This window comes from Pyxicephalus adspersus, chromosome 6, assembly GCF_032062135.1.
Source record: "Pyxicephalus adspersus chromosome 6, UCB_Pads_2.0, whole genome shotgun sequence".
In the NCBI taxonomy this organism is placed as follows: Eukaryota; Metazoa; Chordata; class Amphibia; order Anura; family Pyxicephalidae; genus Pyxicephalus; species Pyxicephalus adspersus.
Genome location: NC_092863.1, coordinates 99004786 through 99072798, shown reverse-complemented (window position 1 = coordinate 99072798; position 68013 = coordinate 99004786). Strand labels below are relative to the sequence as shown.

The 68013-nt window shown below is 42.0% G+C and overlaps 2 protein-coding genes across 5 annotated transcripts in view; both read left to right on the top strand.

Annotated features, from left to right (window-relative positions):
* Window positions 1-8668: 8668 nt before the first annotated feature.
* On the top strand, window positions 8669-54166 carry ZBTB7C (zinc finger and BTB domain containing 7C). 3 transcript variants are annotated; one of them, XM_072416725.1, is made up of 3 exons: window positions 8669-8705; window positions 42770-43942; window positions 53049-54166. In XM_072416725.1, the coding sequence occupies exons 2-3, from the start codon at window positions 42786-42788 to the stop codon at window positions 53653-53655; spliced, it is 1764 nt and encodes a 587-aa protein (XP_072272826.1). In that variant the 5' UTR covers window positions 8669-8705; window positions 42770-42785; the 3' UTR covers window positions 53656-54166. The 3 variants fall into 3 exon arrangements, with proteins under 3 accessions (XP_072272826.1, XP_072272825.1, XP_072272824.1); XM_072416724.1 differs by lacking the exon at window positions 8669-8705 and adding an exon at window positions 36469-36781; XM_072416723.1 differs by lacking the exon at window positions 8669-8705 and adding an exon at window positions 36797-41837.
* Window positions 54167-65186: 11020 nt separating this feature from the next.
* SMAD2 (SMAD family member 2) overlaps window positions 65187-68013 on the top strand; it is a 38042-nt gene continuing 35215 nt past the window's right edge. For both annotated transcript variants that reach the window (XM_072416722.1, XM_072416721.1), the window contains exon 1: window positions 65187-65517. The gene's annotated coding sequence lies outside the window, so the exon portion shown is untranslated. The remainder of the gene's footprint in view (window positions 65518-68013) is intronic.

Here is a 68013-nt window from a genome sequence, read left to right as displayed (position 1 = left end):
TAAAAGTTTGGAAAGGATCTTAGAAGCACCCCAATGCATGGAAAGAGAACATAGGAGTTATTCATAAATAAATAAATACATGAAAAAAATTATATACTTTGAACATGATTGTAAGATTGTAAGCTCTTCAGGGCAGGGTCCTCTTCTCCTCCTGTGTCACTGTCTGTAGCTGTCTGTCATTTGCAACCCCTATTTATTGTACAGCACTGCGTAATATGTTGGCGCTATATAAAGCCTGTTTTTTATTATTATTAATAATAATAATAATAATAATAATAATTGATTTGGCCATACAGAGCAAAATACAACAACAACAAAAAAAAAGACCCCAATCAACTTGCTACTATTACTCTTTGTAGTTCCTTAGTACTTTGTCAGAGCTTTTCATATAGATCATGTGACCTTCTTCTTGGGATGTAGTCTGAGTAGCCAATCACCGGTACTAACCAATGTCACATGATGGAGGGGAAGTCATCGATCCTGTGTAAGCTCCAACACTGAGCTTGCACAATATTTCCACTTCCTGGTCCAATGTAAAAAAAAAAATGAAAAATGCCCAAGGTAGCCGAGTCTCTTTAAATGAGAGAGAACGATGAGGTCACATTTCTGTGCCTGTAAATAATAACCTTGAATGTCTGTAAAAAGCAGCTCCCTGAATAGCTTCTTCTAGGTACAGACAGGAAGCGGGCCACAGCCTCACCTACGAGGCAAGACTATAATTTACATGTTACAAGATATAATTATAAAGAAAAAGTTGGCGGTATGAACTTTGTTTTATCATGTGCTTGGCAGCTGGACTGATCCGATGTGATAGCCCCGGGCCGCTGGGATGGTACTTGGCACCTTAGTCCATAGGAGATGCTGTGGGCACTGTATACTGTACATTCACACGGATGATTTATGTGTCACTGTCTGTATTCGTCTGTCAGACTGGTCAAATTTAATTTATATAAAAAAAAATATATATATAACATGTATATAAGAAAAAAATGGAACTGCAAAGTTGTTATTATTAATAATAAACAGAATTTATATAGCGCCAACATATTATGCAACACTGTACATTAAACAGGGATTTATTGGAGACGGACTTTTATTTGTTTGCCATTTACACAAATGGGTGACAACACTGCTGTGCAATATCACTGCAGAATGAGCAGCGTTGTCACCTCCTAAAGGAAGTGATCAAATAGTGGATCTACTGGCAGGATTATGGGATCTAATAATACGGCAATGGTATGATCTTACTGTAGATATAGTGCTGCCTATATGTCTCAAAAAGGTGCACAGGAAGTATGATACTGGGAGTATCCTAGATTTCTAGATTGTAAGCTCTTCGGGGAAGGGTCCTCTTCTCCTGTGTTTGTATCTGTCTGGCATTTGCAACCCTATTTAATGTACAGCGCTGCGTAATATGTTGGCGCTATATAATTCCTGTTTAATAGCAATATTTAAAAATAATAATCATCCAGTGAAAAAGAAATGAAAACTAATGCAGCCGCCGCATCTAAAGACCGGTCCACTGCAATATATGACAGTTGTGGGTTTAGATATGCTTTGGGTTGCAGCCACAGATATCTGTCTGTCATTTGACACCCCTATTTATTGTACAGCCCTGCGTAATATGCGGGCACTATATAAATCCTGTTTAATATTATTAATAAAAATAATAATATCACACGGGTGAATGTGCAACAACCGCAAATCTCCCTTCGGATTTTCTCTGACCATGTGTAGGTGGCTACATTGTTGCAGCTTTTCTGATCTAATCACTGGTGCACCATCTTCATCGGCATTGGATAACATTGGAGTTTAAAATGGAAATAAAGTTCCAGGAATAAAAACTGTGCAGGCAAAATTTTTATTGCAGCAGCGATAGGCAATGTTTTGCAATAAAACAAACCCTACCTGCTTGTTTTTGAAGAACGCTGGGATATGCCGGGTATGTTGAACTCAATACACATGTGCAGGACTTTCATCATTCCAGCCTGGCCAATCATAACGGCTGAAGATACGTTACCTGGAGGATCAGGTGAATATTGTGGTGCACCACGATGGAGCGAGGACTTTAAATAATTGAGATTAGCCAGGTAAGTTTAATATATTGCATATAGGTCATCACCTGTCTCTTCTGCAATGAAGGACGCAATTTTTTAGATTTTGCAAAATCTCTTGGAGTTTCAGCAACACAAACCTTTAATTTACTAAAATCATTTTTTATCCTAGCAGACAGAACATAGAATGTGATTCTGTAGCTGCTACAAGTTTCTGCTACAATATCCTCCCATGTCATAAGCCTTTGGGTAACATCAGTTTGGATATGTTGCAGCCAAGATGGTGAACCTATGACCTCTGTGCTTGCTTGGCTTTTCTCAGCATGCAAGGTATTATTAATCATAAACAGGATTTATATAGCGTCAACATATTACGCAGTGCTGTACGTTAAATTGGGACAGGTGGGCATTTATTATTGGCGCCACTCCAGGGCGCTCACTTGTAACTACCAGACTGTCTTGATTTGTTGCATGTAATTTAAAAAATGCACCACAGGCAAACGTCTGTCTGAAAAGAGACTTCAACTTCTCCAATTTGCTTCTAATATAACCAAGAGATGGCTGAGGACTAATGGACTGCTGTGATCCGCAGGGGGGCCACTGTCAAAAATAATTATTATTAAATAGTCTTTATATAGTGCCAACATATTACACGGTGCTGTACATTAAATGACAGACAGTACCAGAAGAGGAGGAGGTGAACCTGCCCCGAAGAGCTTACACTCTAGGAGAATGATCTAAGTTACCTAATAAGTATAACAAAAGGTATTTTACCTCTTATCCCCAAAAAATAGAAGATTATAACTCCCCCAACACTCCAATGCTGCTAAAGTTAGCCAGGATAGATGAGCGTAGGAGTGTGCGAGCACCATTCACCATTCTTTTTAATGGACATGTGGGCCAGGTGCACCACCCTGACGTGGGGAGTGAATCTATTATCACATGGGCTGATACACCATTCACATGCACTAAACTGGCTGCTCAATTTTCAGGGTTTATGGTCACCTGGGTCTGGTGCAACACCGTCCTAGAACAGATCATCACAGCACCAATACTCCATGTGCAGCAGCAAGTGGTGCAGCATAGAAACAAAGGAATATTAGCTCATCTACACATCACCTTTTAGCAGCTGATGATCACTGGCATTAGCAATTTGGAGCAACACCTAATCAGTGCTGCAAGATTGCCCATTTCACATATCAGCCAAAGGGCCTATTTGGGGAGGAAAGTTTGCTGCAGGTCATACCTCCAATCACGGCAGGTTTTTGGGTTGGGCAAGCTGGGCAAATGTCTGTTACCCCACCTTCTCCAAAATCTCATTTGAAGGGGATGCAAAGAGCTGGATGCCCCCCTTCTATTGTGTGATACTTCCCCCACCTCTTAGATTGTAAGCTCTTCAGGGAAGAGTCCACTCCTCCTCCTGTGTCATTGTCTGTCATTTACAACCCCTATTTATTGTACAGCGCTGCGTAGTATGTAGGCGCTATATAAATCCTGTTTATTATTAATAATAATAATGCTCTGCATTTGGGGCCCCACTATATGTCTGCCCTTTTGTCCACAACTATCTGTGCCACCAATGTCCTAGATTTTAGGGTTACAATGACATAGATTGGATGGGGTTACCTACCGGTAACATCTATGGGGCCACAGTCATACGCATCTTCTTTTACTTTCAAACAGTCAGAGCTGAGGGATCGATGTGCATGGAGGAGCAACGCCGCACAGCCAAAGTGCAGTACCATGAATCGGAAACAGAATCCTAAATATGACCCCCATGTGAGTTTGCAAATTCTAGATTGGGGCAAAATGCTAATTTATTGGAATGCAATGAGATAATTTATACTGACCCAATCTCATTCCCATTTACAGCCTCCAATTCACATCCACTGGCCCTTTAGGGTCAGCCTGGCAGGTATAGTTTGCAATGGATGTATACCCATCCGGCTGTGCCAGGGGGTATTTCCCTGGGTATACATTATTCCGAGGTCATGCGGTTCTCTATAACTATGTAATAATCCTTCCCCCCTCCCCACATGGCTCACAGCTATAATAACACACCCAAAGCAAAACAAACACACCACACCTATTGGATAATGCCAAATCATTTATTTAACCTTATACCGCAAAACATTTCACGCCGACACAATACACACTCCGAGACCTCACAGGGAGAAAATGGACTTTTATTAAACATACGGAATTAGATGTAAACTGAAAGACAATTACTGTACTATATCCGGGGCATCGGAAGCCATTGTATGCTAATAAAATAAAATATTTGTTTTCTTCATTTTTTTAACAGTGCTGATGATCTGCTGCAGCCATTTAGCATTCATTGGCTATATATAATCTTATTAATATTATTATTATTATTATTAATAAACAGGATTTATATAGCGCCACCATATTACGCAGCGCTGTACATTAAATATATGTCATGTAACAATGGCCGCATGGCATTCCTCAGGTAACAGTGGGATGTAATGGTCTAATTTTGGATTAATTTTTAGCTTCCATCAGAAACTTGTTTGTCAAAGTGACTCTATAGGACTGGGAATGGGAGGTCTTTAAATATTGTTCATCAATCTGCCAGTGACGGTCATCTGACGTCTGTACTGGGAAACATGGAACAGACTAATTACTCACTGTGCTGGTCCAGCTCCTTCACCTCCCCACATATACTTTAACATACAGTAGAGGAGAAAAATGGAATTTTGCAGAACAATGTTTCTCATCCAGGGTTCCTCCAGATTGTTGGGGGTTCGTTGAGCAATGAGTAATTTGTGACCTCTCACGTCAGTTTAGGTGACACTAATGATCATTTTGGCTATCTGTAAGGGTGACATTCATCCCAATGGCCAGCAATGTAGGAGGAATTCTTCCTACTGACCATCACACTAATATACTGTAAGCTGTGTATATATTAATTATAGGGGGTGTTCCCTGAGACCTGAAAGTTATTTCAAGGGTTCCTCCGAGTTAAAAAGTTTGAGAAAGTCTGATCCTAGAATATGAACATATCCCAATGAATTCCCTGCATCCATAAAAGAAGATATTCCAAGCTTTTCATAGATCATTGTCCTATGTTGTACCTGCTTGTCTTATTATTTATTTTGATTTTTAAAAAGCAAAAACATTAGTTACCATTTTGCAGCGGTGAAACACATTCATATCATTCAAGTAATAAAATACTGCAAATGTGACAGTAGAGGAATGATACAATGTTGGACAAGTTTCACCCCTTGTGCAGTGCAGGTGAAAAGTCCCGGTGCCCCCTTACCTTGCCCACTATAAACTTTTTGCAGCATAGGTGGCATCTCCTGCCCTTCTTCTTCTTCTATGCCCCCATTAAAGCAATGGAGGTGTCCGCTTCTTCTGCCTACCCCCTGGCGCTGTATGATGAACCCAGATTCAAGTCATGGGATCTGCAACTCTTCATGGAGTTCTCTTCTCTTAGATTCTCCTAGATTGTAAGCTCTTCGGGGCAGGGTCCTCTCCTCCTGTGTCACTGTCTGTATCTATCTGTCATTTGCAACCCCTATTTAATGTACAGCGCTGTGTAATATGTTGGTGCTATATAAATCCTGTTTTATAATATTAATTTAATAATGATGTAAAACCACCAAACAAGTACATAGAAAAATGGTTCTGTGCTTTATTATTGGAGAGCCCAACATGTCATTAGGATTATACACAGTTAAAAATATTACCAAAAATCTTCTCTCTATGGAAGCTTTTCTCAAACATTTTATTAGAGGTGCTCAGAACAGAAAAAAATTGGATCAAAATCTAGAAATCAAAAGAAATTGGAATTTGTGTAACGGGCCAATGACGGGTATGGCTCAGCCAGTCAGGTCACTGGATGATGACAGCGCTTTGCAGTACTGGGTTAAAGGTTCGAATCCCAGCCAGGACACTATCTGCATGGAGTTTGCAGGTTCTCCCTGTGTTTGTATGGGTTTCCTCCCACATTCCAAAACATGCAGTTAGTTTGGTTTCTCTACAAAGTTGACCTTAGACTACTTTCATGACATATGGTAGGGACATTAGATTGTGAGCTCCTTTGGGGGACAGTGTCACAACTTTGTACATCGCTGCGTAATATGATGGCGCTATATAAATACTAAAATAATAATGTCCAACTGAGAATATTTGAATTGCAATCCAAAATCTGAAAAACTCTGATCAGAACTATTGTGCCACCAATAAATTATAATGTGGGGGAAATCCTGCAGATACAGCTCACCGGTCATTAGTGTGACTGATAAGTTCTGGAAAATAAAGGAACGCTGAATACTTGACATATCTGCCGCCCAGTGCTGCTCTATACAATTATTTTCTGTAATAAATAAATGAAACAAATAATAATAATGAACAGAAATGAAATACATGCATGTTGTGAAATACATAGCCCTTGCTCACATTGGTGGTCTGTGGAAATTTGCCCCCCAAAGAAAAGCTCCCTCTATTGGTAAGAGGAAATATTAGTAAATCTCCATTTGTTGAAATGTTCAAATTTGCAGCCTACTATAGATAATTTCTTATTTATAAATGTTCTGTATTACATAAAAGTCATTGAGTGGTTGTTGTTGTTGAATTGAATGTCTAGGATACTTAATAATAAATAAAAAATTCAGCTCTTCCTGCATTACTCGCCTAGTGTCCAGGGCTGCTCCCCTGCTGCTGCAGACTTATCTCTTTATGACCCCGTCGGGGTTACATGACATCCAGTGTAGATTCCCACTTCCTGTGAGCCCAGACTGTCATAGACCCTCCGGTCTCTGATTCATAGAATAATGATTTCTATAAAATCCTCAGAAATTTCCCATAACCGGACCATTGGGATTTTTTTTCAATGGATTAGTTTTGGTCAAAAGAATTCAGAACAAAAAAATCTATAATCAATGTTTCATAAAATGGACTGGGATCTAGACTCAGGCCTAGGACCAAACTAAGGAGCTGAGCTGTAAAAACCAAAATCCAAATTCTTTAGGAATGGAAGTTATTATTAGGTGAGAACAGGCGGGCATTGGGTACAGGACGTTTTGGGGCAGCTCCTGCCAGTGGGCACCTTGCTAGCCATTGGGCAACTCAATCGGCTCTACTGGTTCCTAATGTACCTGAAATTCTACAGGACTCAATCTCTCACTAGCGCCCCCATTTGTTTCCTTTGAGTGATTACAGGTGAGAGGCTACATGGTAATTGGCACCACAACCTCATTACCCCTGCCTAAAGGAACTTGTGTTTTAACATTTGCCATCAGGTGGTAGGTGAGATGCTACATGGTAATGGCACCACAGCTTTATCACTTGTGCTGGATTCCTAATGAGCTTGCATTTTAACATTTGCGGGTGGGCTGTACTCAACCCCTCACTAGCGCCCCCTTTCATTTCCTATGGGTGGTACAGGTGGGACGCTACATAGTAACTGCACCCCAATTTCACTGCCTATGCTGGTTAATAATAAACTTGCATTTCAATATTTGCCATTGGGTAGTACTAAACCCCTCACTAGCGCCCCCTTTCATTTCCTATGGGTGGTACAGGTTGGACGCTACATGGTAATTGGTACCACCACTTACCTTTGCTGGTGCACTTTAACATTTGCCAACAGGTGATACTCAAAACCTAGCACCCCCATTCATTCCTTATGGGTTACATGCTACATAGTAACTGCATCACAGCCTTATTGCCTGTGCTGGTTATTATTGAGCTTGCATTTCAACAATTGCCATTGGGCAGTACTCAACCCCTCACTAGCACCCCCTTTCATTTACTATGGGTGGTACAGGCGAGATTAATATTATTATTAAACAGGATTTATATAGCGCCAACATATTACACAGCGCTGTACATTAAATAGGGATTGCAAATGACTGACTACTACAGACAGTGATATAGGAGGAGAGAACCCTGCCCCGAGAGCTTACAATGGAGTAGATGCTACTTAGTAACTGCACCACAATCTCATTGCCTATGCTGGGTGTTAATGAGCTTGCATTTCAACATTTACCAGCGGGTGTTGCTCAACCCATCACTAGCGCCCCCTTTTATTTTCAATGGGTTGTTACAGGTGGGACGTTACATGCTAACTGCAGCCCAACCACATTGACTATGCTGGTTATAAATGAGCTTGTCTATTTGCCATTGGGCTGTACTCAAACCCTCACTAGCGCCCCCTTTCATTTTCAATGGGTTGTTACATGTGAGACGATACATTCTAACTGCACCTTAACCTGATTGCCTATCTGCACTTAGCGGTTGAGTTATTTTTGCATTCTGAGGCTGCTAAATTTGCCCCAAATGAACCGTTGCCACAAAAAGGGTTAATAAAATAAAAGAAGAACCAGTTCGGCAAGGCATAAAGGAGCTTTGCTGATAAAGGTGGCAGAGGGTGCCAGCCGCACATCCAGCTTACTTGTACAGGTGGACTGGCGAGGCTCCATGCCAAATAGTTTTGGTTTACAGGGAGTGGTGGGAGTACATTCTTGAAACCACTCCTAGGAAGCACAGTGCTCTCTTCACACAAATCAATGACAATTTGCAGTCCACACCCCCCACAGCAGCCAGCCTGATATTTTTTTTCCTACTTTTTACATCAATTCAGCACTTCTGCAGTCGCCGCCTGCTACAACGGACACGGGAAAGGTCAGTGGAAAAGCTTTTTGCTCCAATCTTCAATTCTTTCTGCGCCAGGTGCTAAAATCACAGCTTTCTGGGCTTTTATTCTGAGCCATGAAATAAAAGCCCTGGCTATTCTTCTGCATGGAGATGGGGGATAGAATTGGAGGGGGTCGGTGGCTCCTGGGCTCAGCTAAAAAAAGACAAAAAATTGTGCAAGGTTTTGGAACTGTTGGAGATTGTTTTCTGTTTTGGATGCATTTTGGTTGGATTTGTTCTGAGAGTGTTGGCCTATTCTGCTGAGAGCGCTGAAGCTTTTACATGGAAGCTAAAGGGGGGTCTTCTAAGGGGTCTTCATATCAAGTTCACAGGGGTCGGGCTAATATTTTTTGCAATTCTTTACAACAGCAAATTGAGTAAGAAAAGGCTTTTTGCTTTACACCAGAATGCAGTATGTGCCCCCTTGGACTAGAACTGAAGACCCCAGTTCTATTTGGTCCAGTTTGGTTAAAGGCCAAGCAACCCATGAGTTGGTTTATGAGTGGTGAGGAATTCATACCAATGGGGTCAGGGTGGACATTAGGAGGTGCAAAGTGTGTGGCTGCACAAGGGCCCCGGACCATCCTCAGCCAACAGGGGACCCTAAGGTCAGTTTGTCGGGGGGCTCAAGTCAATTCTGCACTGTTGGCTACATCCGCCACTAAACAGGGTGAAATCAGTGAAATCAAACATAGGACTTCATGGTTGATGCCCCCAGTCTCTTATCCACCGTACCAGTGATACCTGATTGGTTGTTTCAATGCAATATAGTGAATGTTCCATTGAGATGAAAAGGGGCTTTAAAGGGGTGATCATAAAGGGGTGATCATTTTTTGGATTGTGGGGTGCTGAATGGAAAAATTTTGGAGTAACATTTAGGAAAGACAAAGTTTTAGGAACTAATTAGAAGTGAAGATAATAAAAGGGGATCCTTCCTCATATATGGAGATGAGTTGCAGACATCTCCAGCAGGTCAACCTCCGGGGCCACTATGGTAGAAGAAGCTCCAGCCACCAGAACAAAGAAGGTCCAATGGGTGAATGAGCAGCACCACAACTTACTTCAAACAGGGATGCATGTCCTGTATTTGTTCTATATATGTTTTTTTTGTATTTATCGACACATGATGCTTCCTGTCCAGTAATCCTATGGAGTTTTGCTGACATTTAATACATTTAGCTTAATGTGAATGTTATTTGTTACCAGAATAGTTTTGGATATTTGAAGGATTTTCAGCTTTAGATGTCTTTTTTGTATATTATCTCTATATCATTCCATCCATCTATCCTTCCATTGATCTATTACTACCTCTCCTCACCACTAGGGGGCGCAGTTCTCTTGCCATCTACTCATCACACACAATGTATTTCCCATACATTAGTTGCAGGTTGGGATTGTTCTGTTGATTGTTTATTATTGTCATCCAATATTTGTTGTACTCTAACAACCAATCAGAAGCTCTGCAGAGTGAAAGGACATTCAAATTGATTTCCGCCCAGATCCTCTGTCCTGATATGGCACTTGGAGTGGGAGGTTGCCCTTAATTCACCCTGAGGACAATGTGAAATGATTGCTTGGAGCTTGGGTCTGACAATTAGAATTAATATTATTAAACAAGATTTATATAGCGCCAACATATTAAGCAGTGCTGTAAATAAATAAAGGGTGCAAATGACAGACAGATACAGACAGTGACACAGGAGCAGGAGAGGGCCCTGCCCCGAAGAGCTTACAATCTAGGAGGTGATGCTCTGTTGAAAGTTTCCTTGTGTGCAATCTAAAGAAATCCTAGAAGTCAAAGTGTATGTAAAGACAAAGTTTTGGGGATAATGTCGGAGTGGGTTAGACCCCCTGTCCAGTGTTTACATTGGTGTCCCCACTGGGGGAAGTCGCCCCCTTGTGGTTGTTGACCATTGTCATTTGGAGGAGAAACTAACATTTTTATTACAAGAGCAATAGCCGAAGGAAAATTCCACCAATAGGGATAAACTTCTTGGATGACAATTTTTCCACTTTGAAGAGATTTCCTCTCATTTCCTTTTTCATATTACGGACAGGAAGTGAAGGAAAATCCCACTAGGGGGGTAGGGAGCAGAAATGTTACCCTGATGGGGGTGTTATCTCCTCCCTGCTCAATCTAAAACATTGCTGGCTGCCTGCATTGGTAATGTTTGCTGGAAGTTAATGTTTATGTCAAGTTTTGAGTTCTCTCTGTGACCACACTGGGGAGATTTCTCCTTCAATTTGTCTGTTGAGATATTGGACAGGAAGGCATAGAGAGCAATAGAAATATTGCCAGAAGTCCTAGGGAGGCCAGGAGTATGGAATGTACAGCACAGCTACAGAATGCAGGGGTCAGGAGTATATAATGTACAGCACAGCTTACAGAATGCAGGGGTCAGGCATATATAATGTACAGCAAAGCTTACTGAGTGCAGATGTCAGGAGTATATAATCTATAGCACAGTTTACAGAATCCAGGGGTCAGGCATATGTAATGTACAGCACAGCTTACAGAATGCAGGGGTCAGGCGTATATAATATATAGCACAGCTTACTGAGTGCAGGGGTCAGGAGAATATAATGTACAGCACATTTTATAGAGTGCAAGAGTCAGGAGTATATAATGTACAGCATATCTCATATAAGGGTAGAGGGGAGGAATGGTGCAGCAGTGGATATTAGAAGGTAAGTATATCAGAGTACAATGGGGGGGGGGGGGGTTAGTTACTTTTTCTTTATGGGATGTATTTGTAAATCAGTGAATCTGAAATCAATATATTCTCCACTAGGGAATATTCTCCACTAGGGAATGTTCCAGTGAATGTCAGATTCACTGATTTATAAATACCCCTCAGTGTATTAACTCTCCACCCACCCCAAAGAAAACAAAACTGAAATATAGAAAAGATAAGTTGATCCTGATAGAAATGCAGCAACCTCACAACTTCCTATGCACTGTACTGAAATCTCAAACAATGGCATCAGAGCTCATCCTTTGCTCCACCACAGCCATCAATGGGGCGGAGCCACCATCCCCCCTCCAGGGGGTGCAGAACCAACCAATCAGTGAGCTCATTATCCCTGCCTTTGCTGAAGCCCAGGGTCACCTCTGCCCAAATTATGATATAAAATTCTGTAAAATATCAAATATAAGGGACTTCCACCATCTCTGCACTGGGCCTGTACTCCTCCTGTGCCCATAATCGGGGTTTGTATGTATTTCATATTACGTAAGGGGAGGAGCTGAGAATGCAGAGGTGGGCGTGGCATCCCAAACCCCTGGTGGGCGGGGACAGAGCCAGATATCCGCAACCTGGTAATATGTTTTTTCTGTGATAAGGAAGCAAGATTTATCTCTATTTCCTGTTCAAGCAAATTCACAGGAAGTAAGGGGAAAATCTTTAAAATGGGGACACATTTAAAAAAAATAAAATAAATAAAAAGGTCTCCTTCTAACTTTTTATCCAAATCTACAAAATTTATTATACAGTCCCGCCCCTGTCCCCTGGACATCCAGCATTTGGTGGGTGTGGGGAATTTCCACCCAGTGGCCCTTTGTTGGCCCCTGTGGACGGTGTGTGAATTTCTTCCCTCCCACGCCGACTTGCAGTAAATCTCAGGCTGGCGATGTCTCCCTCCCCCCCCCTCTGTCTGCTCTCTGTGCCAGTGTGTGGGTGGCAGACAACCCAACCCATGTAGATTACCATCCAGGTGACTCGGGTTCTGGCACCTCTCTTCTTGGCATTGACTCCCTGACAACTCAACACTTGGAAAGGTTTGTGTGCACGGCAAAGCGCAGGGAGGTAACCTCTAAGGTGCTCCTACTTACCAACCTCTCAGTGCTGCTGATCTCCTGCAGCCTTTTTACATTGACCTCCTGTCTACACACTGCTGGGAATGCCCGCCTGGCATTTATTGGGTCAGGTGATGGGCATAACCATGTGCCATACCTGTGTAATGTTAAAGGGGAATGGGGGGACTTGTATTCATCATCAAAATCCAGCGTGACAACCCAGAAGTGCAATTAAAATATAGGATGGAGTGTTGTCACCCTATATCAAGAAGTGCCTGAGCTAAAATCTTTATGGCAGGTTCATTTTTGAAAGTGACTCCAACATATCCAGAAAACCTAATTTTGTATATGAAAGGATAGAACTCTCATCAAAAGGAGTGATGTGTGCCGCTGCACAAGGGCCAGAGACCCCCCTTAGTCAATTGGGCTCCAAGTCAGTTCAGCAGCAAAGGGGTCCCAAGTCAGTTCTGCCCAGGCGTCCTCTATTGGCTACATCCCTCAAAGCCCATCAGGTCTATATCTCTGTTCATGTTCAAGACAATTCAACTCACTTCCTGTTTGGGTGACACAACAGGAAGAGAACATAGCAACCCAAGAGTAAAGCTCCAGAAGTGCCCAAATGATATCCATTGAATATAAAACTTTAATGGTCCAGACCAGACCACTGACGCATTTCACCAACAGCCTACAGGTGAAACGCGTCAGTTTAGGACACACTCCCAGGTGCGGCTATCATTTTTCTATCCAGAACAATAAAGTTTTTACATTCAATAAACATCACATGATCACTTTTCAATCTTTATTATTGGGTCCAATGCACAAGCACCGAATGTGCATTTGGCATATTCCAAAAAATTGATCTGATTGGTTGGCCCGGTGCAAAACACTACGATGTTCTAGGCCTTGGGTTCTGTCAATAGAATGAAAGCGGCATGACTTCTAGGGGACATTTATCTCACTTGATCTATATTTATTAGCATTTGTTCAGCAAGGATGCTGATTGCACTGCCTGACCTATGGATGATCCACAGATGGAGTTTCTGCAAAGTTATGATTAAAGGATCCATTGATCAGGGTGGCTGAGGTCCTGCGAGGTGACAGGTCCTCTTTATTGGAAGATATATGTGAATGTGGTTTGATCCAGGATGCAGATTTCCTGGCATTGTCTGAGCTGCTTACACAGGTGTCAGCACATTGTGACCCTGCCCAGCCACCCTACAAGTGCCCTCCCAGTGCGGTGGGTGGGGGGGGGAGTATTATTTTTGTTTTACATGTTTTTGGCTCAGGCCGAAGGGTGGTGATTACACGCAGGGATTGTTGTGTCACTCTGGGTTCACTGCCTGACCTCTGGCTGATTTCTTTAAGTTTACAAGTTTCCACCAATCAAAATGAAGCATTTGGGTGCCTATAGGTAGCGCAGTCTGCATGCTGAGGGCTTAACATGGACCTCTGAGTACCTGGATGTCACTTTTTTAGCTGTCCTTGAGTCCCTTCTGGTGACTTTGCCTAGGCTGATATGATGTCACTACACAGGCACCAGGATTTATATGACTGCCTCATCCCTGAACCGGGAAATGGATGGTGATCCTGAAAGGAGCCTGAGCAAAGATGGTGCCGTCCTTCCGAACAGAAAAGCCAAAAAATCAGGAGGAGCATTTTAGTCTCTTTGACACATTGCTTGGCATTCCAATAATATATTCCAAGCTTTAATTTTTCTTCCAGACTTTGCTGCAGAGCTGCATTCCATCTGTATGGTGAGCTTACTGCAGTTTATCTAAGTGTCAGTGGGCGTGTACCTCCTGAAGCATGTGCTTTCTGAACCACCAATCATATTCAGTGCTCAAAGTGAGGCAGCTGGCAGTGGGCGTGTTTGGGAATCCTTGTCTTTCCCTATTAGAGGTGTTCTCAGAGAATCAAGCAGCTGACTGGTGCGGATAGCTATTCCTGCAGGACAAAATTATCCCTATCCCACTTCCTTCCTAGGAGATTCACCCTTTTTTTTGTCTTGATGACCACCGGCATTTCGGGTATCAGATAATCCAAAATTTTGAGTTGTCGCCATAAACATAAAATCATCAAAAGGGGACACTCGGGCCAGTGGTCGCTAACAGTGGAATATCTTCACTTTGGAGAGATTTCTTCCTACTCAATATATGGTCTACAGGACAGGAAGTTAAGAAAAATCTCAATTTTTTAATTTATTTATCATAATTTATACAAAACTAAAGGAAAATTGCTGCTTCAGATATATTTTACTTTGGGCGCCCCCCCAGACTCAAAAACCTCAAACTAAGCCTCATCCTACTTTACTTCCAATTGTCAGTAATTGCCAGCAATTCTGACTGTCAAAGTGAAAGCTAGGCATTGCCATGTGTTTTCAGAAGCCATTACAGCCAATCAGGGCCCCCGACACAGTGATATGAACATTTTTCACTGGAGAGAGATACAAGATCACAATGTTACTTTTGTATCCACTTTGTTTCATTCATCTGCAGATGATAGGGAGGAGCCTCCATCTGAGGTCATTTCAGGTTTATCTAAAGCAAAAACTACACACTTGTCACATGTTGTCACCCAACTTGGCTGGGGTAGTTTTTAGGCAAAGAGGAATATTCCTGTTGGTTCTCCCAGAGATCCAGTGTCCTTGTTAATGAAGCTTTCCCAGTTATCTTCTGGTAGCTACTTGAAGCTGCATAACACTGAAAATAGGAGGAAGTGTCTGTAGACGACAGCAGCAGGATACAGCCTAGGGTGACAACTCTGATACTCTATAGATACATTAAAGTGAGGGTTGTCACCCTAGGTGATACTGGTAGGACAACTGACCAAATTAAAAGAAAACTAAACCAGCCGCCCCATGTAAGGATAAGCAAAGCTGCAACATTTCACATTTTTTATTTTCACAGTTTCTGGGTTCTGAGTGTGGGTAACATTTGGTAACATTTCACAAAGCAGAACCTTTCCCGAGAGGGTGTGAGAGACATTCAGATGGCACATTTGGCACAACCTGGTAGTGGAGACACGTCTGGTGTCCCAACCACAAATCACAAACCCCTGAGAGCTGTCTGAGCGGGAAAGGGAGGATGAAGATGAAAACCAGCAACCAGATTTACAGCTCATAAATACAGCTGAAGCAGCAGCTCTGATGGGGAACACAAAACCATAAATCTGTAGCATCCAAACCCCGGGATATGGAGACTGAGGAAATGGTTTCAATTCAGCAATGAAAGAGAAGACACGGGAAATGGAAAATTGTGGAATTGGTGGACTGGGTGGTCTTGGGTTCAAGTTTCGGGCACTGCCTGCTTAGGGTATGAATAGTCACTCCATGTTTTTAGGGGTTTCCTTCCAAAAACATTGATCCCCCAATTTCATCTTAGACCGGTGTTTCTCAACCAGGGTTCCTCCAGGAGTGTCTAGGGGTTCCTTGAGTAATTTGTGCCCCTTGGGTATCTTTTAGAGTATCTGTAAGGGTGACATTCTTCCCACTGGCAACAATGTAAGATGAAATCTTCCCACTGGCCACCACACTAATATACTGTGAGCTGTGGATATTGTAATTATAGGAGGGGGTCCCCAAGACCTGAACATTATTTAAAGGGCTCCTCCATGATAAAAAAAAGTTGAGAAAAACCAGAGTGGAGACATTAGAATGTGGACTTCCTTGAGGGACAATTAGTGGCAGGGCTATGGACTCTGTACAGCACCGTGGCGTATATCTGTGCTATATAAATACTTGATCATATTATTAGCCCCCCTGGACCCACTTATATCCATCTTTACCACACCCCACAGCCTATCATTCCCCCCTGTGTAAGTGGAAGTTAGGGTTGAAGATGTTCTCTTCCACCTTAGGTGACCTTGTGCTGGATGGGGGATTGACCATTCTGCTCCAAGTGGTGCATTCTGGGAGGGGGTCTCATGCTCCCCAACTGGGGGAGCAGGGAAGCAAAGTTAGCGTTTTTAAAAAGGACCTGAAAGGACAAGTTGAGGGGCTAAAATATGGCCTTTGGTCTCCATGCAGCTGGTCTGTTTTTGATAAATCATGGTTTGTGCTGCATTGTCTATATAGAGGCAGAGGCAGGGCTTTTCTTCCTCATGTCAGAGAATGCTTTCTTCATGTCCTGATGACTGGTGAATAGGCAAGAAGCAACAGGAAAGGTGGAGGAAGCACAGGTCCAATTGATGAAGCAGAAGGAGGGAGATCCTTGCTCTGGAGGTCCTCTGGTACTTCTTCCTCTCCAGCAAGGAGAACGATAATCTGCACAGTGGTGACACCACCAAATCTCTGGTGAGAAAGATGACCCCACACTGCAGATATCGAGCTGCCTGCCAAAAAGGAACCATGATGTCTCACCTCTCTTCCATTTCTGGTGCTTCCATCTTCTCTTGGTCTTCTTCTAGGTTTAGACTTTTTGGCTATCATCAATGGCCGGATCAGGAGATGACCAAACACCTTTAAATGTGAACAGGAGTGTCATTGTCCACTGAGCTGGACAAACCATTAGAAACATCTTAAAATATCAAAAAGTTGCCCATCATCATTTTTTATTAAATGACCTTCAAGGAACAGTTTTGGGCTATAGCAAATTGACCCAAAACAAAAAAAATTCCCCCAAATATTACTAATGTAGAATGCTTTTCTAAGGGCCGATTTTATTGGGCTTTTAGTTTGTGATGATAATATTAAAATCACTTTGGGAAGCTCTAGAGATCATCCCGAATTCTTTGATGGGTCATTTGACCTACCATGACCTTCTTCTCCTCCCATAGACCTTTATGGAGAAGTAGAAGGTCCGCCAAGCTACAAAAAACCAACTCAAAAACAGATGAAATGTAATAGCATCAAATGTATTCCATCCACAAAGCCCCGGGTTGCATTTCTCCTTTAAGTATCCGGGCTATGCGAATAATGATATCACGCTCACCTGTGCTTGGAGGTCCTCACGCCTATAAATATACGGCCATTATTTCCGCTTGTTTAGGCCATTGTGTCACCGTCGGCATAGCAGGTGTATGTAGAGTAAGCGGTGAAATGCTGATTATACGTCTCTGCTTACTAGCAGTGGGCAGGGCTGTTAGCTGAATACTTCAAGCACCTCGGATAACCTTGGCACCGGGGGGGACAATTCACAGAGAATGTCCAAATGTTCACACAGGTGCACAGAGGAAAACATCACAGAGCCAAAAAAAGGTTTATCGTTACACCAGCTTTTGGCGCCAGGGGCCCAGCGTGCCAGTTCTGAGCTCAGGGTTTTTGGAATGAAAAACAAAGACAAATTTTTGTGCGTGCAACTATAGACCCAACCTATAATCCATACCCTGCAGGTGGAGCAGAACTCCAATTTTATTTTTTTTAGCTTTGGGTGGTAGAGTAGAGAAAGGTTACAACTCCATGTTGTGTGCGTCCCTAATAAGAAGAACTGATATTACTTTTCTTATCAACAGGGTGGGGGAGGAAGTGAGGGAAAATGTCTTCATCAGGGAGGAAGTAAACCTGATGTCTCCTCCTTCCTAAACCTATAGTCTGGGTTTTAGTTAGAGTTCTGCATTTGCAAGGTGAACTAGTTACCAAACCCTCAACCTCATACATAAAACACCAAAAGCTCCAAAAAATTCTAAATGTTTGGAAAAAAATGGAAAAATTCTGACCTTGGTGCCGTTTATCAATGATGGCTTCATTGGGTCTCACCAAGTTTCCAGGAGTGTTTTCAAGTCGGGTTCTTCAGCATGTTCTGGATGTCCATGTTGGGTTCTTGATGGAGACCATGTTGATGTAGGGGCTTCCCTTTTGCCTCCTGGTTAACCCCACTGGAAATGGTAACAGAGAGTGTGAGGGCAAGGAGTGCGGCCAATAGTAGGTTTTAGACTTCTTGCAGAACCATTGAGAGTCTGTAAGAGTTGCATTGATGGCCATCTGGAACCAGGCATGTAAACCAACTGCGGCTGGGAGAAGGCTTGAAGATGGTGGTTCAGGTCCATTAGCAGCAGGCCAGAGAGGTCAGAAGAACAGTCTAAGGTCAGGAAGATGGTTGGAGGTACCAAATCAACAGGCAAACTGCAAGGTTGGAACACTGGCCAAAGTCATCACCAGCAAATGGTTGAAGGTACCAAAACAACAGGCAAAGGTTAAGTTTAGAGGAGATGCTAAGGTCATGATCAAGCAAATGGTTGGAGGTACCGAATCTTTAGATGAAGCTCATGGCCAGAGGAAAGGTCAGGAAAATGGTTGGAGGGACCAGATTACCAGAAAAAAGGTGAGGTCAGGCCAAGGTCAGGACCAGGCAAATAGTTGGAGGTGCCAAATCATTAGGTAAAGGGCAAGGTCAGAGGAAGGGCTGAGGTCACGGTCAAGTGCGGTTCCAAAGCAAGGTTGCGTGTGTTGGAGACTTGTAGTCTCCAGCAGGGTTATCTATGGCAGGATGACAACAAAGGGCACAATTTGGAGACAGGGACAGAGCGTTGTCACCCCATAACAAGAAGTTGCAGAATAAAGACCTCAGTAGCAGGATCACCAGGGATTATTTTTTAATAAAAGAATGACAGCCCCTTCGAAATGACATTATCATGTTGAGATGCACTCAATGCACATCATATTTTCTTTTTGTTGTGGTTTAATTCACGGCCAAAGAATGTTCCGGCTGTCTGCCAAGGCCCCGCGCTACAATGTAACCGTGTTTCAAGGCTCATGTGCGTCAGGCAGCATTCAGACTGCATATTTCAATGTAACAATAGGAACGTATCTCTGTGTATCACCCACACAAGGACCCCATCGTCATCATTTCATATTGTTTCAAATTAGGAATTTCTTATCTCATCCTGCATTATATTTGGTATCTGTTCAGTGGCCTCTCACTAGCTGAAAGCTGAGATCAGGCTTGCAGAGGGAGTTGCAGATATATAGAAAAAAAGGGGGTTGAAGGGGGGGGGGATACATGGTTGGTTTTGGAAGATTGATAGAGGGGTCGGGGTCGGGTAGGTATTACAGTGCGGTGACTTTGTCTAGCAGCCCATAGAGCAGCCAGTGGCACAAAGTCTTTAGAATTGCATGTCCTGGGGAATGTTGTCACCCCTCCATCCCATTTGTTCACTCCAGCAGAATTGGCCAGGTGGGGGCGTCATAAAACATTTTATATTTATTGCAGGGATGCTAAATGAAAAGCTGCAGATTGCTCGTATTATTATTAATAATAATAATAATAATAATAATAAATAGGATTTATATAGCGACAACATATTACGCAGCGCTGTACAGTAAACAGCCACAAGGGCGTGCTGGGCTTTGTAGTACATCAGCACCTTGGCAGCGCTTGTACCGTGCAGGGAAATTTATAGAGCTGACAGCTTATTATGTTTTTCCCTGCGCTCTCCTCGCCTCTGCCTTCCTGGCTTGCAGATAAAAGTCAAGGCCTGAGGGGTTTGGCCCGGACTCTCCGGGTTTTCTTGGTTTTGTCCATTTGGCCTCTCCAAGCACAGAACAATTTGTGATCTCACAGAATGAAAAATTAAAAATGATTGGAGCTGCAGAGCATATGATGCACCCGGCCTTATCTGCCTTGTAATTCCTGGCCGGGGTTGGGGTGGATAGGAAATAATTCTGGGATTGACAATATCCCAGCTGATTCTTCCCCCGGTCACATCATCACTCCCGGGGTAAATCTTATATCAAATATGTCATCCAGGATACAGAATGCTTAGCTTTATTCACACTGGTGACCCAGAAATCTACAGATTGTTTGCGGATTGCATGCAATTGTAAGGCGGGAAAATGCTGCAGCTTTCCTACCCTCCATTGTAAAAGTATGAGGATAATAGCCTGGGCATGCGGGTATCCACAGTTGCATGAATGCTGCATGTCGCAGATTTCTAGCTGAGGATTTTTAACCAAATTGACATCCAATGTGTAAGCTCTTCTGGGCAGCGTCCTCTCCTCCTCCTGTGTCACTGTCTGTATCTGCTGTCATTTGCAACCCCTATTTAATGTACAGCGCTGCGTAATATGTTGGCGCTATATTAATAAAATGTGTGCACTGAACCATCAGGATGAATGGCTGCTCCACAGAATAATGCCAGGCGGTTACCACCAGCTTGTGGCCCTTTTCTTATTATTATTATAAATATTTTCACCCACCTTTTATGCAAAACTTTGCATTATATTTCTCTATTTTTTTTTTGTTAGATCATTGAATTCAATTAGAAAATGTATGGCCTTATATACATTTTCCTTTACACATTTTGTAATTCAATTCAGTGAACAAATTGTGCATTTTAGGAAAATGTAGGTGAAAATCTTTAAAAACAGACTCTTTATTCTCAAAGCCTAAATTGATTTTTGGTTTGCAGCAACATACCTTCCAGGTTCATCAAAGCAGAAGGCGTGATAGTTTATATTCATTAGCGACATGGCTATAGACTTTGTACAGTGCTGCATAATATGTCAGCGCTATATAGATACTATTTAATATTAATATATATAAAGCAGCCACAACCTAGTGTAGAAAAGCCAGTCTCCTGTCAGCATGCTGCAGTGAAGATCTCTTGCTCTCTATGTGGAAGCAGTGGTCTCTTTGCAAAGGTCAGACTTTTATATATGAAGTTCTCCAATCAACCAAGAGCTAGGGGACTAATTAACATTAATTTAGCGTACAGGTTTAACATCTGCGGCATTAGGAAAAGCAATTCATTGAAATGGGCTGCCAATGGATTATATTTTCAGATCTTTGGAGATGCATTGGTTTGGTGGATTCGGTGTCTTTAAATAAATGGCAGGGCATGCTTTGCAAACTGCTGCTGTGCTCCTGGCAGAGGCAAACTGCACAGGAGGCGACAAGATCTGCATGCGACTTTGGTGCAAATCTCAGGACCACAACTGCTGCGGCCAAAAGTAACATGGCGCTTTTGTAAACTGTGCAGCAATCTGCAGCCACATGCAACAGCTTACAAAGGGTCCCAACTCCTCCCAATGCCTTGAATAGAAGTTGTTGGGGTTGTGATTGACAGACTACTGTGGCTCATCATGGATCTGAAATGGCCCTAAAGGTTTCAGCTGGAGTTAGACTTTAAATCCCAAACCTTGTCTTCAGTTTACAAGTGGCAATCCCCATTTTTATGACTTTAAGTATAGGAAAAATACAAATTCAAATCAAAAACAGAAAAAGTTTTATTATTACCAAATGGTCAACATTTCTGAGAAAAGTTTAAAAAGTTTGTGAGGTTCCCGAAAACCCCAAAACTTGTGCAGTCTGCCTCAGTTTAGCGACTGTCGCCCCAGATACCCAAAAACAGCAAACTGCAGCCAGGAACCTCGAACGCCCCGCTGAGCATGAAAAATTCAATAATGCGTTCATTTCTGTAATTACCAGCATCGGACAAATGTAACGGAAGGATCGCTTCTACTATTATGTAATTGCTTATTTTCTTCCAGAATGTCACTTCTCCATTACAGCGAGAGCTGATGGGATGATGTCATATGTAAAGCTGAGCATTCAATGATTACTAATACCAAAACATGAATTCCAAAAAAACATCATGTCATATGGAGATGTACTCATTTCCAGCTCATTATCGGCTGATAGGCTTGGTGTAGCCTCTGCTTTATCCTTACCAGCTGATCCGATGCAAAGAAATTCAATTCCTATTGCCCAGCCTGTGCACCATGAGCCCCGGGCTTGGGGTCCGTCCACACATAGGGGTCTATTTATAAAGCAGGGAATCTGACATTCACAGGGGGAGAATCAATTACTGCCATTGAAACACATGGAAGATTCTCCACCAGGGAATGTTTTTGACAATGTAGACTTGTGTTAATAAAAGTTAACAAAATACATTGTCACCCAGCTTTGAATGGATGGCAGTAAATCCTAACATGCAAAAAAACGGGGAGGACCATTTTTTTTATACAATGCACTACAATTATTATTATTACTATTATTAATAAACAGGATTTATATAGCGCCAACATATTACGCAGAGCTGTACATTAAATAGGGGTTGCAAATGACAGACCGATATAGACAGTGAGACAGAAGGAGAAGAAGTCCCTGGCCCGAGGAGCTTACAATCTAGGAGATATCTAATCAACATTTCAATTGTAATTCAAAAAATGGTTGCAATTCCAATGTGATATTTAAGCATCCATTGACCTCCTTCTCCACCCACCTTTCCTGATCAGTTTTCTGCACAAATATTGATTAAAAATACAATTCTGCACATTCTATTATCAAATTGTCAGTTGCATTATTATTTATGTTGAATCTATTGTGTTATGTTGTTTATTAAAGCTCTCCAAAACTGGAGAAGATAGACTGATGAAGAATGATCCACACACCTAGAATGAATCAAAAAACATTTGCCAAGTAATAGCAAATGGTTTTTAAGAAATCTCTTCCAGATTTGTTGGATCTCCCAGGTTCTCCCATGATAGTCTTGGAGAGCTTTAGTAAATGAGCCCAATGTGTTAAGGTTTCTTTAACAAATATCTAAGCTTTACTATGTGCTACCGTAATGTACCCTGAGGGTTGGGTGCTTAGGGTGCCTGGTGTACCCCGTATTTCTGTACACCAGGTACAGCTGCATTTTTTGCCGATGACATATTGAATCAATTGGAATGTATGCCTAATAATTCTACCTCTTGATTGTATATCAAAAAAGGGAAAATGAAGGCGGACACATGGTACAGATTAGAATCACCATATGTATTATTAATATTATTACTAATAAACAGGATATTTATAGCGCTAACATATTACGCAGCGCTGTAAACAGACATTACCGTAATATGTGTCCCATTCAATTCTACCAAAAAACAAAAAATTAAGGAATATGTAAATTAAAGGGTTGGAGTCCCTCGCATAATGCCCTCCAAGTTGCAAATATTGCCCCCTTCCCATGCCATGCCGATCCCTGCATCTCTATTATATTGCAGAGTGTAGGGTGAAGGTTTGTTGTATTTGGCTGCTCTACAAGCTTTCCAAAACCAGAATATAAACCAAAATGACCCCATGGGATTCAAATTCTGCAACTTAATCACCCCAAGCATTGGCGTCAAATTGTTGGCTAACCAAAAAGAGGCAAATTGGACTAACACAGCCCAGTGACACCCTTTGTACCCCTCAGTTACACCCCAAGTCTCTCTATCTGTTGTGGCAACTTGTATGCCGAGGAGGTTGGTGGGAATTCCTGGAAGAAACAATATTAGCTAAGGTGTGGGGACTAGATTAGAAAAAAAAAGTTTGAGTTCAGTTAACCTTTATCCTTTCAATAATCTGTTCTGGGCCAGATTTTTTAGGTCCTCCCAATTAGTCATTGTGTTTCAGTAAGTAAAACGCCCGCTGTGACTGCCACGGCTATGATAACATGATGCGAAAATAATCATCTCGGACTTTGTCACCGGGAAACAATTCTTTTTTTTACCCTTTTCCTAAAAGATGGAACTGGACATGTCAAGTTCTTCTTTCTAGAGTTGTTTTAAATATGCCCAATTCAGATCGAGGGTATGAAGGAAAATTGCCGAAGTAGAGAGGACCTTTATGGGCATTTCAAAAACATGAACTATGGGGATTTAGTTTTAGCTGTGTGGAAGAACAATATTGTGGATATGTATCTATGTACATTGGATTCATGATAAGTATTGTCTGGGGTTTACTGGGACACCTGGTTATTAATATTAATATTACACGGTATTTATATAGCACCGACATATTACGCAGCTCTGTACAGAGTCCATAGTCATGTCACTCGCTGTCCCTCAAAGAAGCTCACAATCTAATGTCCCTACCATAGTCATATGTCTTTAATACAGTCTATGGTCAGTTTTGGGGGGAATACAATTAACCTAACTGCATGTTTTTGGAATGTGGGAGGAAACCAGTACAAAGAGGAACCCACGCAAACACGGGGAGAACCTGCAAACTCCATGCAGATAGTGTCCTGGCCGACATTTGAACCTGGTCCAAGTGCTGCAAAGGCCAGCGTGCTAACTTCTGTTGTCCTTTATTGCGATGGGCTATCTCATGCATGTGGGCATGCAGGGGGCAAATTTGTGGAAACTATGTAAAACTATCAAGATGAAATGGAATTTACTGGATTGTAAAATCTTCAAATTTCCTTCTTTCAATTGTACCCCAAACAATGAAATTGTCTAAAGTCCAGTCTAAAAGCCTTCTTGATCCATGACCAACCCAAATTTAATTGCTTGGCTTTGTAAACCTTGGAAATGAGTAGGAGAGCCAAAAAATGGCTTTTTATTTCCTTGTTTCACACAACAGTGTTTTTTATATGACTGTTTAGATTATATTAGGGTTTGATCAGATGGGTGCAGCCGTTCCCATGCTGCTCTTTCCAGCTAGCACTTTGCCATCTGCTCAGCAGCCACTGCACTGGTTCCTAATGAAATTTCCATATTACTCTACAATATTAGCCCCCATTTATTTTCTTTGGGCAGCTTTGGGTTTAACGCCATGTTGGCGCCTCATTCATTGGCATGGCTCACGAGTATGAAGAAGTGACAACTACAACACAACCTCACCAGCCCTCTCATATAGCCCTTCCAATATATGTATCCACAGGCCCATTGCAAGGATAATACCCCCCTCTATTGCAGGCACCTGCCTGATCCTGGTCCATTATACACAGTAGAATGTTACAAATGATAATAATAGTTTATGATATAGAGATACAAGAAGCAAACACAATTTCCTGTACCAACTTGCTAATTAATAAAAAGTTCCCTTTAAAGTTTATTTTTCTTTGGTGCTCAGATTTCCCCTGGCATGACTACTTGGTGCCCTGAGCCAGCCTGCCCATACCTGCTGCACCCTTTGTGCTGGATCAAACATTTGAATTCTTGTTTGCCTTGTTACATACATACACCCCCCACCCAAATCCTAAGAATAAAACTATCCGTTCGCCTCCCCACCCTCCCGGCCGTGACTCAGTGCACACCCACTGTGTTATTTTCCTTTACATCTGTTGCTGATTTAACTTGTAGACTACTGGGTTGGGATTTTCCCCCCGTCATCCGTTTATCCATTCTTCTTTATTGGTTTGACACCAGCTTGGTTTTTTATATTTTATTATACCAATCTGTAACATTAAAAACAGCCCAACATGCAAATCTCTTTATTATATCTGCATAAGCATTGGAATACATACATCAGTACTTTGTATATTTCTATATGGATCATGCAGGTATAAGTATGTGAAAGTCTGCAGCTCCTACAAAGTTCCCAAACTTAACTTTCACCCTTCTGATCTGCTGGAATACAGCATCACTGTGCAGCTATCAAACCACATAATACCATGCAGAATTTTATTTAACCTAATAAACCCTAATTGCTTCCCAAGCCTTAGTATTCAATTAACAATTTCCATTTTTTCTTGTAAAGTTTGTTTCTACTTTTTATCCCCTTATTTGAATATTTACATCTATTCTATTCTATTCTTGACATTCATACAAACGCGTTTTTGGGTGCAGGAGACCAGTAGACCAATGGTGCAAATGTACCTGTGCTGGACAGTCCCATCTGGTTCCTTTTTCCCAAAGCCATCTTCTTCCTTAGTGGATCCCACCTTTGGAAAATAGGGTGAAAGAAAGAGGTTTCTGCTCACAAGTTGTTTTTGTAAAATCATTAATTATGTATTGATACAAATCAGGTTTCATCCATAAATATTCTACATACAACATTATTCACATATCCAGTCTAGTTTGTATGTCACCAGGCACCTGGAGTACATATTCTAGACAGAATTGCTCTAGCTATTTATAACAAATAACCGTATTCGTCTTATGTGTCCCGACGCGTTTCGCCTTTCTAGGGGAGGGGTGTCACCAGTACACGTGGCTGTGTTGTAACAGTGCTTTGGATGCACAAACAATCCTTCTTGATTATTACTCGGCAGATTCTCCTCAAATTTTGGAGCCACTAGTGACCTGCTATCTATATACCTTTCCTTGACTCTAATGACAATTTATTAAGCACCATTGGCGGTCTTCCATTATTTTTCCTGTTTACCTGCATTAATACTACTGCATCCAACCTTTGCTGGAACACATCTCAAGCACAACCTTAGAACATAGTCACCATTTACATTTATCTGTGTACTAGCAACCAAAAACCGTAATGTTCTTAAGCTCATACTTCCCTGAGGAAGCCTTAAAAAGGCGAAACGCGTTGGGTACCGGATAAAAATCTTAATTTTTAATCTAAACCTGTAAATTTGAACAATTTTTAAATCAACCATGACACCATCACTCCAAATTACTAAGTTCAGGTTTTTCCAGTGAAGAGTCTTGGAAATACTACAATATACATAGATATAGACAATCGTGCTCCTCCAGTAGTTTGGGGCAGATCGTTTTCTGTTCCACCGGGACTGTGACCATATGCACAAAGGCAGCTCCATAAGGACATGGTTGAATGGGTTGGGTGAGGAGGAATTTAAAGTCCTGACTCAAACCTTACTTAGCACCTTTGGGAACTGGAACACAAGCCAGGTATTCTCATCCAGCACCAGAACCTCACCTCACACATTTTCTTTTATCTGAAACGACATATTTTAGAATAATCTTCCAAAACGTCATAGGCAATGTCATGGCAACTCCATATTAATATCTATGGTCCAACAAGCCCCATACAAGGATGATGGTCAGGTATCCCAAAACATGTGTCCATGTAATAAATTTGAACATACATAAAATGCATTCATAAAAATGGAACAAATTGTATGAAACAGTGACAAGATCAAATGCAAACGTTTCATCATGAGTGATAATAAAAAGGGCATGTGTGCAATAGATGGGTATATGGCATTTCCCAAGTGGCATTTCTTGATGGTTTTTAAATATGATTAGTTGTTTTAAGTTTTTTTTTTGTATGTGTTTGAGATGGGTTACAAAAGGGTCTGCAAAACAGGGTTCTCAGATCTTTTGATTATATTGGAATGGATGATCAATGAGCTCAAAAGTCTTGGTTGGGTCCCCGGAATACATTTTAATTCTTCAATTTCCACCTTTACTTTTATATAGGGCTCTACATTGGTTTATAAACTCTACCTGACACCGGAGTGTGCTTTAAACTGCCTCTTAGCCTGAGGGTTCTTTTGAGGGACGGCAGAATTTGGGCTCAGGCACTTATCAAAGTCCTTTTATCTTGGTTTTTCCATCCTGGTTTCTGCTGTCGGAGATGTTGTGGTTGACAGCTGGGCAAAGTTCTCCAAGTGTTATTTTAGAAAGGAAGCGAATCCGCCCAAAGTGGGCCGTCACCGAAATAGAATCCCCAGGCTCTTCTCATTTTGGTTTATTTTGGGGGGGTTGGTGGTGGTGGTGGGATGTTTCCTGCGGCCACCTGAACACAGAGTATGATTCTCCCTGATGAGTATGGTTACTTGTACAGCCAGAAGGTCGACTAAGTTTGGTGACTACTCATTAGACTGCGTGAAAATCCGCAAAAGCTTTTCTCTGAGTTTGTTGGTAAGCAGCGGCCTTTCGCAATATGAGAGCAATCATCATAGGACTGGCATTTACTGTGGCACAATTGGAATTCTTCATATACTGCACGAATGATCTGAAACATCTACATGAATTGCAAAACCAAGGTTGTGTATTTTGGGCCCTCTCCTGGCTTTATTATGGGGGTCAGAGAAGTTCATTCGGGACTAAAACCTCAGAAAATGTGCTTGAGGTTGGCTCTTCTGCAGGTAGTCAGCCAGGGATTAGGTAGAAGTTATGTACTACATGAGCTACGTATACACACTAGATTATTGTCGGTGTAAAGCTAGCATCTGTACAGCGATCACCCGACATTATTCATTAATCTGTCCTGGTGGATTAATGAACAACCAATCCAGAATGACCGCTGTTCACTCCAATGGAGGTGAGCACAGCAGCGTGCCACATGCTCCTCTTTTGCCCCCTCTGCTCCCCACAGAAAACCATATCATGCTATCATGCACTGTTGAGCAAAAAATAATGCATCTTTGGTTTTTTGGACATTTTGTTGTGTTGGGAGCCCATTATGAGGACACGTTAACGTTCGGTAACAACTGCGTTACAATGATGGTTCCTGAGCTTTGGATAATGTGGGGTGTTGAGTCTGTTACCCTACAGGTGAGATTCAACCACTTTGTTTGTATCAGTGACCAGAAAGTGAGAAGAAATTCCAAAATAAAAAAAAATGTTACCAGAACAAGAGATGAAAGGATGTGTTCCAAAGAAGCAAACTGTTTCCGTGATATCTCTCAACTTTTTTCCTTACTTTTAGGGACTTTCCAATACTTTCCCCACTCCTGGTTGTGCTCTGAGTACAGGAACTGATAAGAGGAAGACCAGGCGGGTTTCACCTGGACCCTACTCTAGTACAGATATTTTGTCTAGGGGAATGTAAACGGGACTTTTACAGCCATTTGCCGCCTAATGAAGCACATTGTTAGCAATTGTTAACCCATGACATTAACATGATGTCCCGAGGTCTGATGGGCCCTGAGCTTTGGATAGCGTAGAGTTTTATCAGTGACATCACCAATGATGAGATTTACTCACTCGTCTCAAAGTCCAGAAAGTCAGGAGAAATTCAAAACTTTAAATTGTCAGCAGAACAAGAAATAAAAGGAAATGTCCCAAATAAACAAACTCATATCTCAACTTTTTTCTGTACTTTTAATGATTTTCCAAATTTTTCCCCACTTCCCATTGCTTCTTGAGTACAGGAACTGATAGAAAATTTCTGTCCTAGGAGAAAGACTATAGATGGGTTTTACCTGGACCCTCTTCTAGTATGCGTTATTTGTCCAGGGGAATGTAAACAGGACTTTACTTATCTGAATCTTTGTTGCCCATGTCATGCTTTTCATCCATTTGACTTCTATAGGGTTTGGGTGGCACTTGGCTTCTTCCCCATACAATGCAGAACTACTACTAAAACTCCCCCAGCCGCTCTCTCTGCTCCTCCGATGACCTAATAATGACTTCCTCACTCATAACCCCATCCCAGGGATGGCTACCAGACTTTTCTAGGGCCGCCCCAATTCTCTGGAATGGTCTTCCTCGTCCTATTCGGCTTGCTCCTACTTTCTGCTCATTTAAAAGAGCTCAAAACCCAATTTTTCAAACTTGCCTACCCATCTTTTTCTGTCTTTTGAAACCCTCACTACTTCCCACCATTCTATATCCCCCTCATATTGTGTGATACTTCCCCCACCTACTGGATTGTAAGCTCCTCGGGGCAGGGTCCTTTCCTTCTCCTGTGTCACTGTCTGTATCTGTCTGTCATTTGCAACCCCCAATTTAATGTACAGCGCTGCGTAATATGTTGGCTCTATGTAAATCCTGTTTATTATTAATAATAATAATAATAATAATAATAATAATAATACCTACTAGACTTGTGTTATGGGGTATGCTGTCAGGGCAAAAGACCATGGGCCATAGAGGTTTATGGAAAGCTGTTGGAACCAATCACATGGAAGTGGAGACGACATGTGATTCAGGGATAGGGTAAGTAAAAATACTATTTACCCCCTTTCAGTGCATAGCTATCTCAATGCTAAAAACTGATTTTTGCTAAATCCAGAATGGGGCTTGAACCCTAAACCTGAGAACTTATAGTAGTTTGGTTTATCTAAACTTTGATATTAATTGAGATATTGAAGCAGTTGCAGTTAAAACATCTTCATTCCATTTACTATATCTCTTGCAAAATGATAATTCATGTTGCTATATGAACAGCCAATATTCCTTGCCTTCGGTACCGTGCCACCCCCTGGTAACACATATACAAATCCAATCTAAACTTGGCATATAGAAGAAGCAGAACCGTGCAGGTAAATTCCATGAAAGCCAAGAAACGCAGGTCTAGACAAATGCCAATAATCCATGCGGCTGTGATGGGTGCATAAACCTGCAGACTGCTCCTGTGCTTCATTCTTTATATAACTGACACTCCCAAAGTGAGAGGGCCACATACTACAATCACCTCGCCCAGCGTTGAATAAACAAGGCTGGAATTTGTGTTTTGTGTTGTGGATGTGTCTAGCAACTTCAGCTCCTAACAGGTGCTGCAACACCTTCTTGCCTGGGGGAAAGCGCTGATTGCTGGTATTAGGGTGGGTGGTTTTAATAACACATTCTGCCTAAGACAAGATGTACAGAATAAAGGTGTGCTGAGCGGAGGAGAGCCAGGACTGCTTTGTCCTCCCCATATTGTATTCGCTGCCATGGCTAATCCATTTCAGATGGATCTCACCTTCGGCTGTGACACAGCAGCTGTACAGACAATCCTGCATTGAGGGATTACATCAAAAGATTAACTACACCTTTAAGGCGGTATTGATATTTTTTTAAGGTGGACACAGATAGATAGGTATCATGAAAAGGTCCAATGCTGAAAAATCTCCAAATAAGGTGGAAGGGGCAGTGTGGGAACCCGTTCTTCACATCCATAATGATTGGGACAAAACTTCTTACCTGTACATTTAGGGTTACCAGTAGGGATGAGCGAAAATTTCCTGGAACTTCTGATGGGTCCGTGAATCTTCCTTGAACCAATTTCGCGGACCCATCCGAAGTTCCAGGAAATCATTACAGGAGGATTCCCAGGGTTGCATTCATTCATGCAGCTCTGGGAATCCTCCTGTGTGTGATCCCCATTGCAATGGATTCACAGGGCTGCATGAATGAATGCAGCCCTGGGAATCCTCGTGTCAGTGTGTGATCCCCGAGCACTAGAGGTTAAATAGGAACAAGTCTCCCCATTCAAAACCTCTAGTGCTCTCTGATTGGTTTGAGCGTCATCAGGATTTTCCTTTCCTCAGCCTATCAGAGAGCACTAGAAGTTTTGAATGGGGAGACTTGTCCCCATTTAACCTCTACTGCCGGGGATCGCACACTGAGCTGATCAATGAATGCAGCGGGCGCTGCATTCATTGATCAGCACAGCCTGCGGGACTTTTTTTTTCAATCTTGATCAGCGAATTTACACTGGCCGTTCTTGCTTACAATTTCGGTAAGCGAGAACAGCCGAATTTGCCACGAGATCGAGTTTAAAAATCTCGCTTGCTCATCCCTAGTTACCACCTGGGTTTGCTGGATCATCCAGCTTTACTGAAGAACGTGTAATAAAGCTCTCCAAGACTGGAGAAGATAGACTATTAAGGGGTAAAAATCATTTGCTATTAGTTGACAGATGTCTTCAATCCTGGACCAAATCTATTTCAGGGTTGCAGGATCACCCAAGTTCTCCCATGATAGTCTATCTTTAATAAATTAGGCCCATTTCTTAATCAAGTCCCATCCTTTGGCTCGGTTACACCTATGGAACATGGACACCCATTTTCATTCTTATTTTAATGATCAGTTCTTTGAAATAATAATCAGGTGACAACCCTATGATCAGTCGAATGTTCCTCCTGCCAAAAATTGACGGTCACTAAACCACCGGCAGGAACCACTGCTGTTGTTTCCTAAAGGAAGGAAGATCCTTCCCTTCATGGATTATTCTATTTCTCCCGACAATAATCAATAACGATTATTTCCAGTGATATTGATTGGGTTCTGTAGGAATTTTGGAGATATAAAAGACCTAATGGATGACTTGCCCCCCCCAGGCTGTCTTATATACAATTAGCTGAATTTTAAGTTTCCCCATTTCTAGCCTGGCTGGATCTGCTCTGATTTACTGTCTGTTCTTGGGGATCCCCCACCCCCGAGGATCATGTGGCTGCTTGTAATGAGCAGTGCCGGGAAGGGTGACACGTGTGGTTTGTCTCATCACCTCTCCTGCACTCTGAGCCGACGAGAAGCTAATGAGAGAAAATTATACGAAGCTTCTGCTGCTAATACATTAGACTGCGCCGTGTCCTCATCCGCACATCCGGACCTTTCATTCCCAGCCTAGACGCTCGGCTCAGCTGCCTGCCTAATGCATTGTCCTGGTTTATTTTATTATTTCTTTTTATGGCGATACATAATAATTCTGAAGATAATGTTCCGGAATAGTTAAAGGGCAATGATTGCCAAATATAAAAATTCAATTTACCAATTGGGGCCCCAAGTTACTTTAGTGTGGGGGCCCAAGTCTGTTCTGCACAGGGGCTCACTGTTGGCTAAGTCTGCCTCTGCTTAGCTGCAGCTTTATATGAAAGCTCTTCTTTCTAACCCACCTGTAACCCAACCCAAGAGTTACCTTTACTCACCAAAATCTTCCAAGCAGGTCCCTTGCTGGCATCAATGTGAGTTGCAGGAACTGCCGATCCATCACTGCAAAGTCCCCACCCTAACCAGCCCCCTGTAGATGATGTCACACCAAGAGGATCCCACCACTGGACAGCCAATAGCAAGTGTCCGTGTCATACAGGCAGCTATATAGACTCACAAAAGAAGCCCCGGCTCTTCAGGGGGGGTGACATTGTGCAGGAATATCACATGACCACAGCTTTGGGTGAAAAAAAACAGGTTTTAGATTATGCTGGCGGTCAGTTTTAGAGGGTTGGGGGGTGAAAGGATGGGACGTGACTCATTTTTAAGAATTGATAGTTTTGTCATGATGGTCCACAACCTGCGAGGATCTAAAAGCCAATAGGAAGTATCCTTGTCATACAGGCAGTTACATAGACACCAAAAGAAGCCCCGACTCTGCGGGGGTGGTGACATTGTGCAGGAACATCACATGACCACAGCTTTGGGTGAATAAAAACTAGTTTTAGATTATGCTGGTGGTCAGTTTTAGAAGGTTGGGGGGTGAAAGGATGGGAGGTAAATCATTTTTAAGAATTGATAGTTTTGTCATGATGCTGCACAACCTGCGAGGATCCAGAAGCCAATAGGAAGTGACCCAGGGAGCAATAGGAGCATCGGGACAATGGTGCTTCTTCTCAATGCAGAGGACAGAGGACTCCTGGAGGGTCATGTGACCATGAATTTAGGAAGTTAGGAAAAATAAGTTCACAAAAAGTCTGTGTGTTGGGCAACAACTATCTGGAGTTTAGCCTTAAATAATTTTCGCCATTGGCATGGAATTTTCAAGAATTATAAAATTAACAGAAACCCTCCAATTTTTGCTGAAATTTTAAAAAATAGAACTATTAATTCTTAAACTTCTCCCTCTCCTACTCCATCCCCCGTTCTCTCATCACCGGTCCGCTTCAAGCAGATCACAGATGATCACTAGATGGGGCTATTGCAAAGTTTTGCATCCATGCGGTCTATTTCCAAATATTTTCACCCAATTTTTACCCAAAATATACTCATAATTCACTGGGAATTCATTTAGAAAATGTATGAATCAACTTTTTCTCAAGATTTAATTTTTTTCTAATAATTATTTATGTGGAAAATTTGCGATAAAAGTTGAGTGAAAATATTTATAAATTGACTCCAATTCGTGTTAAAGGTAAATAAGAGATTAAAATGTTTTTATCGTGCATGCAGGCTCCAAAATTGTATTTAAAAAATAAATAAAAATGTTATATATTGCACCTTAGCACTGCATAGATGTGGTGGCTGCATTAGTTTTCTTTTCTCTGCATAAGGACAAAAATGTCTGTGTCACTTCCTGTGAAAGCACAAACAGCCCCACTGTGTAAACTACTAATCCCATCAACCCACTTTATGAACAAAGTCAAGCTGCTCTCAGTTTATGTGACAGTCATAGCTGCCCCCTATAGGATGAATGTAGACACAAAAGGAAGCATGTTCCCCAATTTTGAGGGTGAATCTCAGGAATGGCAGTTTAAACTTGCTGAAAAATCCTTAACGGTAAACCCGATTCGGCATTTTTTTAAATTTTGGTGTCCTCTTAATAAAGAGCCCCCCAATGTTGGATTTTCCCGCACTTTTAGTCCTGGCAACAAGAACCAATTTTGATGGTGAATCTCATGGATAGCAAAAATTCTGATGGGATTCTGAAACTTTCTGGTGCTTTAAAAATTCTTTAACAGTTAACCCAGAGCTGTGGGGTTTTTTCGGTGTCTTTTTAAAAAAATGGCTCCCAAATGTTGGATTTTCCTGAACTTTCATTCCCAATGACAAGGACAGATATCAAGGGTGAATCTCAGGGACAGCAAAACAATATTTGTCAGGGCTTCCGATCCTTCCTAGTGCTATTAGGACACTTTAATTGTCAACCCAGAGCTGTCATTTGTTTTTTTAATCTGCTGGACTTTTCATCAATAGCTCCCAAATGTTGGCTTTTCAATCCCGAAGACGAGGACAGATATTGAGGGTGAATCTCATAGCCAGCAGTAAAAATTTTATGGAGCAGTAAAAATTTACAATCTCTCCTGGTGCTATAAAGATGGGTTAACAGGTAACCCAGAGCTGCCACTTGGTGGTTCATAAAAGCCCCAAATGTTGGATTTTCCCCCATTTCGGTCCTGGTGACGAGGAAAGATATTGAGGGTGAATCTCGCGGACAACCAAAAAAATTGGCAGAAATTCTGATTCTTCCTGGTCTTTTAATTACGTTTTAACTGTAAACCCAAAGCTGTCATTTGTTTTAAATTTTGGTGGCCTTTTTAAAAAAAGCCCCCAAATTTTGGATTTTCCTGGACAAATATTAAAGGTGAATCTCACTGACAGCCAAAAAATTGGCGGAGATTCTGATCCTTATTGGCCATATAAAGACGCTTTAACAGTTAACCCAAAGCTGCGTTTTTAAAATTTGGTGTCCTTTTCATAATTAGCATCCAAATGTTCTCTTTTTCTTCACTTTCAGTCCTGATGATGAGGACAGATATTTAAGGTGAATCTCAGGGACGAAAAAAAAAAAAAAAAATTGGCGGAGATTCTTTCTGATGTTTTAAAGACACTTTAGCGGTTAACCCAGAACTGTCATTTTATTTAGGTCTGGTGGCCTTTTCACAAAGAGCCCCCAAATGTTATTTTCAGTCCGGGTGACAAGGATAAATATTTAGGATGAATCTCAGGAACCACAAGAAAACCTTAGAGAGATTCTGATTCTTCTTGGTGTTTTAAAGATGCTTTAATTGTTAACCCAAAGTTGTCCTTTTTTTTTTATTCTGGTGGCCGTTTAAAAAAACAAATGTTGGCTTTTTTTGCATTTCAGTCCCGGTGATGAGAACAAATATTATGGATGAATCTCAAGGACAGGAAAAAAATTGGCAGAGATTCTGATCCTTCCGGGTGTTTAGGCTTTGATGGTTAACCCAAAGCTGACATTTTAAAAAAAGATTTTGGTGGACTTTTCAAAAAAGCCCCCAAATGTTGGATTTTCCTGGCCCTTCAGCGAGGGGGACAAATATTAAAGGTGAATCTCAGTGACAGCAAAAAAAAATTGGCAGAGATTCCGATCAATCCTCACACTGTAACAGTTAACCCAAAGCTGTCATTATTATTATTTTTGTTATTCTGGTGGCTTTTCCCGCACTTTCAGTCCTGGTGGCGAGGACCGATATTGATGGTAAATCTCGGGAAAGCAAAAAATAAATTGGTGTAGATTCCAATCCTAAAGAAGCTTTAACGGTTAACCCAGAGCTGTTTTTTTGTTTATTCCGGTGTCCTTTTTTAATAAATAGCCCCCAAACCTTCTCCAGGACTGACGATGAGGACTAATATTAGTGGTGAATCTCACAGACAGCAATAAAAACTTGGCAGAAATTCCGATCCTAAGGACATTTTAACGGTTAACCCAGAGCTGTTTTTTTTTTTAAATTTATTCCGGTGTCCTTTTTTATTAAATAACCCCCAAACCTTGGCTTCTCCGGCACTTTCACTCCCGATGATGAGGACTAATAATAAGGATGAATCTCAGACGGCAATAAAAACTTGGCAAAGATTCCGAAGGACGCTTTAACGGTTAACCCAAAATAGTTTTTTTTCCAGTGGTGCTGTGGCTGCAGCGGACAGGCGGGGGTTAAGAGAACGTGGGCACGGCTGACTCGGTGCTCTTAGCAGGGGATTGGTGGAGATGGGTGAATATTGTCTCGGGTGCGGCTTATTAGGTTTACAATCGCACTCTTGGCCCGGATTCCCCCGTGCTGAATGAAGACGCACTTTACCTCCCAATCTGACGTGTTGGTGTTGTTGGGCGGGGGGTGTTGGGTTGGGTGGAGTGGGGGGGTGGCGATGCTTCGGGGCTGTTTAGTAGCTGGTGTGACAACATTACCGGCCAAAAAATTTCAGGCTTGTCTGACGCTCCGTCTAACCCTTAAGGGGCCGGGGAGTTTGTTCCCCGGATGACACATCGCAGGCTGCGGACTCCATGAACGCCGAGCCGCCCCGGGGATGGGGAGACAAAACTTCCGTATAGACGCCAAGGTAGGGAATATTTTGGGGTGATTTGGGGGTCGGAGCTGAGGCCATAAACCTTCCCTACCTTCACCGGCTACCATACAAAAATAGCTACCAATAAAAGGGGCCCCGAAGAACTTTTCAGCCAGTGGTGTCCACCAGCGTTGGGGGTTTGCTGCGCCATTTTTAATTTTGGCCTGCCAACCGAATATTCCGAGGTTCCTCCTGCACGTTGTATGGGAATAGAGATTCACCCCCTGGCCCGGGGACAGATGGGAGTGTCAGATCCCGGGAAAGGACTCTGCTGGTGACTATAAAGAGGACCTGTCATGCCACGAGGGTGCAGAATTAAGCTGGAGAGAGGACGCAAGGGGCGGTGGAGGATTATTAAGCAAAGGGAACGTTCACTGAGTTTAGTAAATAAGGGGAAATGTGTTTGCTTCACTCAGCCAATCACGTGTCAGCAAAACTTTTTTCACTTGTTTAGACGCTGTGGTTTTAACCCTTTCCTACATTATTAAAAAAAAAGATTTTGGGATTTAAAAATACATTAAAGGGAGATTTGTCTTAACTCAGACAGAACAGGAAGTGAAGGAGAATCTCTACACTCTTTGGTGGGTGTCAAGGAGCACAGGAAGTGGGGAAAAGCTCCTAACGTCTGATTTGACAGGTGGCAGAACAGGAAAGGAGAAGGAAGTTTCCCAACTTTTCATTTGACAGTTGTTAGAACAGGAAGTGAGGGGAAATCTCCCAACTTCATGTTTATTTGACAGGTGAAAGGAAATCAGGCAAAATGTCCCAATCTTCTGTTTATTGGACAGGTGTAAGAACAGGAAGTGAGAGGGATATTTTCTAACTTTCCATTCATTTGTTCAGTTGTTAGAACAGGAAATGAGGAGAAATATTTTCTTACTAGAAGGGCCAGTAAAAAAAGGAAAACTGAATTGCTGTTACATAGCATTTATATTTTGTTGCCAGGTATCAGAACAGTAAGTTGGGGAGAAATATCCCAACTTTCCATTGGTTTAGCAGTTGTTAGAACAGGAAGTGAGAGGAAATTTTCCGACTTCCTATTTGGCAGGCAGCAGGACAGTATGTGGGGGGGGGAAATCTCTCAATTTCACATCTTCATAGATGTCAGAAAGGGAATAGGGGGATTCTCACAACTTCTATACGAAAGGTGTTAGAACAGGAAGTCAGGGGAAATCTCCGAACTTCCTTTCTATTTGGCTAGTGTTAGAACAGGAAGTGAGGGTCACTTAAGCTGGTACTCTGAACCACAGGACTCTGACCAATGTATGCTTGGGCCCCTGATGGGAACATATAAGGAGGGCAGGGGGAGGGTCCCCTGGCCTGGGCCATTACACAGAGGGACTGACAGGAGTTGTTTGCCCAGCATCATCCCCCCGATCTCCTTCGCCCCTTTATAACCCCCAACGTTTAAGGGGCTCATTTATATTATACATTGGGCCCACTGCAACCCATTCATAAATGTCAGCCTATGGTGTGTCCCCAGCACTCACATGCAGTCCTCTCTGTGTAATAGAGTGCTGTGATTGGAGGAGAACTGGTCATGTGACTTTGACACCTCCCCTGCGGAGTCATTTATTTTACAGTCATTCATTTTCAGTACGCTGCACCAACAACAGGGCCCCAGTGACTTCCTTTATCGGTGGTCCTGCGGGTGAAGTCCCCCGAATTCATGTACCATGGTCAATGCTCCCCCTGGCACTGCTGATTCAGCCTTCCTATAAAAGTCAAGGTTGACATTATTAGTCAATAAAAAATGGATGAAAATCCAATGGATGAAAGGGCCAGGGACAGTCAGGCTCAGGAGGGAGAAACTAGATAATGATGGACTTCCTCCAGCCAGAAAATGAGGTGGGGGTCTGTCTGACTTGCTGAGCTTCTAGTGCACATTGTGAGAAGCTCACAGTGTGCAGTGATATCAGAACAATTTGCAGGATAGGAGCTGCTACATCTGTAAGACTGAACAATTTTTATTATTTTCTAGGTAGTTTAGGTAACAGCCAGGGTGGCCCTCTCCTTTGTTTCTCTTTTTCTGGCCAGTTATTTATCTGATGCTCTTTTATTCGTTTTACATAAACTGGGATTTGCATTTCCACATTTTGATTATTTTGAGTGTCTAGGAAGGGCAGATGTGGGCCCGCATGGCGGCGGATTGCCATGGCAGGGGTTAATGGCTGCCCCTGGGTTCCTCCTGTCTCTGCCTGTCTCAGCTCCTCTGCCGCCTCCTCTCCTCCTCCTCCTTCTGCCTGTGCTTGGCATTTAATATCATCTCCTGTTCCTGCCGTCCCCTGGAGCCAAGACACAGAGGGGGCAGAAAAACAACCCGCCAAGAATGATTAAATCGGGCGCGTTTGGAGGATATCGATCTACGCCGTGTCATGTTACCCCCCAAATAATCATTTTATTGTAATATCCCCACACAAATCCCCCCTCACTGGGTACAAATCAGGGTTTTCTAAGATGGATTTGGGAATGCTTGGTACATGGCGCCAATTTTCAACATTTGCTGCCATGTTTGTGCCCAGTTAAAGGGCCGGTACACCCAAAATGATATTTATAGGGGGAATCTGGAGGACTAAAATAAAACTTGCCCTCCGATATACTCCAATTTTTGTGCAGTTCCCACCCATGCTGGAGTTTTTGGAGTTGGACCTTGTGTAGTTATTCCGTCGTGTGATCAGATTGCATTATTAATGTGTCAGGTGATCAGAACGCAAAGTTAATCGGTCAGGTGATCAGAACAAACCCAAATGAGATTTCCCCAAATGTGAGGAGTTATCCAGGGCCAGTTGTGGGCGGGCTATGTACATTCCATTTGGAGCATCACAATTACCTAAAGGAGACAGATAGGTACCCCTTTCACACCACCTGTCATTGTAATCCCCCCTCCCACACGTAGGGGGTGCTATAGTTATTCTTGAGTTCTCAGACACCATAGGAAAGTGGCACTGAGCCATCCCATGCATCCAATCACATTCATCGAACTACTATGTGCTGATGGGATGGGTCATTCTCTGATTTCATGGCGCTGGTCAGGTAGCACAGCCTTCTATTAATTAATTCTGTATTCAATATTGATCGCCAATGGCTGCTTCTGATTGGCTGACACCATCATGAAGTCAATGATTACAGTACCAATAAAAGGCTCATTGATTGGTCAGTGACTGGGTGACATGACTCCAGGGGGGCACTGAGGAGGACTTGATGATATAATTCCATTAAAAACACACTAATGTGTTTCTTTCCATTCAGTCCTGAGATTCACTCAGCCCTGCACACTGCACAGTGGAGGCCTGATGTAGGTCCACTTACAGGTCAACACTTTTTACACGTAACTGGACAGTGAAAGGAAAAGGAGCTCATTCCTCTGTCACGCGTCTCGTCCTCTTGACTTTTTCTTGTGGAATACCTGACTGGCAGCTTGTGCTGCTTCTTTCTCCACCATTCTGAGCTCTGCTGTAGAGTGGAGTATATGGGGCTGATACCAGGTCTTATTCAGGTACTTACCATACTATGGGCAGTTCCCCCTACAGCTGCATCATCTTTGTTTCCAGTATTAGGAGAACTTCATGAAAAATATAAATTCATATATTGATGGGTTTATCAATGATTCACTCATAAAGCTTGAGGGGAATTACAAAAAGTGTAAAAACGAGAATGTGATCATTGCAACCAATCAAGTTTCAGCTTTATTTACTTAGTAATAATAAAGAAGAAGTCTGATTGGTCGATCGGATTGCTGAGAGCAACACCTGATTCATCCAGGTCATGTGACTCACTGGAACTTGTGCTTGTGGTTGGCTGCTCTGTCACATTGTGGGAAGGGACTGTAGGGGAGATGCAAAGTGTGCCACTAAATAAGGGGCCCTGAACCCTCCTCCTACAGGGGCCCCAAGTCCATTCTGCACAGGGGCCCACTGTCGGCTACATCCACCACGGGGAGACCAATTCTGTCTTTACCCACCAAAGGATTTGTATTTCTGTCTGTTCAATTCTAAGTTTGCTACAGCTTTGTCACATAGCAAAGCTCTGGGAAGGAGAGGCTCTTCCTGGCATAGGGAGACAACTGTGGCCCATTTGGGCTTTTGTGTTGTCACCCTGTCACATGACCTTTAATGACAGCACACATTGATCAGAGACAGTCGTTGTCCTGGTAGTGAAAGACAATGGGAAGGCGTGTGGGATGTCTGTGGCTCCACTGTGATATTTTCCCACGTCTCATCTCCCATGGCCCCTGCTGATCAGTGCCTGGTGGGGGAGGAGAGCGGTCAGGTCCTTCCTGCATTGATCTTCCATGAGCAAATATGAAGCTTTCTCAGCGTGATCATTCCTTTCCTCCACCTTCTCTGATATTCATCCAGACAGCAATAAATGAAAGTATGAGTGAATGTATTCATAGCTCAATATAGGAAACGAGTGTACGGAAATAAAGACAATCATTCGGGCAATTAAAGAAAAAAATCATCTCATTAATAATATAAACCCGCTTCCAATAAAATACTTTTCATTGTTTATTACATCTCATATTTGGTGACCTCTAACAGACTCCACTTCCTGTCTACATGCAGTTGCTCATTGTTGGCTGCAGGCCATTTCTTTGCACTGGCTTCCCAGTGGTGACAACGAATGTCTGTGTTTAGGAAATGTGTGTTGTCATTGCTGTAGTCACCACCAGGGGGCATGTGACTGGCTGACAACACAGCAGCACAAATAAGACACAGTTGTCACCCTGTTACATGTGAGCAGTTGACGGGTCTGCATGATGTTTGTTCAAACAGCTTCTTTAAAGGATTGATATGACATTCACCAAAACATTCCCTGGTGGAGAATCTTCCAGCTACATTGGCAGTAGTTGATTCTCCACCAGAAAATGTTTCTTTGAATGTCAGATTCTTTATAAAGTGATAGGGTGACAACCTAGAAACACAAATGAGAGGCAGGGACAGGGTGTTGTCACCTATGTGCCAGGTAGAGCTTCTATAACATAAATCTCAGTGGAAAAAGTAGAAGATGTTGGCACTGGAAGTATTTCATGGCATTCACCACTTTAGAGGTAAGTAGCATTTAGGCTGATGGATTGGGAACCAAGTTATGTCTAGGGTTGGGGTAAAGGACTGGGGGAATCTAAAGAGGTAATAGTGGGTTTGGGTGTTAGGATAATATTAGGCAGTATGTTAGGGACTGGGTTCAATTTTCAGTATTTAAAATCAATTAGGATATTAAGGGTTTATCTTCAGGGTTGGGAGAAGATGTCAGCACTCACCTTTGTCTGTATATCCCTCCACCACCCCAACCTAACGATCACCATACGCCATGGAATATATTCCATTGGTAAGGCGATCCATTAGGCAAAAACCAGTAAACCAATTCCATTGTATTTATAATCAATATTTGCCCAGAATAGTCATCAAAATTGGTCGTTGGTCAACAATAGCACCAATTGGACCCCATTAAAAATTCAATGGATGGCCCATTGAATACTGGTAAGGGATCAATTGATTGTAATAGAGAGAAAATCACATGACCATCTTAACTCAACATCAGCATTTGTTAGGCCATTCATCTTTCTTGGCCAAGGCCAAAAAACTGCCCTTGAGGCATGGACATCGAATTGTGGGGTGTTAACATATTGGGGTGAGAACATAATGGGTGTGGATATAATGGGGTGAGGACACAATGGGGCGTTGACATAATGTTGTGAGGACATAATGGTGTGGGGACACAATGGGGTGTTGACATATTAGTGTGAGGACATAGTGGTGTGAGGACACAATGGGGCGTTGACATAATGGGGTGTGGACATAATGGGGCGTGGACATAATAGTATGTGGACATAATGGGCGTGGACATAAAGGAGTGTGGACATAATGGGGTGAGGACATAACGGGGTGTCATTTCTTTATAGGTTGGTCATGGAATCTTTGAGTTGACCGTCCCTTGAAACCCTTGCTCGTAGACTAATGCCAAATTTCTGTTCCGTTCCAGGACCACATATGAGAACATGGCCTGCACAGATGAAGACCTGATCGGCATACCGTTCCCGAATCACAGCAGCGATATCCTATGTGGGCTGAACCAACAAAGGCAGGACGGCCTTCTCTGCGATGTGATCCTCATCATCCAAGAACAGGAGTACAGAACGCACAGGTCGGTTCTCGCGGCCTGCAGTCAATATTTCAAGAAGCTCTTCACCACCGGCTCCATGACTGACCAGCCTTACATCTACGAGATCGACTTTGTCAAGCCGGATGCCTTCTCCGCCATATTGGAATTCGCCTACACATCTACCCTCACCATCACAACGTCCAACGTCAAACACATTCTTGACGCAGCTGAAATGCTGGAGATCCAATGTATCATCAACGTGTGCCTGGAGATCCTGGAGACTCCGAGAGATGGTGAGGAGGACGACGAGGAGAAGGAAGAAGATGATGATGAGGACGATGATGAGGAAGATGAGACCAAAGACTTTGTTGACCAGGAAAATCAAATGGATATTCAGGAAACCAGCTTCAACCAAAGCCCACCGAGGTCCGACGAACCTGGAGAACCTTACCATGAATCTCAGAAGGACCTGTCCACCCATTACACTTCCACCAACAGTTCTTCTGGCCACCAAAGTGCCATTAAAGACTTCTCAATCAAGTCACTGTTGAGTGAAAACCTTTACCCGAAAAACACGGCCGAGAAAAGGCCACCCATTTCTCATTTTGTTCCCGGGTTCTTTCCCCAGCTCTGGAACAGTGATGTGGTAAACTTCTCCCAGGTCCAAGAGCAGCCAGTAGACACCGGGCCCCTGGATCTTGTTATCAAGGACCGGAAAATTAAAGAGGAGGAGGACAATGTAGAGATCCCGGCTCTACCTTTCCCTACTGACTTCTTTAAGGATATGTTTCTGGAGCATTCCACCAAACATTTTGGGCAGATCAAGGCCGAAATGGACTACAGCGCTTACCTGAGCTTTCTGAGTGCGGCACATCTAGGAATGTTTCCTCCGTGGCCTTTGGAGGAAGAGAGGAAGATCAAGCCGAAGGCCTCCCAACAATGTCCCATATGCCACAAGGTCATCATGGGAGCTGGGAAACTTCCACGGCACATGCGGACCCATACGGGAGAAAAGCCCTATATGTGCAATATTTGTGAAGTTCGCTTTACCAGGTCAGAAAAATGTTGAATGGGAATTGTTGGGTTCTGCCTAGGGACAGGTTCTCTTTTAAAACAATCTTTCTTTAGTCTTGGTGGCCACTTACACCAGGCCAGAAGTAGGGGGTAAACCCAAAATGACAGGAAATGAGGAGAAATCTTTTGATGGACCATTGGTGGCAACCATCTGAGAAATGGTTTCCCCACAGTTTGCCCTGTCCAAGGTAAAGAGAACCTGTTACCTATTCTTTCTAAAGTTTTAGAAGAACCAAGTCCCCAGCCCTGCCAGGTAGGACTGTGCTGTGTGCAGAGCTGTGTAAATATCACCCTGGATAGACAGAAACACAATCCTTTGACAGTTACCCCATCCCTGGTGACAAGCTTTAGGTACAGTAACCCAAACCAACCAATCAGTACTCTTCCAGCACAAGATGGTTTCTGATTGGTTGCTTTAGAATAAGAATTGGTACCTAAGGACTAAATCCGGCTTTTTGATGCAACTGTTTCTGGATAGTTTGGCCTTGGATATTGTACATCTGAACACAATAGTGTTTATGATTTTATTCTTCTTTCATCCTTGCATCCCCATATAACAATTTGAAATATTCACCCATGTTTAGTATTCTCCTTTACACGTTGATCCCTCTTCTCTAAGCAACCCCTGGCTTTGTTATGCTATTTAAAATATATTGAAAATGCGAGGAACCTTCCGCTGCAGGAACAGAAACCGTATGAGTGATTATGTGCCTCTCAGGACAATGATGCAATAATTGCTTGTAAGGATCTGGCCTTGTGACTTTAAACAGTGAGATATCTGAAGGTTTGTTTTAAGAACAAATTCATAAAGCATGGAGGGGCAGGGAGAGACCTTCACATGTGCATGGTCAGGTCCTGTAATTGGCTATGGGCCTATGCTGCCATCTAGTGGTAAATGTTGAATTTAACTGCAAAAATAAAATCACATTTGCAGATTGCACTATTGCTGCTCTAAACCATGAGTGGGGACAATGCAAAAAAGAAAAAAAAAATGGGAATGGTTTTACAAACTGCTAGAGTTTCTCCCCTGAATTTATATTTTTAAAGTGTTGATTTCTTACAATTATTGCATTATATTTCTATTTCATTTAGCTTAATGAATGTGATTAAGCTTTGCTGACTTGCAACTGTCCAATCATGTGCATGAAAAAATGCAGTTTTTTTGGTTTTAAATTTCCTTGCATGTGATTGGGTGTACATTGTGAATTGAATTATCACCACATTCACTAAGCTGAGTGAATTATACCTTGCAAGGTGATAAAGGGTTAAAGTGCCCAGGAGGGCTACTGTGGCCAGAGAGGTTATAATGTCTGGGAGGGCTATAACAGCCAAAAGGGTTAAAACCCCCAGGAGGGTTTTAGCACCCAGAGAGATTATAGCACCCAGGAGGGTTATAGTATCTGGTAGCGATATAGCCGCCGGGAGGGCTGTAGTACCTGGAAGGGTTATAGTGGCCAGGAGGGTTCTAGTACTTAAAAGGGGTACAGCAGCCAGGAGGGTTATAGTGCCCTGAAGGTTATAGTACCTGGTAGGGTTATAGTGGTCTTGAGGGTTTTATTTTTTAGGAGGAGTGTAGCGGCCAGGAGGGTTACACTACCCGGGGGGGGGGCGGGGGCTATAGCGGCCAGGACAATATAGTACCTGGGAGGCCTATAGCGACCTGATAGTTATTGTACCTGGAGGAGCTTTAGCAGCCAGAAGGGTATAGTATCTGGGAGTACTATAGAGGGCACAATGGTTATGATGCCTAGGAGGGCTATAGTGGCCAAGAGGTTTATAGTACCCAGGAATGCTGTAGCGGGCACAAGAGTTATAGTACCCCTGAGGGCTAAAGCGGCCAAGAAGGATATAATACTCATGGGGTCTATAGTGGGGAGAAGGGTATAGTATTGGGGAGTGCTATAGAGGCCATATTGGTTATGGTACTGGGAGGGCTATAGCGGCCAGGAGGGTTTAGCACCAGGGTGGGTTATGGCCGCCAGGGGGGTTATAGTACTCGAGTCAAATTATAGGGGATAATATTTGCTTATGGCTGATTGTTGGGGCCATTTGATGCAGTAAATAGCTTCCTCAACACATCACAGCACCTTGCCTCAAGACTCCTCTCATATGTGCAGCCAGCCTTGATGCCAACTCTCGTTAGTTCTGCTAATATCAAAATATCTTGACGTGTGGTCATTTGAAGTGGCATTTGAATTCAGACCATCCTTGGTAATGCCCACATATTAAAATGAGTCCCCATTGTGGACTGAACTGAAATCCAAACAATTAAGGAGCAGACCAGAAACCGTCAGGCTGGATAGTAAAGGGCTACATGTCACTAGACCTCCTCCAGACAGGAAATGAGGCAAGCTTTGAAGATGAATTTCCCCACAATGTTTATAGATACAGAGATGAATGTAGCTTTATTTGTAAAATGTTGTTCCTGCTTGTCTTATAAATACTTCAGTGTGAAAAGTGTAGCTATTGGTTAATAATAATGATGACCTCCTAACATTTAGATTACATTTGTGAATGTTATATATGACTGTAAATGGTATAAAGTCCCTCAGTCCATCTCACACCATCATCACATTGCTGCTCCTCAGTATGGCTTCTGTTATGACTGGGCCACACATCAGAGATTCCAGAGTCAGATAGAAAGCTAAGGGTGGAAATGTGAGGAAATGGCAGAGTGCCGTGCCTGCATTGTCTGCGAGGAGCAACAACAATAAAGAGGAGATAAGATATCTCCAAGCTCATCAGTGCAGGATCATACATGTCCCTGGGGATGAAAATGTCAGACTCCGGTATAAAGAGAATTCTGAATGCAGGTATGCAGCATTGGGTTCAATAGAATAGGAAAAACACATTTTATAGAAATATGAGGATAATTTGGAACCTAAGTCCTTAACATGTTCACTCAGCAGAATCAATGTCCCAGCAGAGGTAATTTTTCACCAGTCCCTAATGATTATATAACTTCTGCAAAGTGCCAAAGGATTAGTAATGGAATGTAAAAAGGGCTGTAAGAGTGGTATCACATAGAACAGCTGAAAAGAGACCAGACATGGGATTTGGAATTATACATTTGGGTGGGCTAACCCTTTAGAAAAAATCAAAATGGCAGGAGGGACTATGAACAAATTATTGGGTGGATGTAATATTGGTTGGGGAGTTTGAGATTTAGGCAATGTATTATCCATCTTGACAAAGGAAGGTTGAAGGTGATCCTTGGAGGATATTTTGGAACATCATTGTTGGCGCACCTGGAAGATCTGGCACATTCCTTGCTTCATAGAGGAAGTTGGACCTGGCACCTTTGAAGCACCAAATGCTGGCACCAACCAAACTTTGATGTGCAGCTCAGGGGAAAGGGGTTCCAGATAGCTATAGGGTGGTGTTCCTCAACCAGGGTTCCTCCAGAAGTAGAGATCCCTTGAGCCAATTTGGACCTCTCGGGTCAACGTAATGCTTTTTTTGGCTATCTGTAAGGATGACATTCTTCCCACTAACGAGCAATGAAAGCAAATGTATTCTTCCTACCAGACTAATATACTGTAAGCTGTGGGTATAGTATTTACAGCTGGGGTTCCCTAGGACCTGAAAGTTATTTGAAGGGGTGTGTTAGAAAAATGAGAAAGGCTGCTATAGGGTATGGACCTTGCCACAATCTATAAAGCAGTGGATCTAAAATTCCACCAAAACATTTCCTGGTGTGTAAAAAACCAGGTCAGGAGGGTTATAGTACCCAGGAGGGCTATAGTAGCCGGCGGCGGCATTATAGCACCCAGGAGGGCTATAGTACCTAATAGGGCTATAGTGGCCAGGAGGGTTATAGTACCCAGGGGGCTATGGCGGCAAGGACAATCTGAATTTCACTGAAATTTTCTCTGGTGTGAAAACTTCCAGGTCTATATATTTTAATGGCAATAACTGATTCCCCACCAGGGAATATTTCAGCCAAGTCAGATTGATTTGTAAATAAAAGCCTAAGTCTCCCCAACCCCTGATGTTGGGAGATGCCCCTTTTATTACTTTCTGCCTGCCTTTTAACTCCTGATTGGCCAATCTTCTGCTTGGATATCCACCAACCAAAAACAATCCTTGGTATGGCTCGAGAATAATACTTAAATACTCCATTCTATCAATTTGTTTATTGATGTTTTGATCCCTGGTGGGGCGATTCATCCTTTGTTGTGTTTTTCTTAGTTTGTCACAATGTGGACATTGGCATCAACTGAAGCTTTCCTAGTAATGAGGAAAGAGTTAGAAATTGTATACAGCCTTCTATACCCCAGCCCCTCACTCCCCCCATTCATAACACAATAGATTCAACATAAATAATAATTCAACTGACAATTTGATAATAGAATGTGCATAATTGTATTTTTGATCAATATTTGTGCAGAAAACTGACCAGGAAAGGTGGATGGAGAAGGAGGTCGATGGATGCCTAAATATCACATTGGAATTGCAACCATTTTTTGATCTCCTAGCCTGTAAGCTCCTCGGGCCAGGGTCCTCTTCTTCTCCTGTGTTACTGTCTGTAACTGTCTGCATTTGCTACCCCTATTTAATGTACAGTGTTGCGTAATATGTTGGAGCTATAAAAATCCTGTTTAATAATAATAGTAATAAAAATAATAATAATAGATATAATGATAAAATCGAGCAGAATTCAGGCCATGTTGATGGTACAATGAGTACTTGTATTCCATTTCAATGGTCGATTTAAATTAAACACTATATCGATTGGAAATAACATCAAGAGTGAAATTGATTAGTGTAGGCCTAGAATTATTGTAGATAACTGACCCCAGCATGCAGAATAATGGAGAGCATTGAGTTTACATGAGTCTTGTTTACATCTTCCGTCATAAACCAGTTTACGCTGTGTCCTGCCAGGAAGCCATCAGGACCTCTGGTACGTGGCTCATACAATGAGATACATCCTGTGCTTTTATCCACCGCAGACAGCCAATTGTTCGGCCAGGGTTTTTCAATGGGTCATTCTACAAACTACTTTATGGAAAAAAGGTGCCTGAACTTGTTTATTACTAGCAATTGAGCTGTAGCTACCAGCAATTCACACTGAAGAGCTACAATGACTACATAGTCTTGCACTATATGGTCATGGACTACATGGTCTTGGACTATATGGTTATGGACTACATGGTCACTGGACTATATGGTTATGGGCTACATGGTCTTGGAATATAATGGTCATGGACAACATGGTCTTGGACTATATGGTCATGGGCTACATGGTCTTGAACTATATGGCCACAGACTACATGGTTTTGGATTAAATGGTCATGGACTACATGGTCTTGGACTATATGGTTATGGACAACATGGTCGTGGACTATATGGTTATGGGCTACATGGTCTTGAATTATAATGGTCATAGACAACATGGTCTTGGACTATATGGTCATGAGCTACATGGTCTTGGACTTTTTTGTCATTGACTACATGGTCTTGAACTATTTGGTCAATGGCTATATGGTCTTGGACAATATGGTCATGGACAACATGATCTTCAACTATAATGGTCATGGACTGCATGGTCTTGGACTATAATGGTCATGAGCTACATTGTGTTGGACTATATGGTCATGGACTGCATGGTATTGGACTATAAAAGTCACCAGCAGTGAAGTTCTAACTATTTGTTTAGACCTAAATAAATATTGCCAACCTATTTTTGACCGACATATATTCTCCTTTCATGGCCGCCATTAGTTGACCTTCCAACATAAAAGTAATAGTAGCGTAACGGATCCATCTATAGACATAGATGGTTGAATAACAGAATGGTCATCATTTGGGGAGTACCAGAAAAACTTTCATGGCGATGGTGTTGGGGATAGCCAGTTGATTTCAGGTCATTTGTATTATTGGAGGTTCCCAACTAGTATCGAGCTCAGAGGAAATTAGTTGGATGGATCCATAACCCGTATAGAATATATCATTTTAAGTATCAGACTGCTCAGTCAGCATTCTTACCAAATGACTGCTATTTAGCCTGCAACGAGAAAAGTTTTGCATATTGATACTTCTGCTTTTAATGCAACCCTATGAGCCAGAGCTATCTAGAAAGGAGAAATCATTGCCTGCCTATATGGATACAACATTATTAATATTCTTCTTCTTTATATTAATAATAAACAGGATTTATATAGTGCCAACATATTACGCAGCAATGTACATTAAACATTAGATTGATATATGATAAGATCAGCTGTTTTAACATAGAAGAAACCTTAATGTATCTTTTAGGTCTCAAGTCTGACTATGTTAGTTTGAATAGTAAGGCCACTTTAAGATTTTTGGTTGAAAATAAGGTTAGCCACTCCTGCATGCCCCTGTATGCACCCGAGAGCAATTTTTAGTTTAGCATTTGACAAATGCTTTGTAGTGTTGAGTACAGTTGTGGTGCAGGTCTTCCTCGCGAGGAGGAAAGGCAACCTCATGGCCAGAAGAAACGTTTCCCTTTCAGAAATCGTGCCACAAGCCCACCAGAATAGTAACACAAACACAACGTCATGCAAACGTTCGCACAAAGGGCTTCCCAACCATTCCGGTACAGTTGATTGGTTGAGGTTGGGATTGTGGTTGAGCATGCGGCACAACGCTGCAGTATACTTCAAGTCTATTTGGGCCCTAAAATGTATATTTAGAAAAAAATCAAAATAAAAGAATTGATATTCTGACACTTAGGGCAGATTTGTGTAAGTGAAAAAAGTATTTCCAGTAATAATAAGAAAATTATTCATTTAGAATAAGCATGGCAAGAAAAGCAACCCAGGTCGTGAAAATTGTAGTGTTCCATCATTGCGGAATCCCAAGGTCAGTGTTGCCTTATATTGGAGGTGAGTGAAGAAGAGCCCCATAGATTAATGCTACGTGGGAGGGTTACCTTACATTTGTGGCACCTCCTAAACGGAAAGCCAGTGGGGGAATGGTACCACTACATTGGAAGAATGTTCAGATAGTGGTGGTGGGTTGGAAGAATAAAACTCCTTGGATACAGAAAAAGAAACATTTATGTAAAAGTAATTGGCTACTCATGTAACAGTCACAGTTTGCCCACTGCCAAAGAATCCCTGGAGTTCCACAGAGAAAGGCTGAATTAGTGTAAATAGTTTTGGACAGAGTAAGGAAGGGTTATTAATAATAATATTATTACTATTATTATTAATAATATTAATAATAATAATAATAATAATAATAAAAAACAGTCTTTATATAGAGCCAACATATCACACAACGCTGTACATTAATTAGGGGTTGCAAATGACAGACAGATACAGACAGTGATACAGGAGGAGAGGACCCTGCCCTGAAGAGCTTACAATCTAAGAATTAGAAAAAGAAAAAACAACTTTTATTTGTTGTCTGTGTTCCCACTGGGGAGATTCAGGTGTGGATTGCACGATGAGCATTTCATTACTGTGTATTGCAACAATATTTACATTAACACAATTACATTTACTTTAATAAGAAAATCAAATTAAATGATTCATATATTAGATGAAGCTATATTGACTTACCTTTCCTGCTTCCCATTGCTGCTAGACAATGCTCTAATTTTTTTCAGGTGAAACTCCTGGCTTCATCACAATGTTTCCATCTATTAATCTTTGCTTCCACCACTTTACAAGGAGTACCGTGGTGGATTTAAAAAGGGCTCTGGAGATAGTGGTTTTCCAGTTGACAGGTTATGGTGATAGCTGAGTTTAGTGCAGGAGATATAAGTATAATTCTCTTGTTTACAGGTATGGGCTTGGTGTAAAATATTTGTTAGTGTTACATGGTCAGTTTAACGTGAACCTGTGTCTAGGTTATGAACAATATTCACATACTGAAACCAAGCAGTAAAAGCTTTTCGTAAACTAAGCTTCACTGACCTCTGTAGCTAGAGGCATTGCAGATAAATTCATCTTAACATTTCCAAACAGAGCCACTGAAACCACAGCTCCTCTACCTGTACTTTTCATGGAAGAATTGTGCCATCCTGCTTTTGTAAACACACATATTGGTATTTAGGCCAGTGGTCCCCAACCTTTTGGATGTCACAGACCACAAAATTTACGGACTTCGGACCACCCATGTGCGGGGAGCTGTGTGTCATGATGTCAGAACCGGCCAACTCTCCCATCACCGGTCTGAGTCTGCAATGGTAGAGTTACTGGGTTGTGTTCAGAGATACAACCCGCCCATTGCCCTGCATAAAGGGAGACATGGTCCACAGATCTTGCCGGTGCACCTGACCTCACTGGGGGGTGCACCAACCAGAGCCGCGGACTACCAAAATTTTCTGCAGGTTGGGGACCACTGATTTAGGTTATTTTTGCTTTTTCATGTTGTTTTTTTCCCAAGCATAGACCCATGCAAGATGCTGCAAGCATCCTCTGGCCTTATGGTGGACTGATAGGAGTCACTAGGAAATTCCCTCTCATCCATTTATATTGTAGAATTGTCTGTGCTTGTGGTTAATCTATGGCTGGCATCCAGACTGAACAAACCCTTAGAAACCTATTAAAACCAGTCTTTAAAGTCTTTGGGTCCTTTAATTAAGCAGAGAATTTGATTTTCATTAAAACATTCCCTGGTGGAGAATCTTCCAGGTACATCTGTTTCAATAGTAGTAACTGATCCCAACCAGACAAATACTTTATAAATAAACTCCTTGGTTGCTATATTTTAGATTGAGTTACTTCACAGTGTAAGCAGCTAAAGATGTCAGTGAGTGCATGTTAAAAAGTGTTTTATGTCCACAGTCCAAGTATAATGTGCACGATGGGCCCAAAACTGCTGCTCTCACCCCTATTTACTCTGGGGGGACCCTAAAGTGATAAGAAATGGTGTTGAGCTCCCCTTCTCCTTGGCAGGTGAATTATTTTGTCAGATTTTTCAGATTAGATAGGAAGCTTTGCAAAAAATATTCCCATAAAAAAAGCAGCTTTGAAAACAGCTTGTAATAAATGGAATGACTTGCCTAGGTATTGGAAATGATCATGTCCTTGTTATTAAATATAGTTCAGGAAAAAAATAAGTTAAAATTCACATTTTATTAATTATTGTTTCTGTTTTTCAGCCAAGACAAGCTGAAGATTCACATGCGGAAACATACAGGTGAACGCCCCTATCTCTGCATCCACTGCAACGCTAAATTTGTGCACAACTACGACCTGAAAAACCACATGCGCATTCACACCGGGATCCGGCCCTACCAGTGCGAGTTCTGCTACAAAAGCTTCACCCGATCGGATCACCTGCATCGCCATATCAAGAGACAAAGTTGCCGAATGTCCCGACCCAGAAGAGGAAGGAAGCCCGCGGCTTGGAGAAATTCAAGTCTATTGTTTACGCACAACAACCGTGGAGGAGAGGAAAGTTTTACAGTGATGCCTCCAAGCTTGGAGAACAATAGAGACCACGTTGTGGCTCCTGGGACCATCGGCGTTCCAGGGCCCAGCCAAAAACATCTACTTGAAGAGCCCAGAAACCTCCTGAACTTAGCAGACTTGGAAAAACAATACGAGGACTCTCACGTGAAGCTCCTGGAGAGGGCTCGTCTAGAAACAGACAGGAATGGAGGATTTTACCCGTTTTCGCTAGGGGACAACATTTCCCAGAGGCAATTCTTCGATCCTTGGAGTGTGACATTGAACCACACTCCTATTTCTGAGACAAGCAGCTAAATTCAACCTTGGCTTTGTTGTTAATATGGTTGATGGTGAACTTGTCAAATGCACAGATTGGAGTTGGCCAACTGGAGGACTGAAACAATATTCAGCTTTACAGCTAAGAATTAGTAATATGACAGTAGAAGGCCTGGTAGGTTCAAAATGCAGCTGTCCTATATAAAATATCAATCAGTGCGAAGCAATCTGAGCATTTATGTATATTTTATATGGCAATATGGCTACAATGAGAGCTATATCTTTCCACAGATACACAAGGGACCTCCTATTAAAGTGTATGTAAACCCGAATAATGTCCTTCTCTAATTTGATCCTTTTTGGTTTGGTAAATATATGATCGGAAGTCCAAAGTGCAAAGATCTTGTACGTAGATAACTACTTTTGCCTCGCTCCGGTCTACAGATCACCCCCATGTTATATGGATGAGGTTTTGTTTTAAAATACATTTCCTGGTCAACTTTGTTCCTCCATAGATGCAATGGGCCTGATTTATCAAAACTCTCCAAAACTGGAGAAGATAGACTATCATGGGTGAACCTGGGTGATCCAGCAATCATTGAAGGATCACCCAGGTTTACCTATGATAGTCTATCTTTTCCAGTCTTGGAGAGCTTTGATAAATCAGGTCCAGTAAGGTGAGTTAGCATTGTCTCTCTAAGACTTAAGTGTCAAAAGGATCAAAAATAATTGAAAAGCATGTCAAAAAGAACACTAATACAGTTACCACATAAGGACTGAAAATCTGTATAATGTTCCATTTTTTCTCAGGTTTAAATACACTTTAACTATGTTATTTCATTAGTATATTATTTCTTGACTTGTCAATGGGAAATGTTCAATTTCAGTCTTATAAAAGATTTACCCCCAATTCCATTCTAGCAAAGCCAAAATGTACAATATACCTGCCCCAAATTATGAGTTATCAAACCTGAGCCAAATATTTAAACATCAGATTCTGAAATATTTTAGCTGAATTTCGAAGAAGATCCTGACTTTTCTTGCAAAAGTCAAACCTGGCTCCTCCCTTTCCACTTCCTGAGCCACCCTGCTGGTCAGTGAAGGTATTAATCCCTTTAAGAGGACCAATGAGAGGATTCCGAAGATGGAATGAGTGGAGCCAAGATTAAAGTGTATGCATTGTAAAGGCAAAACATTTTTTTTATTATGGAAGAGAAGAGTTAGACCCCGTGTCAAGTCTTTATTGGTGTCTGTGTCACCAGTTGCGGAGTCGCTCCTTTTTTTTGTCCTGGTGACCAACATTACTACGACAAAAAAATGAGGGGAAACCTTCATTTTGGGTTGTCATCCAATTCTCCAATGGTCCAGGAACAACTGGGGTGAAAATTTTGTTAATTTTTGAGTATTTTTCATGTATGTGTTAGGGCCGAAAGTAAAAATAAAATCTCCCAAGAGGGTTTTAGACAGCAAAAAATACCCCGATAGAGGTTCTGACCCTTTTCTGCATTATACAAAACAAAAAAAAGGCTGAACATAAATTTTAATTGACAGTATCTACATATATCTTGGCGGCCCATATTCCTGAACCTACTGAATATTTTGCTCCATTTCCCTTTCGAAGGCTGAAGTCCCAGATAAATGGCAGATAGTTCAACCCACCAAATACAAGGCGGTGTTCAAACACAGCAAAACTTATAGGGGCCTTGCATTGTTGCTGGATCTCCCCTTTAATAAAAAGTAGTATTGGTTCAAACCAAAAAATGGCTTCCTCCACTGTTTTTGATGAGTCCACTTTGTAAAGAGTTGGTGATCCCAAATCTGGTATTTCTGAGTCCAATGGTTTCGTACGTCTCAAGGTCATGGTGTTGCTCAAGGACCATTGCACCCTCCCTATACAATGGTGAAGGTGTTTTGCCCTTTCTTTTGGGTGAACCATTGTAGATTGACCATAAAGCCCATTGGACTTTGCTTAGACCTGAAATACCAGTTCTGGATGATCCAGCCCCTTAATCATTGGCTTCATTGTCTTCTGTAAATTCTTTTTGTATCCTAGACAATTGTACAGTTATATGCAGTTGCAGACTCATTCCAAAGAATTGCACTCACATACAAAACACACACGGGCCCATACGTATATAAATACAACATAGATATATATATGTATGTGGTTGGCTGATTCCAATCCATTGATGCATGTAAAATTTCTGTACTTATTCACTTTTACTTTTGGACTACAAGAGACCTGGGGTTGTACGTAAAGCACTCTGAAATAGAATATTAATTTATTTTAGTATTAAAAAGCATAATTCAATCATGTCGCCCTCTGGGTTTGGGGAGGGAGACTAAAGCATGGCAGTCTGATTCTAAATAAGCTGTAGTTGGTATATCAGTAACATTTCCATATCTGAAAGATGGCTTATAAATGAAATAAAGAGACCCTGTTTCCAGGAAAGATCCCTGAGACTGCTGCTTGGTGCCGTCATCTCGGATGTGACGCCTGCATTCCCAGCTCTTTCACTATGCAGCCATTTTCAACCTTTTTAACACGGGGTAACCCTTAAAATAACTTCAGAGAACCTCTTTTAAAATTCCAATATTGACAGCTCATTATTTTTTAGGTGGTGGTGGTCAGTCTCCTACATTGCTGGCCATTGGGAAGAATGTCACACTTACAGATAGAAATTGGTATCAGTGGTAACTTACCTGAGAAGCACAAACTGCTCATTGCCCAAGGAACCCCTATCAACCTCTGGAGGAACCCTAGAATATAGTATTCTCCTTACGTTCTCCTCTAGAGCTTATCTATGGCATTTGGGCGGAGCAGAGGAGCTGGGCCAGAACAGAAGGAAATTAGTTGCTCCCAGATGACAATAGGGCTATGGCATGCAAGTAGCAAGAAAGCTGTACTAGGGAATTGAACTTTCCTGGGGTATTCAGAGCTCAAAAGCACATTACAGGTCAGAATTAAATTCAGTTTATTATACTTGATTTTCTTTACCTTATTTTTTTAGGTTGGTGACAGGGTCTGTTTATATAATTAGCTGGCATTCAGCAAGCTCTGACAGTCAATTGGCCATTGACGATCGCAGCAGCCAGCTATGCCGGGATCATACATTGAGCTCTGGAGGCCCATGTCTACTAAAGCTTGCTAAATGCCTGCTGAACAATCTTCTTTTCTGCAATGCATTGATTGGCCAAGGACATAGCCGGGGGTAATGGGGGTGAAAATAACAGCAGTGCCGAATGCCTCTGGAACTACAATGCTTGGAGGAAACAATGTTAGGCAAGTGAAGTATGGTGATGGGGATATGACCTGCACCCTCCACGGAGGTACCTTTTATGTTGAAACGTGTTGGAGTTGTACTTTGTTGTTGAAAATTATAGAACTGCAATGGCTTATTTCTTGTTGCCTGGCTCTTATGTTTATCTACTGGCTTTCTCAGCCAGAGACCCAAGTATGGAGGTCAGGAGGTTGTCTTTTTCTTCATGACTGCTCTGATCAGTATTGCAAAGCATTTAAGAGGTCAACATGACTGCCAGACAATTGGCATTTCCAGCAAGTAGTGACCTCATAGTTTTTGTTTCCTTTCAATCCCCAGCCTCCTAACCCCTTGCTGTATCATCTCACACGTTGCTTGTTACCAACTAATAACTGTCATGGTCCAATGTCCTGGCAATAATGGGAATTGCCAGAGAAACTCAACACCGCACTACAAAGCCTTTATTGTGTCCACCCCAGAATGAGCAACATACACATACAAAGTCTGCCCTGCGTCACATCTGGTTCACAATATATTGTGATTTATGGTATACTGGTCTTTTATTAAAGGAGAATGCCAGAAGAACACAAATACAAAACTTTTCTTTCTGATTTTGTATTTTAACAAAAAAAAAAGCAACATTGTTTTATATTTTGATCCACTTTCAGAATCATCCGGCTAAAAGCAGCATGCACCATTAAAACAGTTCTGCTGGGAACAGCTGAGGATGTAGTCTGAGCTCCAGAATAACCCCTTCTACATCATTCAAGCCTATAGAGTTAAAAAAAGTTTTTACATCTAACAGATTGTGTGCAAACTTATCTAATTCAGTAAAGGAGATCCAATATTCACCAATATATATTTCTCTTGCTGGTTTAAAACCAATCACAGCACTGCAAAGGGTAAATGTTCAGCCCTGCGGGTGCAAAAAGGATTTTTACCTAAGTTATTTTCTTGCTCCCCCCTTCTTGGTGCCACCTGTCCCCTGCAGCCGCTTCTACTTGGAGCTCAGAGCTGCTGTTGAAGGCACTGACATGCCCCCTGGAATACAGAATAATAAGCCCTACATTGTCTGTGGGTACAGCAAGGGCCCCCCTACAACCTGGAGGGTCAGACAGTGGTGACTTTGTGGTGGTAGTGGTTGTTTTTTTACGTGCCCCATACACGTAAACAAGGACCTTTGCAGTTTGGGTATAGGAGGTGGCTGTAGCTCCTCTCTAAGAGAAATTTTATTATTCTTGAGGTTCAGCTTTAAAGTCATGGCTTTGATCTAAAGTTCATACTTCCCCTCATTTACACTAATACACAGCATTACATGTGCAAAAGACATTGCGTTTATGTAATGCACAGCACATGCATTGGTGCACTGGATTGCTAGTTATTGGTAATGGCAGCAAGGTGGCTCAGTGGTTACCCTTTGCAGCAGTAGGTCCAGGTTCCAATATCAGCCAGGTCTCTACCTGCATGGAGTTTGCGTGGGTTTCCTCCGGGTACTCCAGTTTTCCCCCAAAGTTGACTTAAGACTGTACATATACATATCCACATTACCATATGACTATGGTAGGGACATTAGATTGTGAGCCCCTTTGAAGGACAGCCAGTGACACGATTATAGACTTTGTACAGCGCTGCGTAATATGTTGATGCTATATAAATACTGTGTAATAATAATAATGGGATTCCAGATGCATCATAGGAAGGCTCTGCTGTGCATTGCTAAACTATGAATGAGCCTTGTTCATACATTTCCCTGCCATTTCCTCTCCCCCGCCAGCGGCTGTGCAGATCAGCTCCCGGACTTCTATGAACTGTTCCGATGAACCCTATAGATGTGTATGGAGCTGTATTGTGCAGACTAGGGCAGGATAAAAAAAACCCCAGGCTTTATTATCCTGGGAGTGAAGCAACTGTGCAGGTGGAGGTGGATTTGTAGAGGTCAGTGAAAGTTTAAAAAAAGTTCACTTATCCTTTAAAGGATCTAAGCCAGCCTATCCCAACCTGGGTCCATGGAACCTTAGGGTTCCCTCAAGGATTGCTAAGGGGTCCTTCAGCCGTAGCTGACATTCCTTCTATCTGCATAGTTCCAAATCTATTGCTACAAACCAGATTCCAATGATCTTTTTTACCTGTCTATAGGAATTAAGTTCAGACCACCACGGTACGGGGAACATTCTTCACTTCCTCAATGTAAGGGGCATTTTTCCAGTTAATGTTATTAGGGGTATCCCAACACCTGAACATTAATATAAACATTTCTGTAGGCAAAAAAGGTTGATAAAGGTCTCTAAAAGAGTGACCCCACTATAACAGTGACCCCTCTAGTGATACACCCAATTATTCTACATAGTCGGGACTCCTGATTTCCCAATTTGTTTCATTTAAGTGACTCAGAAGCCATTGGATCAGCATTATATAAATATTGTTTCATAATAATATTAATAATCAGCAAGGACAAACTTCTAAAGAACAGAGCAATGTTGCCTGGTCAATCACAAAAACAATTACAGAACCTATAAATGCTGTTAATCTTAAAAAAGGTTCCTCACACGCCCATAGATTTTTGTTGAGTATGTACAATCTGCTCTGTCCTCTGCTAAATCCAGAAAAGGGAAAGAAAAGGTGAATCTCGCTTCATTAGCCTGCCTATAACCAATGTACACAACCTTCCAATAGCATTATTTCTTGGTCATTGTTCAGTCTGGGGTTCTCCTTTAAGCCTCGATCCTGTACATACACCAATGGTGATTCTCTGTTTTTTTTTCTGTACATAACGTTTTAAGTACGACAAACATATCCAAAGATTGCAGTTATTGTATGATGTACCAGAACTTGAATGATGATGTATGAATTGTCCAAATTATTTTTCTATTTATAATAATTTTTAATGTGTCGATGTATAAAGAAATCTAAATAAATAGGTTTGCTTTAGCAAATGAGTTTGATTATTGGAAGAGAAAATATTGCGCTCCATGGGGTAATTGGGCGGACATAGGTGGGTGCAAAATGTGCCACTGGACAAGGGCCACGGACTCTCCTCAGCCAACAGGTTTGCACCAAGACCAAATGTTGGCTACCCCCCCACTCCAGTGCTCCCATTGATTTATGAAAGCTCTCCAAGGCTGGAATGGATACACTTTCATCAGTGAAGCTGGGTGATCCAGCAAACCTCAAATTAATTTCTTAAAAGTCTTTTGCTATTTGTTAGCAAATGTTTTAAATCCTGGACCAGATCCCTTCCAGGTTTGCTGGATCACCCAGCTTCACTGATGAAGGTGCATCCTTTTCAGCCTTGGAGAGCTTTATTAAATCAGGCCAAATATGAAATGTGTGTGTCTTGCAATCTTAAAGAGAACCTTTCATGTAAATGGAAGGTTGGCTGATGCTGGAGGGTCCCCTTCCTAATCTCAGATCACATTGTATGTGAAAAACTAACCTGTAGTTGTAATGTTAGGACTTTACTGAGCTCAGCCTAGTCTTCAGCATTGCTGGGTGTGATTTCCCATTCCTTCTGGGAAGATTCCTGAAATCTTATCCAATCGATTCCAAAAGCGTCTTCTCACTTAGCGCTTCACTGGAGTCTTCCTTGCCTAGGAAACACAACAAACAAATGGGGTAAGGTGTGTATGATTCTAACTATACCATTGATGGGTATGTTTTTTACCTGTAGAGCTTCCACGTATGTAGAAGTTCCACTTTAATGGATATATATGATTATATGTTAATGGTAGAAATATACCCTCCTAGCCGCTTTCTTCACTCCTCCAATGACCTACTAATGACTTCCTCACTCATAACCTCATCACACGCACGGCTCCAAGACTTTTCTAGAGCTGCCCCGACTCTCTGGAATGGTCTTCCTTGTCCTATTCGGTTTGCTTCTACTTTCTGCTATTTTAAATGACCCCTCAAAACCCAACACCTCAACCTCACCTACCCGTCTTCTCCTGTCTCCTAAAACCCTCCATTCCATATCTTCCCTCCTATTGTGTGATACTTCCCCCACCTCCTAGATTGTAAGCTTTTTGGGGCAGGGTCCTCTCCTCCTCCTGTGTCACTGTCTGTATCTGTCTGTCATTTGCAACCCCTATTTAATGTACAGCGCTGCGTAATATGCTGGCGCTATATCAATCCTCTTTATTATTAACAATAATAATAATAATAATATAGTATATGTACAGGTTTTATAATTGAATAATGGAAGATTTGAAATTCCAACCATTTCTGGGGAAAATACTAATCTACTTCCCCTCCAGTGATGCTTACATAACCATCTGCCTTGTCTTTAATAAACAGGTGGGAGGGTTAAATGGATGTGTTATTGCCATTTTTATCATCTTCCATTCCAGCTTTGTTTTGGATATTTGGCAGCAGGTTAAAATAATTTCCAATGACACTTTGTGCAGCTTTACATACCCAGAGGTCTTGCCAAGAATAAAGGGCGAGAGGTGCAGCTCCCTGTGATCCTCCCAATCTGACTAATGGTCACAAGTTGATCCCGCTTCTCCTATGATAAGGAAATTGCCATTTAGAGATTTTCCAGAATGTTGGGATTTTTTTGGCTACAATTGCTTGCAAAGTGTAGAGATCAGAGGAATGTGGATTTATTTACTCAGATATCGGGCACATAGATGACCTGGGCTTTAAGCTGTGACTTTTCTCCCTCTCCACCTAGTAAAGTTCTGAAACTTGCCAACTAATACAGAATGAATGGGGTCAAGGAATGAACATGCAAATGGTGAGTGATAGCTGGACAGATTATGCTGAAACATTGTAAGGTAGGTGCTCAGAGGTGTTACTTACCTTATGGGATGCAAGCAGATAAATATAATCCTTATTTCATAATTGGCTTTCAGCACTGATGCAAAAGGCCTGCTTTATTAAAGCTCTCCAAGGCTGGAGATGATACACTTTCATCAGTGAAGCTGGGTGATCCAGCAAACCTGTAATGGGATCTGGTCTAAGATTGAAAACATTTGCTAACAGCAAATGACTTTCAGGAAATCTATTGCAAGTTTGCTGGAACACCCAGCTTCACTGATGAAATTGTATCCTCTCCAGTCTTGGGGAGCTTTAATAAATCAGGCCCATTGGTGGTAGCCCAACCATAATAGTGCAGTAACTAATAGTGTTGGTTGTTCCATTGGCTTTAGGCAGTTGCATCCCTATCTCCAGGACAGGTATACTAAGGACATGGTCATGCTAATATTTATGACAGTTGAAAAAAACCTTTCTAATTTTGCATCAGGTGGATGGCTGTGGTAGCTAATATTTATATTAATATTATTAATAATAATAAACAGGATTTATAAAGCGCCAACATATTACGCAGTGCTGTACATTCAATAGGGGTTGCAAATGACAGAGAGATACAGACAGTGACACAGGAGGAGAGGACCTTGCCCCCAAGAGCTTACAAGCTATGCCACATAGACTTTACAGAAGGGTCAGGGGTGGAAAACTGCCCTTGGAAGCTGCATGAATTGGAACCACATGCCACTGCTTTTGCGTTTTAGGCATTTCAAGCACCATTTTAAAGTGTTTTAATTTAAAAAAAGAAAGTGAAACAAACACACTACTTTGCTAGGGTTGCAACAGCTTGGAAATGCCTAGAAAAAGCTTTTTAGGATTCCTGCTTGTTACTGCTCATTGATTCCTAGCAGCTGCCAAGTAGGCATCAGGAAACAGTAGGCGTCATTTTTTTTACCTAGACCTAACATGCCCTAGAACTGCCCTGCATGCCATGTTCAGGCAGCAATAACACTTACCAATGCTTTAAAATATGCAAAAGTTTGAATTATCGTGATAAAAAAGGAAAGGCCAGATGACCTTATTGTGGTTGTGTGACTATCATCAGCTTTAGAAAATTATTTTTCTCAAAAAGTTAATATCAAAGAAAAAGCATGTTTATTTATGAACGGGAAATAGAACCAAGAGCAGGGAGAGTGCACTACAGTTCTGCTTTATGGTCACCTCTATTATTATTATTAAATAGGATTTATATAGCGCCAACATATATGCAGTGCTGTACATTAAATAGGGGTTGTAAATGACTGACATATACAGACAATGACACAGGAGGAGGAAGGGACCCTGCCCCGAAGAGCTTACAATCTAGGGAGTGGGGGAAGTAGCATGCAATAGGAGGGTATTTTTAGATAACCGAGATATGAAATATTAATAATTATTTAATAATAATGAGATAGATAGCAATAGACATATGGAATGCTGGGCGAGTAGTGAAGGTTTAAGAGACAAAGAATCCAGTTAGGTGAGGTTGAAGCGTTGGGTTTTGAGGGCTGTTTTAAATGAGCAGAAAGTGGGAGCAAGATTACAAAATTCAGGGGTATGGAGGGCAGATTCTTTTCTATTTTCTATAAAAGATAATAAGAATATATGTGAGCCACTGAAAAACGGATTAGAAAGAGAAAAGAAAGGGGCTTCAGGCTTTTGTTTTAAGTTGTGTATTGTTTTAAAAAGCAGTTTACCAGTCTGGTGTCATACAATAGTGTGTTACATCACATAGGATCATTCCCCGTTGTAGAATCATGGGGTGATGATTAGCTAAGCTGAACAAGTGCGTTCTAGGCTAGAAAGAAGGTGGACTTACTTGTCTAAAACTTGGCATAGACAAGTAAGTCAACCTATTAGTGTCTATTCTAATATCTTTCAACAACAATACTACATTTATCTTCATTTAGACACATCACTACCTCTACATACACAGCTTACTTCAATACATATATATATATAGCTACTGTATATACAGCCTACCTACTCAACACTCATACATAACCTACCTATTCAATTTACTTTTTGTATATATAGATAATTATATATACCTAGCCTATATTACCACCTTGAAATATTTATACATCATGATGTAACCCTATATGGTATCATATATTATGTTACAAACCAATGACCTTACCTATAAAATTTCTATTTACATGTTTTTATGTTATATTTGAATCTGTATCAACACAAATCTGTATGCATGTGCTATATTTTTTGAATATGATGACATTTAAAGCCTTTATATATATATATATATATATAGGAGGAATAGTGCCCAATTATTGTAATCAATAGGAGGAATAGTGCCCAATTATTGGTGTCAATGGGAGGAATAGTGCCCCTTCATTGGAATCAATGGGAGGATTAGTGCTTCAATGGGAGGAACTTTTCTTTAGCCACCCCAATGCACCTACTGAGTCTCTTCTCCCCACCATGGCCCTTTTCGACTCTGAAAACACTGAATTTAATACGGAGCTCAGTGTTTGGCCTTATTAGTAGCCCATTTAGACCAGAGCAATGTATTCTGGGAGGAAGCTGAGGTCACATGCTCTGATACCCAGAAGTACAGAGTGTTTCCCTGGCAACCAACACATCGACTAACATTTTCTTCTACGTCAAAGACAAACTATAAAAAAAAGACCTAACAGACTATGATGAACTGTTACGTAATCAGATTTTTAATATTAAACGTGCATTTATGGTAATATTTTGCAGGTCCTATTATTATTTCAACCAGCTGTACAGGATTGCATGTGATTTTCCTTTTGAGAAGTGAGCATCTTGGATGAAGGAGAAGGGTGTGAAAAATGAAGAAACAACATGTATTTTTTGATCGCTAAATACATTATGGTTCAAACAATAACCAATGACTGGTTCTCTTCAAAAGAGCAAGGCTAAGGCTTCTGCGCATGCGCGCAAATGTCTTCTCCATCAGTCCCGCACACTCTATAGACGCGAATCACGCAGGGCAGAAGCGTCATAGGAGGCGTGGTTTGTTGCTAGATTGACACTTTCCTTCAAAGCTTTCCCTGATCGTCAGTCATTGTCTGCCCAAAGAAAGACACGCCCCTATAACGCCTACTGCTATGGGAGGAGTTCAATCAAAAATCACCTCTTCCCCCTACTAATAGCTGCCGAAGGGAAGGCGGGATTTATTTAAGATTGATAGACAAACTGACCAATAATCTACGCGAACTGTTTATTCACACCAATAGATTTTCAGAGAGGCTTAAATAGAGGGCGGAGCTGTTGTCACGTAGAGACTTGGCATTCAGTCTGACAAATCAAATGCCCAGTTGAGTCTTTGCGCGAGGGAGAAAAGCAGTGCCTTGACGTAAGAGCAAGACAAAAAGGGGCGGTGCTAGCGTGATTGATAGTGGTAATAGCCAATCAGTTTTACAAGTTGCTTTGCGATAGCGAATCCGTCTGAAGCGGTCGAAACAGCCAGATTGTCAGCAGAATTAGCCAATCAGATGCCTCAACGGCTTCTCGCGCTCCAATCAGGCAAAGCGGTTGAGGCGGCGGGGAGGAGCTGCGGGCCGTGGCGAGGTTTGCGTGCGCGGCGGGGGTCTGTGAGGAGATTTGTGCGGCCGCGGTGAAGAACAACAATAATAATAAAAATAAATAAAGCGGGGGACATATCGCCTCGCGGTGCTGGTGAGCGGGGTTCTCCCCACCATCCAGGTGGAAGCGGGGGTCGTCGTTGTGTTTTCTCCCCCCTCGGCTGTCTCTAGGCCTCTCCGGCCTGCAGAGGGGGAGAGAGGGTGACCAGAGGCCGCCTCAGCCGCACCTCAGAGAGCCCCGGGGGACATCGCTGCTTCCTGTGTGTCCGGCTTCCATCAAACAGGTAATGAAAAGGCCGCCCGGCCTCCAGCGCCTTGCACAACCTCAGGCTGAAGAAAGGGGGGGAGGGGACTACAAATCCCAGCATGCTCCCTGCCTGTGGATTGCTTGCTCTTTTTACCAGGAGGATCCCATCACAGCTATACTGAGTGTAGATTGCTAGCTCCTCAGTCCATTAGGATCCCAGCACTGCTATACCGAGTGTAGATTGTTAGCTCTTCAGTCCAGGAGGATCCAGCACAGCTATACCGAGTGTAGATTGCTAGCTCCTCAGTCCAGGAAAATCCCAGCACAGCTATAACGAGTGTAGATTGCTAGCTTTTCAGACCAGGAGGATCCCAGCACAGCTTTTCCGAGTGTAGATTGCTTGCTCTTTGGACCAGGAGGAACCCAGCACAGCTATACCGAGTGTAGATTGCTAGCTCTTTGGATGAGGAGGATCCCAGCACAGCTATACTGAGTGTAGATTGCTAGCTCTTCAGTTCAGGAGGTCCCAGCGTAATCCTATCAATGGATATTCCTGCCTCTCCTCTCAGCACATTGCTTTCCCAAATGATTAGTTATTTCTGCAGCTTTCGGCTATTTTAAGTGTAGATTGTTTTGTATTTGTCCACAAGGATCACATCTCATCACAAGACAAAACTTTTTGATTGTTAGCTCCTTGGCCAAGGCATATCCAACCACAATGCTGTCACTAGATCAACCCCTCTTTTTCTGCAATACTGAACTATCCCAGGGTTAGATTGTTAGCTCCTCAACCCAGGGTCCTGTCATCTCATTGCTGTATCCTTCCTGTGACACAAAGTCCTAATCTTAGTGTAGATTGTTAGCTCTTAAGCCCAGGAGGGTGAGACAGATTCACATCACTTGGTAAATCCTGCATGTCATATGTAGTACTCTGCTATCCTCGGAGGGTCCCAGCATAATCTCATTACAGGATAAATCTGCTTCTCATCTGCTCCTAACTGGATCTAGATTGTTAGCTTTGCAGCCTAGGAGGGTTCCTAGTAATACTCTACACTATAATTTCTGCATCACCCCACTACAAGCTAGATACTGGGGTTTTTAATATTAAGTCCTGGATTGCAAGCTCTTCAGTCTAAGAGTCTCCCATTAACTTCCTGCCCTGTACTAGCTTACATTCTACTTTCCCATTTGCTAATAGTTTCTGGCTAGAGATAGATTGCAAGCTTTTGTGCTGAGGGTCTCACCATTTCCCATAATTTTTTACATTCTGCAGCCTTTCTTCAGCGCTGAGCTTCCATGATCAGATCTAGATTGCTAGCTCTTTAGTCTAGAATGGGTTTCTAATAAATCTGATTTCACCCTCCTTAATTTGTCTTCAAGCTCTAATGACTAGCTTTTAGATTTAAATCTTTTCAAGCATCATATAATCCTCCTCCTTTGCTGTACATTCTGCTGTTTTACTGCTGTGTATTTCTTCCTACTTAGATTGCAAGCTCTTCGGACCCAGGAAGTCCACCAATTAGGTTTTTGCCTCCCTTCTGCAGAACCAAGCTCCCATGACTTGATCAAGATTGTTAGCTCTTCAGCTTAGAATGATGAAAAATGTAATGCCCTACCTCATTGTTTACATCTTTCAGTACACCCTCCACCCCCAGCTTCTCACTCGGCCCCTATGATTTGATTGCAAGCTCTTTAGCCTTGGAAGAGTTCTGTATAGCCCACCTCACTACATTACAAATTTTCTCCAGGTAGTCCCCTTGATCTTCTAACGTGTACATTCTTAAGCCTAGGACCTGAAATCCTACTCTTCTGTGCACCCTTCATTCCAAATCCCCAACACCATACTTCTTAAATACTCTAATTTAGATTGCAAGCTCTTCAGATTGCAAGCTTCAGATTGCAAGCAAGGGGAAGCCACTTGCTCAGAATGGATACCTTCTGCATCTCCGATTCTAAAGGCAAAATTACCCTGATCTAGGTTGCAAGCTTTGTAGCCCATACGTCATCTTACAGTTCTTCCATTATTATTTACATTCGGCCTCCCCCATCCGCGGTCATTGAGCCTTCCTAAAGTAGTTTAGATTGTAACCGATTATCTCAGTGCTGTTCTATTTGGGATCTGCCCTTCTCCTGGTCTGCTGTGATTTTGTATTCTCAGCATGCAAGCTCTTCAGTTTAGTAAGTTCACATATATTTCTCTTTTCCTGTAATATTTACATAGCTATTGGCACAGTTAGGTTTAGATTGCTAGCTCTTCATCCTAGGAATTGCTCAACATAACTTGCCCTAGTGGATTGTTCCCTTACCAAGGCCTTGTTGCAGATAGATTGCAAGCTTCATGGTGTCTTGAGCAGTGTTTCTCAACCAGGGTTCTTCCAGAGGTTGGTAGAGGAACAATTTCTGCCTCGCAGGTCAGGTTAAGTGACACCAATGATCTGTAAGGGTGACATTCTTCCCACTGGCCAGCAATGCAAGAGACATTCTTCCTGCAGACCAACACACTAATATACTGTGAGCTGTGTATATAGTAATT

Excerpts from the sequence above, each read along its gene's own strand:
- ZBTB7C (XM_072416725.1), top strand. The coding sequence starts at position 42,786 with ATGGCCTGCACAGATGAAGACCTGATCGGCATACCGTTCCCGAATCAC. Across the intron at positions 43,943-53,048 it reads TGTGAAGTTCGCTTTACCAG|CCAAGACAAGCTGAAGATTC; the intron begins GTCAGAAAAATG and ends TCTGTTTTTCAG.